The sequence below is a fragment of the Neltuma alba genome, unplaced genomic scaffold, assembly GCF_004799145.2.
Source record: "Neltuma alba isolate B1F8T4 unplaced genomic scaffold, ASM479914v2 tig00012586_pilon, whole genome shotgun sequence".
NCBI classification, from domain to species: Eukaryota; Viridiplantae; Streptophyta; class Magnoliopsida; order Fabales; family Fabaceae; genus Neltuma; species Neltuma alba.
In genome coordinates, this window is record NW_021637038.1 from 147,882 (window position 1) to 219,970 (window position 72,089).

The 72,089-nt window shown below is 33.6% G+C and overlaps 5 protein-coding genes across 6 annotated transcripts in view; 2 read left to right on the forward strand and 3 right to left on the reverse strand.

Moving 5' to 3' along the window:
• Positions 1 to 37,856: 37,856 nt before the first annotated feature.
• LOC114728991 (uncharacterized) lies at positions 37,857 to 40,424 on the reverse strand. Its single transcript, XM_028915933.1, has 3 exons — positions 39,627 to 40,424; positions 38,992 to 39,063; positions 37,857 to 38,179 (listed from the first exon to the last, which is right to left on the reverse strand). The coding sequence occupies exons 1-3, from the start codon at positions 40,173 to 40,175 to the stop codon at positions 38,174 to 38,176; spliced, it is 627 nt and encodes a 208-aa protein (XP_028771766.1). The 5' UTR covers positions 40,176 to 40,424; the 3' UTR covers positions 37,857 to 38,173.
• A 1,668-nt stretch (positions 40,425 to 42,092) lies between these two features.
• On the forward strand, positions 42,093 to 44,781 carry LOC114728990 (ras-related protein RHN1-like). 2 transcript variants are annotated; one of them, XM_028915932.1, is made up of 7 exons: positions 42,093 to 42,308; positions 42,675 to 42,752; positions 42,855 to 43,022; positions 43,465 to 43,513; positions 43,851 to 43,924; positions 44,203 to 44,296; positions 44,448 to 44,781. In XM_028915932.1, the coding sequence occupies exons 2-7, from the start codon at positions 42,690 to 42,692 to the stop codon at positions 44,543 to 44,545; spliced, it is 546 nt and encodes a 181-aa protein (XP_028771765.1). In that variant the 5' UTR covers positions 42,093 to 42,308; positions 42,675 to 42,689; the 3' UTR covers positions 44,546 to 44,781. The 2 variants fall into 2 exon arrangements, with proteins under 2 accessions (XP_028771765.1, XP_028771764.1); XM_028915931.1 differs by having other exon boundaries at positions 42,093 to 42,304.
• Positions 44,782 to 44,915: 134 nt separating this feature from the next.
• LOC114728989 (nitrate regulatory gene2 protein-like) lies at positions 44,916 to 48,732 on the reverse strand. Its single transcript, XM_028915930.1, has 4 exons — positions 47,608 to 48,732; positions 47,227 to 47,408; positions 46,612 to 46,835; positions 44,916 to 45,907 (listed from the first exon to the last, which is right to left on the reverse strand). Exons 1-4 carry the CDS (start codon positions 48,665 to 48,667, stop codon positions 45,106 to 45,108), a joined length of 2,268 nt encoding a protein of 755 aa, XP_028771763.1. The 5' UTR covers positions 48,668 to 48,732; the 3' UTR covers positions 44,916 to 45,105.
• Positions 48,733 to 49,401: 669 nt separating this feature from the next.
• On the reverse strand, positions 49,402 to 52,469 carry LOC114728959 (uncharacterized). The gene is made up of 6 exons (XM_028915903.1): positions 52,176 to 52,469; positions 51,929 to 52,061; positions 51,097 to 51,200; positions 50,542 to 50,686; positions 50,323 to 50,460; positions 49,402 to 50,004 (listed from the first exon to the last, which is right to left on the reverse strand). The coding sequence occupies exons 1-6, from the start codon at positions 52,214 to 52,216 to the stop codon at positions 49,402 to 49,404; spliced, it is 1,164 nt and encodes a 387-aa protein (XP_028771736.1). The 5' UTR covers positions 52,217 to 52,469.
• A 10,447-nt stretch (positions 52,470 to 62,916) lies between these two features.
• LOC114728960 (probable disease resistance protein At1g61190) overlaps positions 62,917 to 72,089 on the forward strand; it is a 10,098-nt gene continuing 925 nt past the window's right edge. Inside the window, exons 1-2 of the mRNA XM_028915904.1 lie at positions 62,917 to 63,129; positions 70,645 to 72,089. The exon at positions 70,645 to 72,089 is cut by the window's right edge and continues 925 nt beyond it. Coding sequence (XP_028771737.1) covers positions 62,917 to 63,129; positions 70,645 to 72,089 — 1,658 coding nt within the window. The remainder of the gene's footprint in view (positions 63,130 to 70,644) is intronic.

Consider the following 72,089-nt stretch of genomic DNA (forward strand, 5'->3'; position numbering starts at 1 on the left):
TTGCAATTAAAGCTAAGTTCACGTCCAATCAAAATGTTTTTAATGCATATCAAGTTTGCAATTCACAAATCATATCAAGTTAAAAGAAGCCCTTTGCAAGAGAAAGAGATGAAGAAGCAAGATCTGTTTTGCTTTCCACCTGAACTAGAACTTGGAAAGAGATAGAGATAACGATGTAGATATATCTTACAGCTAAATTTATAATTACTGGCTTCTGGTAACCTTTAACTAATCTTTGTTAAGTTGTTGCGTAATTCCTTATCTTAAAATTAAAAATTGTTCAATTGTGGCAACAAAGAGTGACAAGAAAACGCATTATGACTTATGGGAGTCATCACTTTTTATTTGACGATAACTTTGTTTTAACGTAATCCTTATCTTACCCTATGTTTCGTATGAGAATAATGGAGAGAAGGGAAAAGAGGAAAATTTTAACAGGTAGGGTTTTAAATTTTAATAAAGAGAAAAAGTAAGATAAAAGAGTAAATAAAAATTAATTAAAAGCTTTTGACCCCACTTTTTCAATTTTTAAGTTGAGCTCATTAAAATTTTCCTTCTCCTTCCCTCTTCCCCATTTCCCTTATACTAATCAGACCCTTAATAACTTTATTCCCTTTCCGTCGAAATGAAAAGAAACAAAGTTGATAACTGCGGAATAATACAATTCTATAAAATTGACACTAACTAGCTGGTTACAACTATAAATGATTGCACTCTGGTTAAAAAAAAAACTATAAATGATTGCAGAAAATACCCTTTAGAAATTTTTTTATGAGATAAACTAGTATGGATCCTACTCAGATATCTTTTCTGGGTTTAGTGTTGGTTTGTCAGTTTGGGTATAACTGTCAACAACAGAAGCTTAGATGAAAATGAAGAGAAAGATATATAGAAATGTAAATACAAAACTTTGATAAATTAATTATCATTTCAGCTACAACTTAAGAATCAAATAGACCACAATTCACAATTCACATGTATTTACAAGCAAGCTACACCTGCGATTTTCTGGTCTAAATAAGAATCCACAAGATCAATAACTCAATTCGCTGCTGGTATCATCATTACCAATCTCTTCACAACTCTCTTCACAAGGCTTGTCGTCAAAAGAAACCTTGGAATTAAGAATGGCCAAACGAACAGGGAAAGACGAATAAGGATTGTCTGAATCGGAGGAACAACAGCCACCGTCGAAGTTCTTATAGTAAGAATCAATGTGGTACTGTGTCAACCTCTTCTTCTCCTTCTTCATCTTCCTCCACACTTCTCAGGCTCACCATCTTTGATCCACTCATAGTATATCTGTTGCTGCTTCTTAATTCACCAACCGCTTCTTCTGGTTCTGCTACTGATTCCCACTACTAGGTTGAAGGACTGGGAAGAAAGAGATGGAGACAGACAAATTATAGCTGATAGACAGAGAGAGAGATAGTTTAGGTTTTGGGAGCAATGTTGTGTTTGAAGTTCAAGCAGGGGAGTTAGGTTATTTATAGACAACTTAGTTGATGCCGGCACAAAAGTAAGAATTGAATCGTTCAACATGCAAATCTATTTTACCTTCACGCAGCTTTACAGCCAAATTCAGTAGCTTTATGGTTAGATTTTAGAAGATGAGGATAAAGCGTGACGTGGTTTTAATTTATGTAATGATGAAGAACCGAAATTGATTCGGTGGTTCAGAATGCTATAGAGTTTCCTGCTTTGTCAGCAACTACGCAAGCATATGCAAGACTCTATTTTTTAATGTGGGGTGTGACTGTACCTTATTGCCTTTTGAAGTCAGATGCAAATGGGGCTTTTGGATGATATCAAGTGGGGGAAAAAAAGCATGTTGGCTAATCAGACGAGCCCTGGAAACGAACTTGGTTTACATTCAAAGCATTTCTTAAAGAGGTAGCTGTTCGATCATAAAATAGAACATTATGTTAAATCCTTCGAACTCAATATGGCAATAATCATGTCAGATAAGAGATTTCTTCTGTATAGCAACGTGCTGCTATACGTACTTTTAATTTTATCCTCTCGATTTTGTTTGACCCCACTTTTTTCAGTCATTACAATTTGAGATCTTACGAAAAGAAGGCCAATAGAGGCGGTTGGTGGGAAGAGTTTATCCTCATCATATGATCTCTTCACTATATAAAAAGATGTAGAGAGAGAAGAGAAGACACTTGAATAAATGTACTTAGGAGAAGAATAGATGAAGGGGAAAAGATGAGTTTGAAAACCCAAGAGCTTATTGTGTTTAGACTAACACCAGGCATTACATATTTAAAGGGAGTCGTCACTTGAATCTCTTGAGAATTAACTGATGCGGAACTTTACTGACATCTTTTCTGGGTTTAATGTCGGTTGATTTTGTCAGTGTAGTTAATAATAACCGTCAACAACAGAAGCTCAGATGAAAATGAAGAGAAAGATGTATAGAAATGTAAATATCAAAAAATTCAATAAATTAATTATCACTTCAGCTACAACTCCAGAATCAACTAGACTACAATCCACAGTTTACAAATCTATATGTATTTACAAGTAAGCTAAGATTTGTGTCTAAGAAACAACAAGATCAACAACTCAATTCGCTGCTATCATCATCATCACTAATCTCTTCACAACTCTCTTCGCAAGGCTTGTCGTCAAAAGAAACCTTGGAATTAAGAATGGCAAAACGAACTGTGAAAGATGAACAGGCATTGTCTGAATCGGAGGAATAACAACCATCGTCGAAGTTCTTAGCATAAGAATCAATGTCGTACTGTGTCAACATCTTCTTCTCCTTCATTTTCGTCCACAACGTTCTCAAGCTCACCATCTTCGATTCATACACAATGTAACCGCTGCTCAATTCGCCAATTGCTTCTGGTTCCCACTCCACGAAATCGAACTGGAGATAAATTAAAGAAATGGAGATGGACAAGTAGATGACACAGAGAGAGAGAGAGAGAGAGAGAGAGAGAGCTTGGGTTTTGGGAGCAATGTTGTGTTTGAGGTTCATGCAGGGTAGGTAGGTTATTCATAGACAAATTATTACCTGATGTCCACAAAAAGTCTGAAGCACGCATGATGTGTTCAAAAGTAATAATTCAATCCATCAACATGCAAATCTATTTTACTGTCACTAAGCTTTACAGCCAAGTTTAGTAGCTTTATCGTTAGACTTTATATAGATGAGGATAAATCGTGACGTGGTTTTAATTTAGGGATATGAATAAAGAATCGAAATTGATTTGGTGGTTCAGAATGCTATAAATTTTCTTGCTTTGTCAGCAACAACACACACATATGGAAGACTCTAATTTTGAAGGTGGGCTGTGACTGTACCTTGTCACCTATTGAAGTCAGATGCAAATGGGCGTTTGTATGATGTCATGTGGAAAAAGGCATGCTGGCTAATGAGACCAACCATGTAGACAAACTTTGTTTACATTCAAAGCATTTCTTCTTCATAAAATAGAACATTCCGTTATATTCTTTGAACTCCATATATCAAGCGCAATAATCAGATCAGATAAGAGATCATTTCTTCTGTAAAGCAATTTGCTCCTGGGTACTTTTTTCTTCTCTAGATTTTGTTTGATCCCTCTTTTCTTTTTTTTTAATTATTTCAATTTGAGGTCTTATATATGAAAAGAAGGCGAATAGAAGCGGTTAGTGATCAGAGGAGGTTATCATGATATGGTCTCTTTAACTACATAAAAGTATGTAGAGAAGAAAAGGGGACACTAGATGCCGTGTATAACTTCTCAGAATAAAACAAATCCTTACTATCAATAGCAGGGGAATATAATAGCAAAAATATGAATATATGACTTAGGAGAAGAGCAGATAAACAAAGAAGAGCTTGTTGTAATGTTTGGGTTAGTGCAGGCACTGCATATTTATAGATGATTATCTCTTGATCCTTTGGGAATCAATCGATATGGGACTTTACTCTCTTATATTCACACACCTATATGTTAAATGAAGTGATTTTTTCAATGTTGGACTTTCTTCTTTCGACACATCCGCATATAATAATTACTTAACTTACACATACCGAGGGTAGTTTTTTTTTTTTTTTGGTCAGAGCGTACCAGCGGTAGTTAAAACTAGTTGATGTCTCAAATTGTAATTGCAATTAAGCTATTTGCCAGTGTAAAACTCTTAATTTTCTATTAGTGTCACTAATAATGTTGTGAAGAAAACTATGCTTCCATGCAACACGTGAATACACCAATCGTGATTTGATTTTTATAGCTTTATGAACTCAACTCCACGAATATTCTCTTAAAATTCTTGACTTCTACTACAGAGAATTAACAATTATTAACGAAATATTTAATGTTTAACTTAATTCCATAATTCTTAACTGTTTTTTAATTACATTCACATATTTTGCCATCAATTACATTCACATACTAAAAAGCATATGATTTGCAGTCAATACATAAAAAATATATATTGATGAGTCCCCAAATAGACTCAGAATTACCTCAAATACATATCACTAGATGTGGAGAGTTATTGGGTAAAAATGCCCTTGGATAGCAAAACAAGAGAAAGACCCAGAAGCATTTATCTTAAAAAAATATTACGTAAGTGCATACTCTATCTTTAAAAAAAAAAAATTCTTCAATTGTGGCAACAGAGTGAAAAAGGAAAACGCGTTATGAGAGTCATCACTTTTATTTGACGATGACTTTTTTTTTTTTTAACGTAATCCTTATCTTAATGACTTTATCCGCTTTCCGTCAATAAAGTAAAACAGGAGGAAAAAAAAGTGGGTTGGGTCATAAAAAAGTAAAATTCTTATATCTTAAATTAAAATATGCAATTTTTTTGATTTTTGTGTGTGTGTGTGTGTGTGTGTGTGTGTAGAGAGAGAGAGGCATTCATAAAAAGGACAACCTCATTCAATTCCATTGGACCCCGCCTTCGATCATTTTGTTGGCTTTCATATTACATATAAAAACTAAAAAGACTCTCAGCAATTTGGGATCCAACTTTTAAGCTCTAACATGTATATATGCTTTATCAGCATTCACTTTGATATGTATTATTGGTCATCAATTCCATCTGAATGTTACAACTTGCTTTAATTCGAAGTTCTTGGGTGCCACTTAATTAGTATTCTTCAGTTGCCCGGCTTTGAATTAATTGTAACCCTTATTCTTGAAAGAAAGAGTTTCTCTGTTTTGTCTCAGTCTCTAATTTGGTTAAGTTATATCACTCAAACAACTATCAATAATACAGAAATCCCGTTTAAGATTTTTGTTATCAGATAGACTTTTAGAATTTAATGGCTAAGACAGTTCACTAGACTACAAGGTCATTGTGTGTTATCACATAAACTAAAAAGGATCTGAGTCAAACATCTTCTTTTCTGGGTTTATTGTCGGTCGATTTTGTCAGTAATAACTGTCAACAGCGGAAACGAAAATGAAGAGAAAGACATATATAAAATAAATAAATAATTAATAAGTTAATTATCATTTCAGCTACAACTTAAAAATCAACGAGATCACAATTCAATACTATTTACAATTCTATATGTGTGTTTACAGGTAAACTACACCAACGATTTCTGGTCTAATTAAATAGAAGAAACCGATCGGCAACTCATTTCGCTGCTGGCGTCGTCATCACTACTAATCTCTTCACAACTCTCTTCACAAGGCTTGTCGTCAAAAGAAACCTTGGGATTAAGAATGGCAAAACGAACAGAGAAAGATGAATAAACATTATCTGAATCGGAGGAACAACCATCGTCGAAGTTCTTAGTGTAAGAATCAATGTCGTACTGTGATAATCTCTTCTTCTCCTTCTTCATCTTCCTCCACAACCTTCTCAAGCTCACCATCTTCAATCCACTCATAGTTCAACTTCTTCTGCTGCTTCTTCTGGTTCAGCTTCTTGTTCTCACTTCTAGATCGAACTGGGAAGAGAGAGATAGAGATGATAAATGGATGATACACTAGCGAGAGAGAGAGAGAGAGAGAGAGAGAGAGAGCTTTGGTTTGGGAGCGATGTTGTGTTTGAAGTTCAAGCAGGGTAGGTAGGTTATTTGTAGACAAAATACCATGAGATGTCGACAAAAAGTCTGAAGCAGGCATGGTGTGTTAAAAAGTATGAATTGAATCGATCGACATGGAAATCTATTTTACTGTCACTACGCTTTACAGCCAAGTTTAGCGCCTTTGTCGTTAGTTTGGATAGGATGAGGATAAAGGGTGACGTGGTTTTAATTAATTTATCGAAACGAATAAAGAATCGAAATTGATTTGGTGGTTCCAAATGCTTTAAGAAGTTTCTTGCTCGAATTGGCCAAAAAAAAAAAAAGGAAGTTTCTTGCATGGTCAGCGATTACACACACGGCGTCTATTGACACTTCAATTATTTTTTCAAAATGGGGTGTGACTGTACCTTGTTATCTTATGAAGTCAGATGTGCATATGGCCTATTATTAATCGTGTGAGGTCAAAGTGGGAGCAAATACGCTGGTTAGAATGAGATGAACCATTGAAATTAACGTTGTTTACACACCAAGAATTTGTTATTTCCAAAAAGAGCTGATTATAGTAAAATATTCTGTCAAAACCCTTGAATCCAACGTGTCACAATCATGCAAGAAATTTCTTAATTAACTTGAGGTCTGTAGCATAACTATATACATATATATAGGGACCTCATTTTTGGAATCTTCGCCTTCCATATTTTGGGTGAAAAATGAAAATAGGTATAGGAAGAAAGTAAAGTGACTGAAAAAAGACGTGTGTAATAAAAGAGTGGGGCGAAAATACAGTAAATGGTTTATCCAATTTCTTGAGTGATAAATGGAACTCAACCAACCTCTTCGGTGCAAACAAACGTCATAATAATAACACAACTTCCGCAAAATAATACTCCTTCCGTTCCTTATTATAAGAGACATTTGATGTTTATGACATGTTCCTATATATAAGAGACATTTAAAAGTTGTCTCTACTTTTTTGTATTGATTTCCTATTTTACCCATATTTATTGTCTCCAACTCACACTCTCTCTCCTTCCCACTTCTCTTTCTTTTAATAATTTATCATTGTTCTCTCTCATGCTCTTTCTATCCTTATTAATGAGGGCATTTTTGAAAAAAAACTATACTTTTTACACATTGATTGTTCTTAACTAATTTTAACTGTTTTTTTATCAACGTAGTTCGTTTATTCGTCTCTTATAATAAGGAACGGAGGGAGTAAGAACAACAACAGCACAACTGTACACGTGTCACCCTGTTATCATTACTCCGACTGATATGGAAGTAAACACAAAAGACCCCCTCTTCACTATCCAATAAATTCAAAACTCACTCGAATGCGTGTGTGAAATTTTGATCTCCAAGTTACATGCACACACACATCCTGTCAATGGTATTCATCAAGGTTATTAATACTTAATATTGGTTTCATGCATATGTTGTTTATAAATTTTACATTATATATTTAAGTCATATATATTTACATAATAATGACATCAAGTTTGCATCAAATTATTTAGTTTATGCATGTCAAGTTTACAACTCAGAAATCACACTTCTACATGTATGTATGGTAAAATTATATTATGAGGTCCCAAGGAAGAAATGTAATTCCTAAAAAGTCTTACAACAAATGAGTAGTATATGTAATGATAAGTTTCAGTGCGAAAGTGACAACAGCAAGTGGTCTATGCTATTCATTTATACGTTCTGAAACTTTTTACTAATTGCATTCTCTTCTTAGGATTTTATAGTGATTTTCGCTATGCACCAATATTGAGTACAATGTTGATTCTAAAATTTGAGGTCTAAAAGAATCCCTAATGATTTTCAGAACCCTCTTATTGGAGCAAAGAGATGACTTCTGTTTCCTCACCGTCCTCCACAACTCTCCTCTGTTATTGCAGTTTCGGGTTCCTTCTAGAACTTGGAAGAAAGAAACAGAGATAGCAATAGGAATAGATACATGGAGCACAAGTTTTGGGACCAATGCTGTGTTCGAAGAAAAGGAAAAAAAAAAAAAGAAGAAGAACGCGTTATGTGAGTCATCACTTTAATTTTTTTTTTTTGACAATAACTGAATCCTTATCCTAATATAACTTTATTCGCTTCTCTTAAAAACGAAAAATGGGGAAAAAGTGGTTTGGGTCCCTTCTTCTTTTTTCCTATTCAATAATCTTTAATTAAAATTTAGTAAGATGCGATGATATGGACAATTCTGGTCAGCTAAGTTCAAAACTTTTTAAGTTGTTCAAAAATAGAATTTCGGCAGAACTAATTATAGTTTAAGACCATGTAAGTGATTATATTCTTTGTCGATTGATCTGCTTGTCATGTAAGTGAAGGGTGATCTCCTAATCCTTTTTATTAAATGATTGAACATAGAAACAAAACTTCCAAATGGAATAATGATTGGCTAGAAATATTTTGTTTAGAAACTAATTTGAAATTTTGAGAAAATTATATTAATTTTTTTATTATATTATGCATAATTTTATAACTGTATAAAATTTAGTTCCTTTACTTAAAGTACTTACGACCTTTATTTTCAAAATAACTATCTCCCGTGAGTTAGTTTTGTTTCAAAATAATAGTTAACTATATTAATTTCCCGCACTGTATTTTTACTTTTGGTTGAAAAAAATAATAATATAAAACCCAATTACTATGAAATTTTAATATTTTCAATATAAGAGTATAATTTAGTCAAATACCATTATATTAAGCTAAAATTAACAAAATTTAAATATTTCATAATTTGTATAACAACCTTAGACGACAATTTTTGTTTGACAATCAACAATATTTATTTCGACACAAGAGAGTACAACTATATGGTTCGGCTTCTTCACATATTAATGTCTAAATTTATCTGCAGATCGAAGTAAAATTCCTATATTTAAAATACTCTAGTTTTGTCGTCTTTTTTTTTTTTTGGTTTCCGTGATACACTCTTGTTGTGTCTTAATTTGTTACTTTGCTATGTGACATTATTATCTAAGGTTATAAACTTGTTACTTCTGCCAAAACCACATTGTGTGAAACCCTAAAATGAGGCTGCAAATTTGCAAATTAGACTAAGATTCCATTGATACAGCAAATTATGTTATAGAAGATAAACAACAAATAACAAAATGAAAATAGTTTCAACAAATTAGATGAAAAGCTCATTGGTTGCATTCAAAATTACGTGAATACCAATTGTCCTATACGCACATATCGGATTTATGCCAATTTATGACTCAAAAACTTTCAGCTTCTGAGTCCAAGGCTCCATCCCAACACAAATGGCCAGAAAAGTCTATAATCTTCTACCCCGTGCGGAAAAAAGTTGGAAACAAAAGCAAGAGGGGACCAAATAAATTTTAAAAAACAAAAACAAAAAAAATTGCTTTTGGCTCTTGCAATGCAACAATTTCTGAGCCAAATAAATTGTTCAAAGTGTTATTAATTGATGAATATATCATTATAGGAATCACTCAAACTAATTCAAACGCTTTGTTCAGGAAAAAAAATTCTTTTAAACAACACAATTCAATACCCCTAATTAAGGAGTATCATCAACGTCATATTTTTATACAAATACTTCGAAATTAAATTGATAATAAAAAGGTGACATAATAAGAATGAAAGAAATAATAATGTTTGGTACGTAAGGAAATAGAAGCAAAATATTTTACTGAATGATATTTCATAAAATAAAAAGAAATGAATATATTCTTTCGCCTAATTAAGATAAACTAGCTAGCTAGTAAGGATCTAATTCAAACACTTTCATTTTCGTTTTTAGTGTAGGTCGATTTTGTAAGCGTAGCTAATTAACTGCCATCAACAGAAGCCTAGAAGAAAATTAAGAGAAAGATATATCTATATATATATAATTGAAGTATAAATACGAAAAGCTTTAATAAATTAATTATCATTTCAGCTACAACTTAAGAATCAACAACATCAGTACTACATAGTTCACAATTTACAATATTACTACCTCCTTTCTTAATTATAAGATCTCATTTACAATCTACAAATGAGGTCTTATAATTAGGACTGAATATAGTGTGTGTGTGTGTGTGTATTTACAGATAAGTTAGACCTACGTACACGAAAATGTTGGGGATTTGTACAATTTCTGGTGTTAATTAAAGAGCTGATATATATATATATATATATATATATCGTATCAAGAGCTCATTTTGCTGCTGGTATCATCATCAGTAATCTCTCCGCAACTCTCTTCACAACGCTTCTCGTCCAAAGAAACTTTGGAATCAAGAACGGCAAAGCGAACAGAGAAAGATGAATAAGCATTTTCTGAATCGGAGGAAGAACAACCATCGTCGAAGTTCTTATTGTAAGAATCAATGTCGTACTGTAACGACCTCTTCTTCTCCTTCGTCATCTTCCTCCACAACCTTCTCAAGCTCACCATCTTCGATATACTCGCACAAGTTCTTCTGCTTCAGTGCCGCTTAAGTACTTCTCTTCTGTTTCTGTTTCTGGATCCCACTAGAACCTGCAAGAAAGAGTTCTGGAGAGATGATAGAGAGATACTTCCTATGAACAGATAGATAGATCAATAGAGAGAGAGATTAGGCTTTGAGGGCAATGTTGTGTTTGAAGTTCATGCAGGGTAGGTAGGTTATTTATAGACAAATTAGTCGGTGCCGACAAAAAGTCTGAAGCACGTGACGTGTTACAAAGGAATTGGATCATCGATCGACAATGCAAATATATTTCATCATTAAATTTTACAGGATTTGGATAAATGGATAAAGAATCAAAATTCAATTATAATGTTTCTTGATTTGTCAGCAACTACACTCGCATTTGTAAGACTTTATTGTTGAAAATGGGGTGTGACTGTACCTTATCACTTTATGAAATCAGATGCACATGGCGATTGACTGAAAAATCAAGTGGCGGAAAATATGTTGGCTAATGAGATGAATCATGGAAACAAATTAACGTTGTTTGTGTCAAAAGCCAAAGAGCTAGTTGTTTACAAAACGGAACATTCGGTTAAGTCCTCTGAACCGAACGGGTCATCATCATAGGAGAGATTTCTCAACTTGAGATCTGGAATCTGGATATAGCAATTTGCAGCTGCTTTTTTCATCCTATATATAGAATATGCTTGATCCTTTTTTTTAATTATTTCAAATTTAGATCTTGTGGAAATTAAAGAGGACAGTTAGAGGCAATAGTAAGATGAGTTTACTAGATAATCTTTAACCCTGTAAGAAAAATAGAAGGAAATCAGAAGGACACTTATTAATTATAAAACAAGATTTTTCTGTGAATAATACTATTTTTGAACAGTTAATTATTCATAGGACCTAATCATATTATATATGAGATCCCCATAGGTGACCTCAGTAAGTGAGAGGCTGTCCTTTTTTTTTTGGTTGTATCATAAATTTAGATGTTTTTGGAATTCATATTTAATTTGAGTAAAAAAATTGAAGTAGGTAAAGTGGGTGGAAAAAATATAGAAAGAAAGGTTGGTACCAAATAATAAATGTTTTGATCTTACTATTCGGTAACTTCAAATTAAACTTAGATATACAGGTGAGTGAACATTTTGATCTTCTATATATCTTGGGGGAGAACAGGTTTTGGGACCAATATATAAATGTTGCGTTTGAAGTTCATTATGCTTTACTGCCAATTTTACTGGCTTGTAGAAAATAGTGTTATACGGATTTTTTAAAATTTTTTATCACAGGAATGTATTTTTTATTTAGTGTCCTTTAGCTCTTATTCGCAGGTCCTTATCTTTTAAAATATTTGTTCACTTGGGGAGAAAAACGCGTTGTGTGAGTAATATCTCTTTTTATTTGACAATGACTGTTTTTTGTAAATAATCCTTATCCTAATAACTTTATTTGCTTTACATATATAAAATGGATAAGGAAAAAAGTTTTTCTCTTTTTCTATCCCATAACCTTGAATTAAAATTTTGTAAGATTTGACGATATATATTGATTATTGACATGATCAACTAAATTCAAAACTTTTTAATTTATTCAAAAATGATAACTGAAATTGATCTAATATAAGGATGCAACTCATATGTATCCTATAAGAACGTGAGTTTGAATACTGTTATTGATATAAGATCTCAGTTTTTTTTTTTGGATAAAAAGATCATGTGTTTATGTTACATTATATATATATATATATATATATATCTAACTTGGCGGGCGCATTTCAAATCATGTGTTAACGATCCTAAAACCATGCTTTTGGCTTGTTGCATCTTCCAAAACAGCATTTGGGCAGCGTTAAAATTTAATTTCAAATGCAAACTTAATCAGTTATTATTCCATGTAATCTATTATTAATATATATTAAAATCTGTCATATTTGACGTTTCACAAGTTAAAAGTGTCAAACATAATGATTGCCAGATACTTATAATAAGGATAAGGTAGAGGAAGAATGTATATTAATTATACTATGTGTATAGTTAGATGATTGACACAAATTTGACTAAAAGTTTCTTCTTCTGAGCCAAAGGCCCCATCCAATTAAAAACCAATGGCTAGAAAAAGTCTATAATTTATATCTTCTACCCCATGTGGGAATTGCAAACAAAGTAAGAGGGACCAACGAATTCGTTTTTAATTTCTTTTTTCCTCTTCGTTTTTGTAATACAACAGTTTAATTATAAGTACAATAACTTGTTCCAAAATTGTTATTAATTAATGAATCATCCTAATCAAACGAAGCGTTGTTCAAGCAAAAAGTTAAAATCTTTTAAACTATCCGTTAATTCAATATATCAATTTTTTTATACAAATACTGTGAAAAGAAAATCTAAACTACCATGAAGGCAAATATCAACAACCATATCCGCAGAAAATGCATTAGTTTAAGAATTTTTTGATCTGGTAAAGCAAGTAAGGATCCAACTCAAACATTTTTCTTTTTCTTCTTCGGGTTTAATTTTGGTCAAATTTACCAGTGAGATCAATTATACATCATAGAAAAAAATTAAGAAAAAGTTGGAAATTTAAAAACCTAAAAAATGCTAAATTATCAAAATTCAGCTACAACTAGATAACAATTCACAATTGTATATTATATGTATTTACAGGCAAGCTAGACGTGCGTACAAGATAATATTGGAGATTGTACAATTTCTGGTGTAAATTAAAGAACTGACATATCATATCAGCAACTCAATTCACTGCTGGCATCATCATCACTAATTTCTTCACAAGGCTTGTCGTCAAAAGAAACTTTGGGATTAAGAATGGCAAAACGAAGAGAGAAAGATGAATAAGCATTGTCTGAATCGGAGGAAGAACAGCCATTGTCAAAGTTCTTAGAGTAAGAATCGATGTCGTACTGTAACGACCTCTTCTCCTTCTTCATCTTCCTCCACAACTTTCTCAAGCTCACCATATCCGATCCTCACACACGTTCTTCTTCTTCAGCGCAGCGCCAAGTACTTCCCTTTTGTTTTTGTTTCTGGTTCCCACTAGAACCTGGAACAAAGATACCTGGAGATCGAGATGACAGAGAGATACTTCCTTTGAACAGATAGATAGACAGAGAGAGAGAGAGCTTAGGCTTTGAGAGCAATATTGTGTAATGAAGTTCATGAAGGGTAGCTGGGTTATTTATAGACCAATGAGTTGATGCCGACAAAAAGTCTGAAGCACGTGACGTGTTAAAAAGTGATAGGATCATCGACATGTAAATACATTTCTCCACTACATTTTATAGGATTTGGATAAAGCAAGCTTGGTGTGGCTTTTGGGTAAATGAATAAAGAATCGAAATTGATTTGGTAGTGCGTAATGATGTAAAGTTTCTTGCTTTGTCAGCAACTGCACCCACATATATATGGAAGACTCTACTTTTGAAAGTGGTGTGTGACTGTACCTTGCCAACTTTCGATGTTAGATGCAAATGGGCTATTGACTGAAATCAGTTAGTGGAAAGTCTGTTGGCTGGGGAGATGAAGAGTGGAAATAACCGTTGTTTAGATACAGAGTATTTTTTTCCCCCGAATCCTTTGAACCCAATGTGCCACAATCATAAAAGAGATTTCTTAACTTGAAGTCTGTATAACTATTTGCAAGTGCTTTAATTTTTTTATCCTACAGATTGATTTTGATCCTTTTTTGTTAAAAAAATATTTCAAATTGGGATCTTGTGAAAAGAAGACAATTAGAGGCAATAATAAGATGAGTTTATTAGATAATCTTTAACCCAGTAAAAAATATAGAGGGAAATCAAGGACACTTATTATAAAACAAGGTTTTATTATGAATGATATTTTTGAACAATTAATTTGCCTTCAATAAGAAGGCACTTATATTGAGATAAAAAAAAAAAAAAAAGGTACCCATAGATATGTGCCAACATTGGTGACCCCGCTGAGCGAGTGGCTCGTTTCTTGTTGCTGCATTGTAAATTTAGATGCTTTAGGAATCTTGTCATTTCGTACTCTGAGTACAAAGTGAAAGTAGGTAAAGTGACTGGAAAAAATAAAGAAAGATTGGCACACATAGTAAATGTTTTTATCCAAATTCTTCATTGAGTAGCGCGAGTCAACCAACTTCTTGAGTACAAACCAACAGTATCATAATCACACAACTATCCATTAACTTCAAATTAAACTTACTCAGATAAGGGGGAGAAAACCTGCTCTCTTCCCCTATATGTATAGGGGAAGAGAGCAGGTGTTGGGACCAATTTTAGTATCCTTTAGCTCAATTTATTAAATAATAACGCAAGTGATCTCTTAAAATATTTGTTCACTTGCGGGAAGGAAAAGAAGAAAAACGCGTTATGCGAGTAATCACTTTTTATTTGACAATAACATTTTTACGTAATCCTTATCTTAAAAACTCTATTTGCTTTTCGTAAAATGGATAAGGAAAAAAGAAGAAGGAAAAAGTTATTTTTCGATCCCATAACCTTTAATTAAAATTTTGTAAAGTCAACTAATTAAGTTGAAAACTTTCTTAAGTTACTAAAAAATGACGATCTTGTCCCCCAAATATCAGAATAAATTAATGACGCCATCCAAAGTTGATCACGAAACTGAATAGCTTTGGAATTTCACAATTTGCGACGGAAAATTCGTTCACTAATTTCTTATTCCTTTTCTTTTATAGTATAGTGTGGATGTTCAATTTAGCTTCGGTGTGTGTGTATAAATATAAATTGGATTGATGCAAGTTTGAATGAAAGAGTTTCAGCGTGAGTCACTGGTCCCATCCAAAGCTAGAAAAGTCCATAACGTTCTACCCATGTGGAAAAAGTTGGGAACACAAAAGCAAGAGGGACCGAAGAAATTTTAAAAAAGAAAAATAAAAAAATTGTTTCCCTTTCGGCTTTTGCAATGCTTAGGGTTTTAGTGTGTGAGTGCCTTGGACACGACTGGAATCATACTGTTATTATTTTTGCAGGTAACAAGTAAATTGCTTCAAAATTGATTAACTGAAATAATTTTCATTTTTGTGTTTAGTGTCATGGATTTTATCAGTATAGTTAATTAACTGTCATCAACAGAAGCCAAGAAGAAAAGTAAGAGAAAGATATACATATAAAAATATAGATAGAAAAAAATTTAGTAAATTAGTTATCATTTCAACTACAACTTAAGAATCAACAAGATCAATAGTACACAGTTCCCAATTTACAACACTACATATGTATTTACAATTAAGCTTGTACCTACGTGCACAAAAATATATTGGGGATTGTACAATTTCTGGTGTAGATTAAAGAACTGATATATCATATATATCAACAACTCATTTCGCTGCTGGTATCATCATCACTGCTAATCTCTTCACAAGGCTTGTCGTCAAAAGAAACCTTGGAATTAAGAACGGCAAAACGTAGAGAGAAAGATGAATAAGCATTGTCTGAATCGGAGGAAGAACAACCGTCGTCGAAGTTCTTATTGTAAGAATCAATGTCGTACTGTAACGACCTCTTCTTCTCCTTCTTCATCTTCCTCCACAACCTTCTCAAGCTCACCATCTTCGATTACACGCAAGTTCTTCTGCTTCAGCTCCAATTAAGTACTTCTTTCTGCTTCTGTTTCTAGTTCCCACTAGAACCTGGAAGAAAGAGATATGGAGATATGATAGAGAGATACTTCCTTTGAACAGATAGATAAATAGATAGAGGGGGGGAGGAAGCATAGGTTTTGAGAGCAATGTGAGTTATGAAGTTCATGAAGGGTAGGTAAGTTATTTATAGACAATTCAGTTGATGCCGACAAAAAGTCTGAAGCAAATGATGTGTTAAAAAGCAATTGGATCATGGACATGCAAATATATTCCTCCGGTCCTAAATATAAGACCCTTATACACATAATTCTTATAGGATCTGGATAAAGGTTGGTGTGGCTTTTGGATAAATGGATAAAGAATCAAAATTGATTTGGTAGTGCGTACTGCTATAAAGTTTCTTGCTTTGTCAGCAACTACACTCACATGTAAGACTTTATTTTTGGAAATGGGTTGTGACTGTACCTTAACAACTTTAGATGTCGGATGCAAATGGGCTATTGACTGAAATCAGTTGGCTAGTGAGATGAACATTGGAAACAGCCGTTGGTTTCCTATTTTTCCAATCCTTTGAACCCAATATGTCACAATCATAAAAGAGATTTCTGAACTTGAACTCTGTATAACTATTTGCAACTTCTTTAATTTTTGAACCTAGAGATTGTGTTGTGTCCCTTTTTTTTAAAATTCTTTCAAATTGAGATCTTGTGAAAAGAATACAATTAGATGCAGTATAATATTAAGATGAGTTTATCAAACAGTCTTTAACCCTATAAGAAATTACAGAGGGAAATTAAGGAGGATATTCATAGAACCTAATCATATATACCCATATATAGGTGACTTCACTAGTGAGAGGCTCGTTTCTTGCTGCTGCATCATAAATTAGATGCTTTTGGAATCCTGGCATTTCGTACTCTCTTAGTAAAGATTGGTACAAAATGCTACTTTTGATCCTAGATATAAGAGTTAATTGGGAGTCTTGAATATAAGACCTCAATCCACTTTTTGTCTATCAAATATACAACATGTTTTAAAAAAATATTCCTATTAATTGCAAGGTATTTTCACACAAGTATAATTTTAATATACATAATTGAATAAAGATAATTTAGAAAAATCAACACATATATGTTATAAATAACTAATTTAACTAATTTTATTGATCTCCTCAAATTAATCATCTATCTCTCGTATTAAAAAGGATTGGAGATAATAGTAAATGTCCACCAAACTTCATTTAATAATGCGAACCAACCGACCTCTTTGGTACAAACCAACAGTATTTAATAATCAATCAACCATTCAATAACTGCAAATTACTCAGATCAGTGGGAGAATATTCTGATATTCAATTTATATATGCGGAGAGCGTTCGAGCATGTTTTGGGACCAATATAATGTTGTGTTTGAAGTTCACTATGCTTTACACTACAGCCAATTTTACTGGCTTGTCGAAAATGGTGTTTTTTAATTAAAGGAATGATACTTTTTATTTAGTTTCCTTTAGGTGAAATTTATTAAATAATAACGCAAGTCCTTATCTTCTAAAATATTTGTTCAATTGTCGCCAACAGGAAGGAAAAATGAAAAATGCGTTGTGTGAGTAATCACTTTTTATTTGACAATTACGTAATCCTTATCAAAGAAAATGGATAAGAAAAGAAAGAAAGAAAGAAAAAGTTAGTTTTCTGTCCCATAACCTTTAATTAAAATCTTGCAAGATTCGATGATATGGACATATGGTCACCTAGTTAAGTTGAAAATTGTTTGAGTTATTAAAAAATGATGACCTTGTCCCCAAATTTCAGAATGAATTTATGATGCCAACCAAAGTTAATTAAGATGCAACTCGTATCCTATAACAACATGAGTTTGAATTTGGTTGTTGATACGAGAAAATATCATTAGTAGTAATTTATATTTATATTTTTGTAATTTGCACCAAGACCTAACTCATCATCTAAACTTTTACCTACTAAAATAAACAAATAAAGGATATAGTTCTACCTTCAATATATGAGCTGGGCATGGAGTTGTCTTTAGTCTTAAATATAATATTTCAATTAATTTTATTTTCTAAAAATATTTATGTTGATTGCAAATGGGGAAAAATTTTTCATTAATGAAAAGAGTATATTCCCACATATATTTATTATAATTAAGTAGCTAATTTAACTGATTTTTTATAGAAGTAAATTAGTTATCTAACTCTTATATTAAAAAATGGGAGGACTATTTGTTAGGGTGAATTGGGCACAAGCTTTGAGTGCATTGAACCGGTAGATTTGTGGAAATTCAAAATCTCTTCTCTATTTTGTCTTAATTTGTTGCTCTATGTTATGTTACATTATATTCTCTAACCTGGGGCACATCCTAATCAAATACGGTCCTAAAACCATGCTTTGGCTTGTTACATTATCTAAATATGGTTTTAAATGTATACCTAATTAGCTACTCCTCTGGTCCTAAATATAAGACTCCTTTTATAGTGTAAATTATACTACAAAAAGGGTCTTATATTTAGGATTGGAGGAATTATTTTGCTTAGAGTTGTTTACTGGTGAATAATAAAAAGGTATAGTTAGATTATTGACCCAAATTTGACTAAAAGCTAGTGAGTCAAAGGTCCCATCCAATTCAACACAATTGGCTAGAAAAGTCAATAATCTTCTACCCCATCTGGATATGGCTGAAAACAAAAGCAAGAGGGACAAGCACAAACGAATGTGTTTTTAATGTCTTCTTTTTTGTTTTTTTTTCCTTTAGTCTTTGTGTGCAGCAGTTTATAAGGCAATTGATTCAATTAATTAATGAATATTCAATATAATCAAACGCTGCGTTGTTCAAGCAAAATAATATAAATTATCTTTTAAACGATGCGTTAATTCAATATCATCGATTATTTTTATACAAATATTTTGAAAAGAAAATTTATAATACCATGAAGGTAAATATCAACAACGACTATTATATATAAGCGTGTGCAGAAAATGTCATTTGTAAAAGAATTTCTTATATCTGGTAAGGAAAGTAAGGATCCAACTCAAAAAATTTCTCATTTTTGGGTTTAATGTTGGTCAATTTTATCAGTGAAGCCAACTATCACGGATGCAAAAAGTAAGAAGAAAATTAAAAAAATATTAGAAATTTAAATACACAAAACATCGGCAAATTATCATAATCCAGTCACAACAAATTAAGATCATAATTTACAATTGTACATTATATGTATTTACAGGTAAACTCGACCTACGTACACAATGGAGATTGCAAAATTTCCGATCTATATAGAACTATATATGATATTAACAACTCAATTCGCTGCGGGCATCATCACTGCTAATATCTTCACAAGGCTTGTGGTCAAAAGAGACGTTGGAATTAAGAATGGCAAAACGATCAGAGAAAGATGAAAAAGCATGGTCTGAATCAGAGGAACAACAACCATCGTCGAAGTTCTTATTGTAAGAATCAATGTCGTACTGTAACGACCTCTTCTTCTCCTTCATCTTCCTCCACAAATTTTTCAAGCTCACCATCTTCGATCCACTCGCAATTCAACTTCTTTTGCTGCTTCTGATTCCCACTACTAGATGAAACTGGTAAGAAAGATATGGAGATAGAGAAATAGATAATACAGAGACAGAGAGAGAAAGAAAGAGCTTAGGTTTTGGGAGCGATGCTGTAAGTGTTTGAAGTTGATGAAGAGTTGGTGGGTTATTTATAGACAAATTACTTATTAATGTCGACAAAAACTCTGAAACAGGCATGACATGTTATAAAGTAATAATTTTATGGACATATGCAAAGATATTTCCTTGTCGGCATGAAGCTTTACGGCCAAATTCACCGTTATCATTAGTAGTTTCTATAGGATGAGGATGAAGCGTGACGTGGTTTTAATATATGGAAATGAATAAAGAATCGAAATTGATTTGGTTGGTGTGGGATGCTATAAAAGCTGCAGCACTATGGTCAGCAAGTATACCTAACATATGTGAGACTTTATTTCTGAAAATGGGGTGTGACTGTACTAAATCAACTTATGAAGTCAGATCCACATAGGCTATGGTACCTGTGAGCTCAAGTGGTAAAAAGTGTGTTTGCTGATGGAAAGAACCATGTTACATACAAAGAATTCGTTGTTTTCAAGAAGAGGTGGTTGTTTCTGAAATACTACCTCTGATCCTTAATGTAAAGTTAGTTGACTAATTTGACTAAGTTAAAAACATTAGTTAAATTAGTTATTTGTAAGAAATAGGTGTTGCCTTTTCTAAAATATTATTGCTAATAAAAAAAAGATAAATATGAAAGATAAAGTATATTAGAGTTTTATATTTAAGACCAAAATAAAAGCTAAATAAACTCTTATACTAAGGACAGGAGGTAGTGGAACATTCTGTTAGATTCTTTGAACCCAATGGGACACAATCTTACCAGAGATTTCTTGGGTTATATGTCGTCACTTAGAGTCGGCTCCTCTCTGCTGCCCCCTTTTCCTCCGCACCTTCCCTATCCAAATACCTGTACACTAGAAGAATAAAGGAATTGATACAACTGATAATGAAGCCTAGTCATAAGTTACATGTTCTAAAACAACAAAAATAAACCTATTAATAATACAACCCATACTACCATAAGATCAAAGAATAACAAGACAGACCAGACTACATATTTTGATTAATTAAGAAAAATCAGAACAGAGTCTTGGCTACAACAGCCATTGAGTGTTTTGTCCCCAAAAAAAAGGCAATCCTAGCTATCAACAACATTATTTGATTCCCAGAATTCCTTCGTGAGAGATAAAAGTCATTATTATTACCTCCTCAGCATTAACTCTTTTTGTGAAAGTAGGTATGGGAAGACGGAAAAGAGAAGAGAAAAGAAAAGAAAATGGAAGAAATTCATGTAATTAATGGTGAGACAGAAAGAAAGAGAGAGTGGGACAAAGATATAATGAATGTGTGTGTCTATATGTATATATATGTAGTCTGTGTGTGTGTGTGTGTGTGTGTGTGTGATTTTACAGGTAAGCTGCACCTAGGTACAGTACAGTGGGAGATTGTACAATTTCTGGTGAAAATTAGAGAAACGATCAAGAACTAATTTCGCTGGTGGCGTCATCGTCACTGGTCACTTCACAACGTTTGCCAAAAGAAACCTTGGAATTAAGAATGGCAAAACGAGCAGAGAAAGATCGAGAAGCGTCATCTGGATCGGAGGAATCACAACCATCGCCATTGTTCTGAGAGTAAGAATCAATGTCGTACTGCAACAACCCCTTCTCCTTTATCTTCCTCCACAATGTTCTGATCAAGCTCACCATCTTCTATCCTCACACAATTCAACTTCTTCTGCTGCTTGATTGGCCAATTGCTTCTTCTGTTTCTGCTTATGATAGAAACAGACAGATAGATACACACACTCACAGAGAGAGAGGGGGGGCTCAGTCTTTGGGACCAATGTTGTGCAAATTTAGCGCACTAGCTAGGTTATTTATAGCACAAATTACTTGGAAACCAATATATAATTGAATGGACAGACAAATCTATACATATGTCCCTACACTTTAATTACTGCAAAATTAATCTTTATGATTAGTTTTGATAGGACGAGACTAAAGTGTGTGACGTGGTTTTATGGAAATGAATAAAAAAGAAACCGATCGAAGCAGATTTGGTAGCGTGGAATGCTATAAAGTTTCTTGCTTTGTCAGCAACGTAACTACACACACATATATGTGTAGAACTTTACTTTTGAAAATGTTGGTAGGGTGTGACCCTAACTTTAATTTATGAACTCACATGCACATGGGCGGGACAAAGTATGTTGTCTGATGAGCTGAGCCATGGGAAGAAATTAACGCTATTTGCATACAAAGAATATTCTATTTCCAAAAAGAGATGGCTGTTTATAAAATATAATGTTCTGTTCGATCCTTTGAAACCAGTGCGACAAAATCTTGTGAGAGATTTCTTGATTTTAGGGGTCCTCAGGTAGTCATCATTAAAAGAATGTTAAACAAGGAATCTAAGGCAGATTAAATATTTATTATTGAATATGATATCTCTGTTTATATATAGATAATTATTGCATATAATTCAATATAATAAATTAATAATTAAACACTCTTCGAGTGTGAGTGCTTTCTTAGCAGCCAACTCATATAAACTTCCAATTACCAAAAACAAAGGAAAAAAGAAGTAATAAAAGCACAACAAACAGGCCACATATATAATCGTACATTCTTATTACTTCTTCGTCGCTTCTCTTTGAATACAATTTTCCATTCTAAATACAGAGCTAATTAATTAATTTGTAAAAATTAACAAAATTAGTTATTTATTAAAGGAAATATGTGTTAATTTTTCTAAAGTACTTCTATATAGTTATTTCCATTGAAAATTACCACTTGATGAATACCTCTTAATATGTATAAGAAGAGTTTGGGAAAAGAATTAGAAATTTTGAAGACAGAGTAAATACTAAAGCCTCTTATATTTAGTACCACCGAAAATCCCTCTAGTAGCTCTTATACATAGGAGGGTAGTATATAAGATAATTAAATCACTATACGTATTAAAAAAAAAGTTTCCCCTTTGGCTTTTGTAATGCAACAATTTCTGAGCCAAGTAAACTGGTTCAAAATTGATTAATGGCGTAATTTTCATTTTTATGCTTAGTGTTGTGGATTTTATCAGTATAGTTAATTAACTGTCATCAACAGAAGCCAAGAAGAAAAGTAAGAGAAAGGTATGCATATAAAAATATAGATGGAAAAAAAATTAATAAATTAATTATCATTTCAACTACAACTTTAGAATCAACAAGATCAGTAGTGCACAGTTCCTAATTTACAACACTACATATGTATTTACAGGTAAGCAAGACATACATACACAAAAATATACCGGGGATTGCACAATTTCGGGTAGAACTGATATATCATATAAATCAACAACTCGTTTCGCTGCTGGTATCATCATCACTGTTAATCTCTTCACAAGGCTTGTGGTCAAAAGAAACCTTGGAATTAAGAACGGCAAAACGAAGAGAGAATGATGAATAAGCATTGTCTGAATCGAAGGAATGACAACCATTGTCGAAGTTCTTATTGTAAGAATCAATGTCGTACTGTAACGACTTCTTCTTCTCCTTCTTCATCTTCCTCCACAAAGTTCTCAAGTTCACCATCTTCGATGCTCACATAAGTTCTTCTGCTTCAGCTCCGATTGAGTACTTCTCCTCTGTTTCTGGCTCTGGTTCCCACTAGAACCCTGAAGAAAGAAATATGTAGAGATGATAGAGAGATACTTCCTTTGAACAGATAGATAGATCAATAGAGAGAGAGATTAGGCTTTGAGAGCAATGTTGGGTTATGAAGTTCATGGAGGATAGGTAAGTTATTTATAGACAATTCAGTTGATGCCGACCAAAATTCTGAAGCAAGTCACGTGTTAAAAAGCGATTGGATCATGGGCATGCCATATATTTCATCATTGGATTTTATAGTATCTGGATAAAGCTTGGCGTGACTTTTGGATAAATGGATAAAGAATCAAAATTGATTTGGTAGTGTGTAATGCTATAAAGTTTCTTGCTTTGTCAGCAACTACACTCACATATGTAAGACTTCATTGTTGAAAATGGTGTGTGACTGTACCTTAACAACTTTAGATGTCGGATGCAAATGGGCTATTGACCGAAATCAGTTGGCTAGTGAGATGAAGATTGGAAACGGCCGTTGGTTTCCTATTTTTCCAATCCTTTGAACCCAATATGTCACAATCATAAAAGAGATTTCTGAACTTGAACTCTGTATAACTATTTGCAACTTCTTTAATTTTTTAACCTATAGATTGTGTTGGATCCCTTCTCTTTTTTTAATTCTTTCAAATTGAGATCTTGTGAAAAGAATACAATTGGATGCAATATAATATTTTTATCAAGCAGTCTTTAGCCCTATAAGTAATTACAGAGGGAAATTAAGAAGGACATTCATAGAACCTAATCATATGTATGCGATCCCCATAGGTGACTTCACTAGTGAGAGGCTCGTTTATTGTTGCTGCATCATAAATTAGATGCTTTTAGAACCTTGACATTTCGTACTCTTGAGTAAAGATTGATACAAAATACCATCTTAAGTCCTAAATATAAGAGCTAATTGAGAATCTTAAATATAAGATCTCAATCCGTTTTTTGTCTTTCAAATTTATAACATGTTCTCAGAAATATTCCTATTGATTGTAAAGTATATCCACGCAGGTATAATTCCAATGTATATGATTGACTAAGGGCAATTTGATAAAAAAAAATGACAAAAAAAGAGGCTGAAAATTACTAAATGCCAAATAAGAAACGTCAACAAAAATTTATTGTCATTTACAAATTTAGTGCTATCAACATCAAATAAAGTATTGTTACTAAACCTGATTTGGGATTCAGTAATTTTCAACTTCCTTTAGACAAATCAACACACATTTATTATAAATAACAAACTTAATTAATTTTATTAATCTCCTCAAATTAGCTATCTATCTCTTATTCCTTTGATTATATTTTTAAGGCACTTCCAGCAAATAAATCTCCATTAAAATATAACAACCTTCAACTTTAGCTCTATTTAATATATACATATTTCAAAAAAGATAACTATCTATACTATAATAAATGAAAGACAAAATAGTAAATTTACACTAAAAATTTAATAAAGTGACTTATAAATAGAACCAAAAAAGTCTTTCTACCCTATAAGTAGGACAAGAGGAGTATATTAAAGACAGGAGATAGCAGTAAATGTCAACCAAATTCTTCATCAAATAATGCGAACCAACCGACCTCTTTGGTACAAACCAACAGTATTTAACAATCGCACAACCATTGATTAACTTCAAATTAAACTTACTCAGGTAAGCGGGTGAATATTTTATATTCAATTTATATATAGGGAGAGCGATCGAGCATGTTTTGGGGCCAATTTTGTGTTTGAAGTTCATTATTCTTTACAGCCAATTTTACGGGCTTGTCGAAAATGGTGTTTTTTTTTTTGTCATTAAAGTACTTTTTTATAGTTAGTATCCTTTTGCTAAAATTTATTAAATAATAACCCAAGTCCTTATCTTTTAAAATATTTGTTCACTTATCGCCAACAGGAAGGAAAAGTGAAAGACGCGTTATGTGAATAATCCTTTTTTATTTGACAATTACGTAATCCTTATCAAAGAATAATGGATAAGGGAAAAAAGAAAAGAAAGAAAAAGTTATTTTTCTATCCCATAACCTTTAATTAAAATCTTGTAAGATTCGATGATAGACATATGGTCAACTAATTAAGTTGAAAACCTTTTTAAGTTATTCAAAAATGATGACCTTTCCCCCCCCCCCCCAAATATCAGAATAAATTAATGATGCCAACCAAAGTTAATTAAAATGCAACTCGTATCCTAGAACAACATGAATTTGAATTTTGTTGTTGATACAAGAAAATATCATTAGTGAGTAATTTATATTTATACCTTTGTAATTTACACCAAGACCTAACTCATCATCCAAACTGATCTATGTAATATCCGTAAATTATTTATTTAGTTCTTATATCAAAAAATGGGAGGAATATTTGCTAGGGTGAATCTTTAGTCCATTGTGCACAAGCTTTGAGTGCATTGCAACCCGTAGATTTGTAGAAATTATAGATCTCTTCTCTATGTTGTCTTAATTTGTTGCTCTATGCTATGTTACATTATATTCTCTAACTTGGGGCACACTTCTAATCAATTACGGTCCTAAAACCATGCTTTGGCTTGTTACATTATCTAAATATGGTTTTAAATGTATACTTAATTAGCTATTATTTTACTTAAAGTTGTTTACTGGTGAATAATAAAAAAGGTATATTTAGATTATTGACACAAATTTGACTATAAGCTTGTGAGTCAAAGGTCCCATACAATTGAACACAAATGGCTAGAAAAGTCTATAATCTTCTACCCCATGTGGATCAGGTTGGAAACAAAAGCAAGAGGGACAAACGAATGTGTTTTTAATGTCTTTTTTTATTTGCTTTAGCCTTTAATTTGTAGTGCAACAGTTTATAAGGCGAATAAAATGTTTCAAGAGTATTATTAATTAATGAATATTCAACCTAGCTAATCAAACGCAGCGTTGTTTAACCAAAATAAAATAAAATATCTTTTAAACGATACGTTAACTCAATATCGTAAATTATTTTTATACAAATATTTTGAAAAGAAAATTTATAATACCGTGAAGGTAAATATCAGCAACGACTATTATATATATTTGTGTGCAGAAAATGTCATTTATAAAAAAATTTCTTTTATCTGGTAAGGAAAGTAAGGATCCAACTCAAAAAATTTCTTATTTTTGGGTTTAATGTTGGTCAAATTCATCAGTGAAGCCAACTATCACGGATGCAAAAATTAAGAAGAAAATTTAAAAAATATATTATAAATTTAAATACACAAAACATTAGCAAATTATCATAATCCAGTCACAACAAATTAAGATCATAATTTACAATTGTATATTATATGTATTTACAGGTAAACTAGACCTACGTACACAATGGAGATTGCACAATTTCTGGTCTATATAGAACTACATATGATATTGACAACTCAATTCGCTGCTGGCATCATCATCACTGTTAATCTCTTCAAAGGCTTGTGGTCGAAAGAAACCTTGGAATTAAGAATGGCAAAACGATCAGAGAAAGATGAATAAGCATTGTCTGAATCGGAGGAATAACAACCATCGTCGAAGTTCTTATTGTAAGAATCAATGTCGTACTGTAACGACCTCTTCTTCTCCTTCTTCATTTTCCTCCACAAAGTTCCCAAGCTCATCATCTTTGATCCACTCACAATTCAACTTCTTTTGCTGCTTCTGGTTCTCACTACTAGATGAAACTGGGAAGAAAGATAAGGAGATAGACAAATAGATAATATAGAGACAGAGAGAGAAAGAGAGCTTAGGTTTTGGGAGCAATGCTGTGTTTGGATTTGATGAAGAGTAGGTGGGTTATTTATAGACAAATTATTATTAATGTCGACAAAAACTCCGAAGCAGGCATGACGTGTTATAAAGTAATAATTTAATGGATAGACCTATGAAAAGATATTTCGTCGTCGCCATGAAGCTTTACGGCCAAATTCACCGCTATCATTAGTAGTTTCTATAGGATGAGGATGAAGCGTGACGCGGTTTTAATATATGGAAACGAATAAAGAATTGAAATTGATTTGGTTGGTGTGGGATGCTATAAAAGCTGCAGCAATATGGTCAGCAACTACACCTAACATATGTGAGACTTTATTTTTGAAAGTGAGGTGTGACTGTACTAAATGTCCTCATGAAGTCAGATCCACATAGGCTATGGCACCTGTGAGGTCAAGTGGTAAAAAGTGTGTTTGTTGATGGAAAGAACCGTGTTACATACAAAGAATCCGTCGTTTTCAAAAAGAGGTGCCTGTTTATGAAATAGAACATTCTGTAAGATTCTTTGAACCCAATGGGACAGAATAATCTTATCTGAGATTTCTTGGGTCATAGGCCGTCACTTGGAGTCGGCTTCTCTCTGCTGCCCCCTTTTCGTCCGCGCTTTCCTCTACCCAAAACTAACATTGTTTTTGGGTGGAAAATGAGGGGTTGAATTTTTGTTTTTTCCCAAGAAAAGATCAAATATTTTGAAATATTTTTTTAGTAACATTAGTGTCTTATGATAATTTTTTGTATACTAAGCATCTTAAAACATATTTGTAGTAGCATATAGTATCTTAAAATAATGTTTGGTTCTAGTAGCACGGGGTATTGAGTGTATTTTTATAGTACTAGGTGCTAATAGAAAAATGTTTTACTACCTCTGGTCTTTAATATATAAGAGTCAGTTTAACTTTTATTTTGATCCTAAATATAAAGCCTCAATCCACTGTTTCTCGTATTTATCTATTTTTTTAGGTAGTTTTTGTAATAATAGTAATTATAACTAATACACTCGATTAATAAAGATATTTTAGGAAAGACAACACTTATTTATTACAAATAACTTGTTTAAGTAATTTTCTTAATCTATTTAAATTAATTAACTAACTTTTATATTAAGGATCCGAGATAGCATATAATAATCACGAAAGAAAAGTAGCCATTATTTGTTTTAAAAAAAATTGCACTGTATGAGAACTTCAAGTACTTCAGAAAATAATGTAGCTGTTGAAAAACAAATACCTATACATTAAGAGTGACAAACCTATGTTTTTACATGTATTTTTATACATTTTTGGTGGGTTTTTGCCATTATTATTGGTCCTTAATCGCATCATTTGAGTATAATTCATATTAGAGTGCATTAACTTAAATTAGTGCTTAATATGGGGAAAATTGTCATAATTATGATTAATTGATTTTTAAGGACAATTAATACTACCTTATTCTTAAATTGTGGATGCAGGTTTTTGGTAGATTTAAAAATATATATAAAAAAAAGAGAGAAGAAAAATATATTAAAAATTTTAAAAAAATAAATAGTAAAAAAGGAAGGAGCAAAACGCTGCGTTTTGCTCCTACCCTAAAATTTTCAAATTAATTCGTCGTCTTCATTTGGCAACAGTGGCGTGAACGAGACGGGCAGGGGCAAGCAGAGGCAGTCGACGCACCAAGAGAGCAACACGAGAGAGAGAGAGAGAGAGAGAGAGAGACGGCGAGACAAAGAAAAGAAAGAGCGAACCAGTGAGCGACGCTGCGAAGAGTGACGACGACCGGGGGCGCTTGACGGCAGGAGCTTCCATCATCACCATGGTCTTCATCTTCTTCTCCGTCTGGAATCAGCAGAGGCGTGACCAGGGGATCAGCGACGGCGAACTCTGTCTGATTCCCCATCAGATTCCATCATCATCCTCGGTTGTTTTTCTTCACGTCCTCCCTGCTCTGTCACCGTCTTCAGCAACTCTCTGATTCCTCCAACAGTTTATTCGCCATTCTTCATGGCTAAATGTGGAAGATTGCTGGTGGCAGCGTTTTTCATGGCTAACCGTAGTTAGAGCTTCATAATTCTCTAATTCAACAGCAATTAACAGGAGATTGGATCATCAAAAGGAAGTTTTAGTTACTTGGATATTCCAATAGTTATTTAACAATTCCTAAGTCTTAATATAGTTATTCTGATTATTAGAAAATTTGTATCATTTAATCTGATTATATTCAGATATTATTATGACTAGATTACTGTTTAGTATTTGATATTGGACTGTTTATGACTTTAATTTCAATTATAATGTTATGATTATGACATTTGTATTGACTTTGGAGTAAATATATTGTGATTTTCTAAGGTAACTTAGAATCTTAGATCATATTGTCTCTTACTACCTTTAATTCTATTATTTTGGATTTAAGAGTTCTAATTAAGCATTGATTTTTAGCATCCTTAATCCCATTTTACTATTCTGGTTGCAATTAATAAGTTGAGATTTTGAAAAATATTTTGTGGCAATTCGAAGTGGCTTGGTTGTTAGATTAAAAGTTTAATTATAATTTTTAATTCATTGTTTTAACTTCTGCGTCAATTACAGTGAGGATTGCTTGTGTTGTTGAATTAAAGGATTGATTATTATTGTTGTTTACTCGCGTGTTTCATTTTTATTTCTTTAATCTTCATTCATTTTGATCATTTTTATATAAAAATAATATAAAAAAGTATTTAAATTTCAATTTAATTCAAGATGTTTAATTAGTAATTATGAAATCAAAAATCCTTTTTATACTTTAAGTTACTTGCATTCATTTACTAAGGTTTTTTTTGTTTGTTGCTCTTCAAAATGAATACGACTCGGATAGTACACTATATTGTATTAATTTGGCTAATTTTTGGAGTAATCCCAAAGCGACAAATTAAGAACATTATTTCAGAGAGATTCTGACACCGATAGAGTGTTCTGTATAATGGAATTGATACAGTGACAATACAACCTAGATACAAGCTATATATTCTAAAAGAACAAGAATAAACCTATTAATACGACCTATACTACCATAAGATCAAAGAATAACAAGACGAAACCCGACTATACATTTTGATTAATTAAGAAAATCAGAACGGAGTCTTAGCTACAACTGCCATTGAGTGTTTTGTCCAAAAAAAAAAAAAGGGCCGTCCTAGCTGTCAGCAACATTATTTGATTCCCAGAATTCCTTCGTGGGCGATAAAAGTCATTATCATTACCTCCTCAGCATTAACTCTTTTTATGAAAGTAGGTATGGGAAGGCGGAAAAGAGAAAAGAAAAGAGAAGAAAATGGAAGAAATTCATGTAATTAACGGTGAGACAGAAAGAAAGAGAGAGTGGGACCAAAATATAATAAATGCGTGCGTGTGTGTATATACATGTATGAATTTACAGGTGATTAAGCTGCACCTAGATACACAGTGGAGATTGTACAATTTCTGGTGTAAATTAAAGAAACGATCAAGAACTAATGTCGGTGCTGGCATCATCATCGCTAATCACTTCACAACGTTTGTCAAAAGAAACCATGGAATTAAGAATGGCAAAACGAGCAGAGAAAGATCGAGAAGCATCATCTGGGTCGGAGGAATAACAACCATCATCGAAGTTCTGAGAGTAAGAATCAATGTCGTACTGCAACAACCTCTTCTCCTTCTTCATCCTCCTCCACAACGTTCTCATGAAGCTCCCCATCTTCGATCCTCACACAATTCAACTTCTGCTGCTTGATTCGCCGATTGCTTCTTCTGTTTCTGCTTCTGATGGAGACAGACAGACAGATACTGAGAGAGAGAGCTCAGGCTTTTGGGGCCAAGGTTGTGCAAGTTTGAGGTTAAAGCTCACTAGCTAGATTATTTATACCACAAGTTACTTAGTGTTAGAAATCAATATACAATTGAATGGACAGACAAATCTATATATGTGTGTGTGTGTGTTCCTAAACTTTATTACTGCAAAATTCATCTTTAAGATTATATTTTATAGGATGAGAATAAAGTGTGACGTGGTTTTATGGAAATGAATAAAAAAGAAGCCGATCGAAGCAGGTTTGGTGGCGTGGAATGCTACAAAGTTTCTTACTTTGTCAGCAACTGCACACACATAAATATAAGTATGTGGGGCTTTGTTTTTGAAAATGTGGGGTGTGACTCTGTGACTTTATGAGCTCACTTGCACATGGGTGGGACAAATTATGTAAATGAACCATGGAAACAGTTAACGTTGGTTGCATACAAAGGATTTGTTGTTTCCAAGAAGGGCTGGCTGTTTATAAAATGGAATATTCTGTTTGATCCTTTGAACCCACTGTGACAAAATCTTACAAGAGATTTTTGGTTTATGGGTCCTCAGCAGGTAGGCATAACCAAAAGAACGTTAAACAAGGAATCTAAGGCCAATTAAATTTTTGTGATTGAATTTGATAATTGCCTTTATATATTTAAATATTGCATATAAATTAATCATTAAACACTCTTTCAGTGTCATGAGACCCTATTGGTGGTCGGATAAACTTTTAATTACCAAAAATAAAGGAATAGACCGATCACAGATTCACATATATAATCTTTCATTCTTACTTTCTTCATTATTGCTTCTCTTTGAATACTACATCTAGTCCTAATTATAAGCTAATTAATTAATTTGTAAATATTAAAAACATTAGTTTAGTTATTTGTAAAAATACATGTTGATTGTCTTCAAGTACTCATATATCGTTATTTGCATTGAAAAAAAAAATTATAAATTTGTAAGACAAAATAAATTAGAGTTTTATATTCACCCAAAAAAAAATCAGACAGTATATAATTATATTACTAATTACTATACGTACTGGAGATTCTATCAATTAGGACTCAACTGCTTGAAGATCTCTCTGACAACTTCCGCAGCTGCTTAATTTTTTATCCTATAGATTCTGCATGATTGATCCTCTTTTACCATTATTTTCGTTTATTTCAAATTGAGAGACGCTTTTGAAATCTTGGCCTTTCATCTCGTGAGTTAAAAACGTAGTGGGTATTAGAAGAGGGAAAAGAGGGAGAAAGTAAAGTGAAAGAAAGAAATAGCGGATAATTAAGCATTTCAGCTAAGTAAAGTGAAATAAATTAATTATCATTTCAGCTGCGACTTAAGAATCAACGATTAAGTTTACAATATTCACAATTTACAATTCTATACATGTCTTTACAGGTAATTAAGTACACCTTCGATTTCTGGTCTACATAGAAGAACACTAATCAGCAACTCATTTCGCTGCTGCCATCGTCATCGCTAGTCTCTTCACAACTCTCTTCACAAGGCTTGTGATCGTCAAAAGAAACCTTGGAATTAAGAATGGCAAAACGAACAGAGAAAGATGAATAAGCATTGTCTGAATCAGAGGAATAACAACCATCGTCGAAGTTCTTATTGTAAGAATCAATGTCGTACTGTAAGGACCTCTTCTTTTCCTTCTTCATCTTCCTCCACAGCCTTTTCAAGCTCACCATGTTCAATCCACTCACTATTCGACTTCTTGCTCCTTCTTCTGGTTCTGCTTCTGGTTCTCACTACGAGATCAAACTGGGAAGAAAAATATGGAGATAGACAAATAGACAAAACACAGAGAGACAGAGAGACAGAGAGAGTTTAGGTTTTGGGAGCAATGTTGTGTTTGAAGTCCATGCAGAGTAAGTGGGTTATTTATAGACAATAAAGTAATAATTTAATGGATAAACATGCAAATATATTTCATTGTCGTCATGAAGCTTTACAGCCAAATTCAAAGCTTTATTATCATTAGTAGTTTCTATAGGATGAGGATAAAGCTGACATGGTTTTAATTTACGGAAATGAATATATAAAAAATCGAAATTTATTTGGTGGGTGTGGGATGCTATAAAAGTTGCTGCAATATGGTCAGCAACTACGCACATGTATATGTATGGAAGACTTTATTTTTGAAAATGAGGTGTGACTGTACTAAATCACTTTATGAAGTCAGATCCACATGGCCTATTTGTTTAAGGTCAAGTGGTAAAACGGAAGTGTATTGGCCAAGGGGATGAACCGTGGGAACAGGCGTTAGTTTACATACAAAGAATTTGTGGTTTCCAAGAAGAGTTGGCTGTTTACAAAATGCAACATTCTCTTTAGATCCTTTGAACCAAATGTGTACACAATCTTGCAAGATTTCTTGATCTGTGGATTCTCATGTAGAGTCATAATCAAATTAAAATAACTTAAAAAAGGAATCTAAGGCGAATTAAATAATATTTATGATTGAATTTGATATTTTAAATGGAATTAATATAATTTTTAGGTTTTAGTCTTTCAAATTCTAAACCCATGATTTTTAGTCCATGAAATTTAGCTCGTCTTAAAAAATTAGTCACCAGATGTGTAACAGTGTTAAAATCTACAAAAGTATCATAAACAGCATTACAGTGTGATGTGAACTCACCAGATCACATCTAGCTAGATATTGTGTGGATAACTGAAAAAAAAAAAAAACATGTTCTCAAAGTGCAGCTCTTTAGCCCCATATTTTTTGTCTTATTATTCGTTTCAAGAGCTGTTCACTGCGCTGCACATTGTTGTCCACATAAAATCTAGTTAGGTGCTATCTAATGAGTCAACATCACTTTTAATGCTATTGATGAAACTTTAGCAGATTTTAACAGTCACATTTGGAAATTAATATTTTAAAATAGACTTAATTTTAGGGACTAAAACTGAGTTTAAAATTTAAGAGATTAAAACTAAAACGAGTTCAAATTTCATGGATCAAAAATTATATTAACACTTTTAAATCTTTATATATTTAATTATTGTCCACATTTTAATATAAATTAATCAGCCATGCACTACTATCAAAATAAGACCATATTTAACAGTTAATCTTTTCTATATTTTTTATGGTTGTTAATTAACCATCAAGTACTCCACCCAAAAGAAAAAAAACCATCAACGATAAATGTGTTATTTGTGCTTTGAGATAATTTTTAACCGTCAAATAAAGATATATTTACTTGACGGTTTTATTAAAACAAGCCTAAAGTAAAGTAGCATAACTATGGAAAAATAAATGGCTTTAGACGATGAGTGGTTTTGAAACTGATAGAGCACGATTCTATACAATCTTATTTAGCAAATGATACATGTAACGTTGGAATGCTTTTCGAATCTGCTGTTCTTTCGTATAATAGATACAAGCTATACATTCCAAAAGAACAGAAAACAAACCTACCAATACAGCCTACACCATAACATCAAAGAATAACAAGACAAAACCAGACTAAATATTCTAGTTAATTACTACTTCCGGTCCTATTTATAAAAGCTAGTTGACTAATTTGAGGAGATTAAGGAAAGAAGTTGAATTAGTTATTTGTAATAAATAGGTATTGTTTTTCCTAAAATGTCTTTACTAATCAAGTGTACCGGTTAGAACTATTATTGTTAAAAGAAATATCTTGGAAAAAAAATAAATAAATATGAGAGACAAAATGGATTGGGATCTTATATTTAGGACTAAAATAAAAGTCAAACAAGATTTTATATTAAGGACCGGAGGTAGTATTAATTAAGCGAAATCAGAACACCGTGTTCCCAATTCTACTTCCATCAACATTTAGGTCTGTTTGGTACAAAGCATTAAAAATGAGAAGTATAAATTGGAATTGAGATTGAAAAAATCTACTAAAAGAGTATTTGGCATGAGAAATTGTTTGTTACATGAAATTGGATAAACCCATGTATGTGGGATTGGGAAATACTATAAAGGGGATGGTATTCCCCAATCTCACCTCCATGAGTTTATCTAATTTCATGTAACAAGTAACTACTCATGCTAAATACTTTTTAATAATTTTTCTCAATTACAATCAGAATCCCTATCCCTTATTTTTAATACTTTTCTTGATTCTCAGACTTGTTCCTTTGTGAGAGATGAAACAGCCTCAGCATTAACTCTTCCTGTGAAAGTGGGTATCCGAAGACGTACGGGAAAGAAAAGAAAGGGGGAGGGGGGAAAAAAGAAAATGGAAGAAAGTCAAGTAATTAATGGTGAGACAGAAAGACAAAGATACGATAAATGTTCTCATCACTTTCTTCACTAAGAAATGGGACTCAGCCTGCCTCTTTGCTCTGCTGCATTGTATCCATCACACTTCAACCAACATACACACACATGGAAGAATACTCTCTCAAATAAGTGAAAATTTTGATGACCAATATATATATATATATATAAATATTTTATATTCTGTTAATTGTGTCCATCGTGATGCCAATAACGACTGGATATGAGCATTGTAGATTATATAGTGTTACGAGTGTCTAAGCCGATCAACTGTGTCCATAGTTCATAAGCAGTACAACTTCTTATAATTTGTTTTCCTGATAGCATTATATATAATTCACAGTCATATTTACAATTTACAAATCACAATTCTATATATATATATTAACACACATATATATTTGCATGAATTACATACAGGTAATTAAGCTTAATGGAGATTATACAATTTCTAGTGTAAAATTGAAGAACCGATATATCATATCAAGAACTCAATTCGCTGCTGCTATCATCATCACTAATCTCTTCACAAGGCTTGTGGTCAAAAGAAACCTTGGAATTAAGAGTGGCAAAACGAACAGAGAAAGATGAATAAGCATTGTCTGAATCGGAGGAATCACAACCATCTTCGAAGTTCTTAGAGTAAGAATCAATGTCGTACTGTAACGACCTCTTGTCCTTCTTCATCTTCCTCCACAACCTTCTCAAGCTCGCCATCTTCGATATCCTCACACAACTCAACTTCTTCTCTTCTTCTTAATTCGCCAATTGCTTCTTCTGTTTCTAATTCTGATTCCCACCAGAAATTTGCAGAAATGGATGACAGAGATAGACAGATAGATAACACACCGAGAGAGAGAGGGAGAGGGAGAGAGCTCAGGCTGGTGGACCAAGTCTGAGGTTTAAGCGCACTAGCGAGGTTATTTATACCACAAATTACTTAGTATAGAGTAAAACACTGATGCACGCATGACGTGTTAGAAAGTAGTATATAATTGAATGGACAGACAAATCTACATATGTGTCCCTACACTTTATTACTGCAAAATTCATCTTTATGATTAGTTTTGATAGGATGAGAATAAACTGTGTGACGTGGTTTTATGGAAATGACGAATAAAAAAGAAACCGATCGAAGCAGATTTTGTGGCGTGGAATGCTATAAAGTTTCTCACTTTGTCAGCAACTACACACACACATATGTGTGGGGTGTGACTGTACTTTACAACTTTATGAACTCACATGCACATGGGTGGGACAAAGTATGCTGGCTAATCATCGAGAGATGAGCCATGAGAAGAAATTAAGGTTGTTTACATACAAAGAATTTGTTGTTGCCAAAAAGAGGTGGCTGTTTATAATAGAACATTCTTTGAGATCCTTTGAACCAAATGTGGTCACAATCTTACAAGAGATTTCTTGGTTTATGGGTCCTCAGGAGGTCATAATCAAATAACTTAAACAAGGAATCTAAGGCAATTAAATATTTGGGATTGATCAATTTGATAATTTGAATATTTTTATATTTAATTATTGCCTATAATTGAACATAGATTGGTCATTGTAACCTTGTAAACACTCACTGAGTCATGAGCCCTCTTGTATTAGTGGTCTTCCTAAAAGGCAAGTCATGAATTTTTAATTAACAAAAAACAAAGAAAAAATAAAAGTACACAAAATAAATCACATACTTCTTTATCTCACTTTCTCGTCAGATATATATAATACTCTTCCGATCCTTAATAAAGGACCTAATTGTTAAGTTAATTTTAGTCCTAAATATAAGACATATTTCTCATATTTACCATTTTTTCCTAAATTACCACTATAAATACTCTCTCAACCTTAATCAAGTAAAAGAGAGAGGGAAGATATTAAGAAAAATGATTATGAGTATTTTACGAAAAACATGTCATATTTCTTATAATTAACTAACTTACCTAAATTCTTTAATCTAATCAAATCAGTTAAATAAATCTTATACTAAGAACCGGAAGAGTATTACATTAGTGTACATATTGAAGATTCTATCAATTATTAGGACTCAACTACTACTTGAAGTGTGATCTCTATGACAAATTTCGCAGCTGCTTAGTTTTTTTATCCTATAGTTCTGCTTCTTTGATTCTTTTCAACCCTTTTTCATTTATCTAAAAGTGAGATGCTTTTGGAATCTTGGCCTTTCATATTGCGCAGAAAAAAATGTAGGTATTAAAATTAGAAGAGAGAAAAGAGGAAAGAAATAAAGTGAAAGAAAGAAGAGTTGGGAGAGATATAATAAATGTTTTAACCAATTGTATCGTTAAATATATTCACTATCTTCATTATATTATCACTATTGAATATTGCTCATTCCAATAAATGTCACAGATAAGGGAGGGATTTACCTTGGTCGTAAAACTTTAATGAATTCACTTTCTCTTAAATTTATAAATTTTTTCTCAAAATTTTTTTATTGATTACACATGTTAAAGAGGCTTTTCATCAAAAGAATAGTTTCCAATACAAATTATTAAAAACAGGTATTTTAAGAAAATTATTACGCATTTTCTTATGAATAACTAATTTTAGTATATCCCGGGAGAAATAAATTTTGATGAGTTAAGCAAAGATTCAAAGGCAGTTGTATGATCATTAAGGAAAACTGATTTACGAAATTATGATCCCAAGAGGAAAAGAATTAGAATCCATAGAAAAATACTAAATTATTCATATATAAGTCATGAATGACATGGACAATTTTGGACTTCATAAATGTAAAGCATATATAATTAAGTCGATATATAACCTGGTTCATTTTGATACATAACATAAACTAACACATGCGTTGGCCAAAAAAAAAAACACTAATACATGCACTCTAATTAATCTTTTCAAATGATAAATAATATATATGTGCATAATTTACATTACTAAATATTGTGAGCCGTACAATTACATTGCCAAATGATCATGGATGCATAAATATCCCTTATATACAGACATCGGAGCCATCTTGTTGAAGCTTCCAGCTTCAGCCCTATTCGCAGCCCACAGGCTCTCCGCCCCTTCAACTCACCTCTGAAAGCTCATATAGAAATTTAGAATAGAGTAAGTACAACAGCAACACATTTTATATGGACAGGACATTACACTTTTGTTCTTAATATACTTTTGTTTTTAATATAAGACTTATTTAATTAATTTAATTAAATTAAAAAAGTTAAATAAATTAGTTAAATATAAAAATGATGACATGTTTTTTTTCTAAAACATTATAATTGTGTTCCTTAATATCTTCCTTCCATCTCCTTCTTAATTATGGTTAAGAAAGTAACAATAGGAATAATTTAAGAAAAATTAATAAATATAAGAAATAGGTCTTATATTTAGGACCAAAATCAACTCAACAATTAGATCTTATATTAAGAACCGGAAAAGTATGAAATAAGTATGTAAAAGGGGTTTTATCAGCTGAAAAGTAAAAGAACTTTAATTTCTTACAATGATTATGAAAAATAACACAATACTAAGATAGATATCGTGTTTTTTTTCCCACATCACTTATAAAAATATACAAATATATTGCAAACTATTCATACACTACAGCTAGTATAGCTAACTTGTTCTTTATATACAATGTAGAGAAAAAAAAAAAAGAAAAAGAATTGTCTAGTTCGTTGTTCCTGAGGTCTTAGCCAAAAGGCCAAAATGGGTAATTCCATCATCAAATTAAAAGGTTTTGATAATGCTTACAATTATGTTACACCTAATAATTTGGCTTAACTACTTTAAAGGATATTGCTAATTATATAACTTTAAACTTTGATTCAAACTCCTCTTAATAAGCCAAATATTAATTATACACACACGACACAGTGATTACTGATTACCTTTCGGTGACACCTTTGGCGTTCAATTGCCTGATTTGCTGTGTTTATCAAAACCTCACACAATAGTTTGGCCTAATTGTCACAAAAATGAGTCACTATTAGCATATTCATTTTTAAAAAAAGCAAAAACAGAAGGATCTGTCGGGGACCGAGAAGAAAATTAAGAAAAATACTACGCAGCTCCTTAATATAAAAGCCAAGAAATTAATTCATAAAAATTTAAAAAGAATTAATTAAATTAGTTAATTATAATAAAATATATGTTAATTTTTCTAAAATATTTTTTTTAGTTATTTATGTTGAAACTATCTTCTAATAGAAACATTTTAAACTTGTGCAAGCAACGCATATAATCTAGGAAAAATTTTATAAATATGAAAGACAAATAAATGATTTGAAGTCTTATATTTATAATTAAATTTAACCTCATCTAATTCCAATGTTAAAAGACGGATAGTGAAATATGTTGGCAAAAAAAAATATATATAGTAGTGAAATATAACCTTCATAATATAGTGGTGTTTATATATATATATATATATATATATATTTGAAAATTTCAAAACTAGATTTTAGCCTCTATGCCTTATAAATTATGCATGTGTATATATCCATGGTCTGTAAGATTGAATTACCTCCATAGGAAAACCAAAGAAAAGGAGGCCCAAGCGGCCCTCAACCTCCGTGGATGTGTCAAAAGGGACAGCGCCTTTAGCCAGGTCCTCCAGGAAGAACACCACGTCGGACAACACCCTTATTCCGGTGAACTCCAGCCTGGCGTCCACGTAGGACGACCCCTTCGCCCTCACGTGACCATGCTGCGACTTCACGTGACCCAGCTTCTTCCCCCTGTACCCCACCGCCACGTCCAGCGACTTGTAGGTCATCGAGTACACGCCGCCGTTGTGAACCCTTACTCTCACCAACATCGATATGTCCACCGTCAGCCGCGGCAATGTGTGCACCTTGATCCGGTTCAGCTTTAGCCGTTCGATCTTCAGGACCGGACCGGACGGCCAGCAAATGAACACGAGCCCCAGGAGTAGGACGACTCCGACGGCCCAGGCAATGACGCGTTGACGGCGGGCCGCGGAGGAGGTGTAGAAGGCTAAAACGACGTCGTTTTGGTATTTCTGTTGAAAAGGACGAAGGAGGACGTAGCGGATTGCCTTTGAAGCTCCCATGGCTGAAAGAACCTAAAAAGCTTGTGATTCCAGAGATATGGATATTGCAAGGAAAGAGGACTCGGGAGGATAAAAGGGGAATTTAAGGAAGAAAGAAAGTTTTGATTTTTAAGAATTTTAAGCTCATGGATGAATTATATGGGGAGGAGTTACTTTGGATGCTGTTTCGTGTGTTTTGTCTTTGTGTGGGAAATTGGGGTGGGGGTTTCCTCCTTTGTGATTCTCTCAATCTCTCTGTTCTATGGTGTGTTTGTATTCTTACTGTCACTGTTTCTTTTGCTTAAAGTGTACGTTGGAATGGATCTGCTGGGTTCACAAAACTTCATCTAACAAAGTGAAAATCGCCTTGAGCTTGAAATAATAAAGATTCCGTTTCAAATAATCAAGCATAAAATAAAAAAAGGATCTGAGTTAATATAATCTGTGGTTTAGTTCCTCTCAATTTTGTAAAATAGTACAGGGTTTTATTATGGGGAACCAAAACTTATGTTTAAAACTTAAAAAACTAGAATTAAAATGAAGCTAAACTTGAAAGACCAAAATTTGTATTAACTCAATAATTAATATCATTGTTTGTAAGCAACAAGCTAAACAAGTAATTACTTGGCTAATCATAGATCCTTGCAAAAAAAATAAAAAGTGCGGTCTAACATGATTTTGCGGGATGGTGCCACTGGAATTTGGAAGTTTGAAACACACCTTTTGGTCCTTTCATCTTTATTATCCTTTCTGCTTTCTGGTATATTGGACACTTCTGTGATGCACGTAACGGGTGGGGAAAAAGACTATTCAAAGGGTAAAATCTGAATTACGAATATCCCTTCAATTTGCTTAAGAGACAGAGATGACCTTGAGCAGGACCCATGTGGACCTCACCCTTAATTCTTATCTTTATCTCCCTTTTCTATTACTTTTCTTTTTTACAGTTATATTTACAGATATATCAGTCATTCTGATCCATATTCCTAAGCAGACTAATAGCTCTCCCGCCGTAAGGTCATCTGGGTTTTGCAACTGTCTAGACAGTTATATGACATCCGATATACTAAGGCTAAAATCGAGGATTATATTTGATATAAGGTTTAAGCTCTCGACCTATTTAAGAAGAACTTAATCATTGAACAGTTGCAAGGGTTTCAAGCTAGGTAAAGTTGTCATGTGGTAAGAATGGGTTGAAAGTGTTTCCTTGATTTGTTAATCAAATCAAAGATTAAGATCAATCAGAGAAGGGGAACAGCCGAGCTGGCTGCTTTGTGATCTTCTTGTTCTGAAAACTCCCATTAAATTACGAAGATACATTCAGTCCAAAAAAAAAATTTGGGAAATATAAATGTTTAAATAATTCTTATGTATAAGAGGGGTATTTTGGTCTAAAATAAATGTTTAAAAATCAAATTTAACGGTTAACTAATGGTTGAGTCGATGAAAATGAGATATCAAATATAAAAGACATGTTTACGCATACAAACATGTTAACATCATACTCGAATTCAGAATCTCATCCAAACGTGACAGATGGTACTGTCACTAAAACAACTTACTACTTACATTATTATTTTTTTGAAAAAAGTAGGGATCAAAATATTCATTAATGAACTTGTTAATAAGGAACTAAATGTGATAAACCCCATAAACAAACCTAAAGACAATTCATTCATATTCTCCACACCGTATTACTTGTTGTTATTATTATTATTTGGGTGACCACTAGTCAGAGATGGTTTCCTCCGCTATGCTTATATAAGGAGGCGGATATTTTTTGTCTTCTGCTATAACTCAAAGTAGGACATAATGGTAGTTAACAGGTCCCACAAGATCCAAAGCTGAGACATTGGCATGCATATAAGCTTTTAATGGGTAAGAGAACCCCAGGATGAGTATGGAAGCAATCCCACAGTTAAGATCCATGAATAAATTTGGAGTAACTAACGGTCAAAACTAAACAAAACTACCAGTCTTCTCTTTCCTTGTTCTGCATCACGTGCCCAAACGACAGTCTCGCTTTTGGTTTCTTTGATCTATAACACTCTCCTTCATCCTAGCGTCTTTCTTATGCTTCTGCAAAATCTCTGATCAACCTAGCGAAAAACATGTCCAGGCCTGGAAATAAGATCATTCAAGCCAAGCTGGTGGGTATGTCTTACCTTAAATTATTTCCCAGTTTTTTTTTTTTGTCTCGTGTATCATTCTCGTTCTTGGATCCCTATACCTGTTCATAATCCCTCGTTCCTGGCCCTGAAGCAATCATTATGGAGTAGAATCTGCATGAAAAGATTAGTATTACTGAATGAGTTAACAGAAAAGATTTGGTTAGTGCAGTAAACAGAGTAAATCTTTAGATACATCTTTTATAGCATCGCGAAGTCTGATTGCAATAAAAAATCATAGGAGAGGACAATCTTAGAATGTAAAATTTACAGTTGTCTGCTGTTTAGTCATTTCATAGAGCTCAGTCCCTCCATGATGATGCACTATTCTCTTTTCTGTTTCTTCTTGTAGGTGCTTCTTGGGGATATGGGGACTGGCAAGACCAGTTTAGTGTTAAGATTTGTAAAAGGCCAATTCTTCCATAACCAGGTTGGTTCTTCTAAGTTTTCTTCAAGTCCAAAGTTGCTTTCTTTACTAATGCTGCAAAACTAGTGCACCAATTTAAGGAATCTGAGAGTGATCTAATTACAGGAACCTACCATTGGAGCTGCATTTTTCACTCAAATATTGTCACTGTCTGAAGCTACTGTAAAGTTTGACATATGGGACACAGCAGGACAAGAAAGATATCACAGCTTGGCTCCTATGTATTACCGTGGAGCAGCAGCCGCCATTGTTGTGTATGATTTGTCGAGTGTTGTAAGTATATGGACTTATTAAGTTTGAAAGGATTAAGAAATCCAGTGATTGTTTGATTTACTAGTGTTTCTGATGGTGTCGAAGATCACTTCAAGTTGAAATCTTAAGCTGTATAGTAGGGGACCACATGATATTTTTGTTGTATAGGCATATCTCTAAAACATGGTCTCCTCAATTATACAATGCTTGCAGCTTAATTGCAATATTGTTTGAAATTTTTATAATGATTGATAAAGAACATGCGATGATTCCTCCAGCTCTGCCTCCTATGAACATTCTTTATGGTGAATAGAGGCAAAACTTGCTATAGTTGTTATCAGTACATTCACTCTGACTAAGCAAAAAGAAAAGGGAAACTGATGAATCCTGCTTGAGTAGTCACATGAATCTTAAATTCATTTTTAACTGTAATTAATAATTAGGTTGCTCTTTTCCCTCTCAGGATACATTTGTTCGAGCCAAAAAATGGGTTCGTGAATTGCAAAGACACGGTAATTCAACATTTTCTCTATTCACTTGTTGGCCATTAGCAGAAGCCTAGATTTCTTCATGAGCAGTGAGAATTTTGGGATAATTACCTAAATATTTACCTGTTGCTGAAATAAAATGTCCTATCCATGAAACAAGGTGCAGGTCCAATAAAAATAAGCGATCGCCTATATCTCATGAGTTACAAATTCATTTGTTCATTTTGACTTGTGATTTCTTGAAAATAATATACTCCTATTCTTGTTTCCTTCTTTGCCTGAATTTGGTGAATAATGCAGGTTCTTTATACAAACATTTAGAACATGTCCCTCTATAGCAAACTAAAACTCCTCTTTGTAGGAAGTCAAAAGTTGGTGATGGCTTTGGTGGCAAATAAATCTGACTTGGAACAAACAAGAGAGGTTGAATATGAGGTACCATTAAGAACTTCTTCTCACTTTGTTCCTCACTTACTCTTTATGAAATGCATGGTTTTCTCTGTTCCTTTCACTTACTACCCATTTGAAAACATATCACAATCAGTAGCTCTTTAATATGCAGTCTGTCCTGTAGCATAACGTCTCTTAACATTTGTAGACAGATAATTGCTGCCTGTTAGAGTAATACAAACATCTTGGTTTCAACTATTTGTTTCTCAATTAAATTCTCCTTTTAAGTGTTATTTTCTCTCTTTGGTTAAACATTATTTCAGGAAGGGGAGGAATTTGCTCAAGAGAATGGAATGTTCTACATGGAAACATCTGCTTTGACTGCAGTGAACATCAATGAACTTTTCTATGAAATAGGTACATGCTGAAAGTCTTTTAAACAATCTAATGTATTTGATTTGAGGGGTTGTTAATTTACTTTGCTTAAAGAGTTATTTTCTGAGCATACAGCAGTAATGTTAACCGTTAATTTTTTTTTTTTTTTGCCCCCTTTTAATGCTTAATGCAGCAAAGAGACTCGCAAGAGTCTTGCCACCAAAACCTACTGGAGTGAATCTTAACAATGTTCAAGATAGAAGAAGAAAACTTTTTTGTTGCTCAGCATGAGCGATATTCCTACGTAGATCAAGTGGCATAATCATCACGGTCCCCTCACTTTCATGTGAGATGCCTCATTTTCTAAATATCTTGAACTCCTCCGGAGGAGGTTTCTTTTTTTTTTTTCCCTTGTAATTTACTTCTGATTCGGACTCTTGTTCCTACAGTTTTCTTTCAAGCTATTATATGCACTTTCTGATTGTTCATATAGTTTTCTTTCAATACTAGTCCTATTGAAATCCTCAGCCCGCTCTCCTTTATTCAAATCTTGTTCAAGATCCATACAGACGGCCATTTGTGGCGTTATCTTCTTAACACTGGCAATTTCTTCCAACACTCTCAAGATAAATAAATGCACATACTTTACTGGTGGTGAAGCTGCCGAAAAATGTAATTACATTCTCTCAATTTGCATAGGCTATTCGACTGAGTTTATTTAACAATAGAATTTTCTTGCCTCATCAATCAGGAAAATACAAAGGAAGTATTATACAACACAACCCAAAAAAATATTATACTCTACTAAGGAAAATAAAATAAAATAAATACAAAATACACAAGCACATGGCTCATGATAAGATTTGGCCTGAGTTTAGGTTCTGCGATGTAGACCTCAAATCGCTGTACATTCGGGAACACTCAAGAGCAAAATCTGACATGGCCCTAAAGAGCTCTGGCAAGCGATTTTTGAGACTCCCTAGAGATTTTTGCCTCACCTGAATGCAGCACCTTGCATAGGCATCTTCCTCATCTTCCAACCTCTTCTTCACTTGTTCAACCAAGAATTGCTTCTCTACAACAATCTCGTCAATAGCATTGGCAGATTCTCGCCTGTCTGGATCAGGCTCATCCGGTATTTTCCTTTGAAGGTACTTGTGATACCAATCTTCATATTGCTTGGTTTTGCGAGCAAGCTCCTTTCGTGATTCTTCACACTTTCTTTTCAAAACCATCTCCTCTCGTTGAAGCTCAAAAATTGATTCTACCATGTCAGCAAAATTGGATAGAGCTGTTCTGGCAAGCTCGTCGGGAAGCTTCTCCAGATGGTCTTGCCAGGCATAAATGAGCCTTTGTATAGGGGGATTTCTAACTCTTGGAGGTGATGAAACCTTCTCCTTCAAATTGCTTTCAATAGGTATAAGATTTAGTTTTAACCAATTGTTTAGCGCCTTTATGTACCCCTTTTGATGGGTTACTAACTTCTCAAACTTTGAGCACCACCCTTTCGCAACAGCCAATAGCTGGTATGTTCGGTCATGATGGTGCTCACTTGTTTCACTAGGTGAATCGGAATCCAGAGTTTTCAATAACATCACGATTTTAGACTGCTTCTTATGGCGATCGTGCATGGTTGTCCACATACTGGCCATCCTGTAGTATCATCAAGAACCATCAATATTTGCAGGGAAGTCAGCGTGCACGTGTTTGTACAGATGAATAAACACTTTCTGGGGAACAGGTTACCATGGGATAGCTAAACAAAACAGCTTTCCAGCAAGAGAGATGGAACACTCATTTCTCCTAGAGATTCAGTTTTCCTCAAAGATCAATTACAAGGTTGCAATACAATATATGATGCGCAACATGTAGAATAATATACGAACATTTACAAAGAAAGAATTGATACCAGTTTGCTAAAAGCCAATATAAACCAATATTAGAATAAACTGGCATTTTAAAGATGTGAAAATAAAAGCAGAAGAAATCAATTTTGAATCTTTATTGTCAGAAAGAGAAAACCCATCTTTAGATAGTCAAAGCCGCTTTCCCCCAGTATTCATATATGTAGTAGGCCACAATCAACTATAAAAACTAATGTTAGATGAACTGTGTCTCTAAGGTGATAGACAGATATTTTGAATGCGGTATGTAATGCACCATCCACAAAGTTGGTAGGTAGCAAAAGCATAATATCACAACAGAAATATTTACTTGAGTTTTCAGCTTCTAAAATTAGCAGAAACTAAATTCAACCCGTTCATGTCTGGTGAGATATATTCTATATAAGGTCGGAAACTCAAAATAGTAGCCATATATATGTAACTAATCATTCCAATTTCTACAATATAACTTACCCATCAACAAGATTAACAAGCCTCGGGTATAACTGGTCATCACGTAAACTGTTAATTTCTGAGACCGTCGAATCCAAGGACTGCATATCTACAATATATCTTGTATGCAAATGGCTGACAGACGCTTTTGCTTTCTCCAATGCTTCAGTGTTGATTCCCCTTTTCTTTAGCTTGTTAAGTGAGGCAACCTTTCTTTGGTAATCAAATTTCATAAGTTCACCTGCCTATCAAACAATATTCAGCTGCAACATTCTGAATAGAACAAGAAATATGTATGACAGCATTGTAAACCCAGAATTAACTGAAATTTGGACCGGTCATGATAGGAACAAGACAAGAAGACATTAGTAGAAGAAAATGTGTATAGCAATGAAATGCATTTACAGGTTTATGACAGAATAGTAAAAAGCAATAATATCATCTCGCTACATCAAGAGTTGTGAATCAACAATTTGCAGAGTGAGAGCTTATACTTGATGATGCCATGTCAATGTTAGGTGACCGAGTATGTGGAAAATTGTTCAAATTCAAAATGAAAATATAGCAGGTAAGACTTCTATCAATTTACCAATTGACATTTGACAATAATACACATTGTTAAACAAGGCAACTTACCTTAACTTCATCGTATAGTTTCTTTTCCCATGCCAGCAATTTGTCCAAGATAGTGGCATGAGTTTCATTCTCATCATAGTCAAAATCATCCGGCCCGTCATCAAGAATATTGGGCGGCATTCCTTTAAAGGACCGATTCCATGTAATAACTTTCATCACCCTTGCAGAGTGATCAATATGTCCTGCACAGATTCAAGAAAAGAGAAAAAGGGTCAAACCAGAACGCTTGAATTTTCAACTAAGATTTCTCTGCATATTTATACTTTGATCAGAAAAAGCATGATTGCAAAGACCGAATAACTTCATCTTTTGTTCATTTGAAGCCCAGAAACACTTAACAAATAACTGTCAATGCAGAACCAAGGCTACCATGAGAATTACCTCTATTATCAGCAAAATTGGAGTGATAATGCAGCCGCGTTGCCTCAAGCATCTTCGAAACCTCATGAGCACTTTCCGAAGCCTTTAGAAAATCGTCATCAAGTTCGGTAAATATCTGCACCACATTGAAAGGCGATTTTACAATCCTCTTCCCCTCCATTGAAGCCTGCCCTTGCTTCCCCTTCTTCAAGCCTTTCCCCACCGGTGCCGCCAAAGCTACGGGCGGCTCAGGTGGCTCCACCACTTTCTCTGGCTTACGTTCAGGTTCTGCTTCAGGCTCGGGCCCCTCATCCTTCTCATTGCCCATACTCTGTTCAACATCTTCACCCAGCCTATTAGGCTTTTCATCAAATGTCGTCTTCTCATTATCCTCCTTACTTAAACCATCTTCATCTTCCCCTCTCAAGCTCGTCCCAGGCACATTTTCCATTGGAGGAAAGAAGAAATATTCCCAGGGGGAATTCTGTGGAGGCTGATCGATCATCGTATGGTGATGAGTCTCCACTTGAGGCTCTGGTTTTGAAGATGGAGGCGGCATAGGAGGCCGATCTGCCTCTTCCATCATCTCCTTAGTTCCACTTCTACCATGGCCACTACCACTTCTTCTTCTGCTACTTCCTCTTCTTTTCAAACCACCATTCAAAGATCCTTCCTTCTCCATCTCGTTCGCCTCCTCCTCCTCCTCGATGATGGTCCCCACCGGGCTCACCTCCGGTTTGGTCATCTTGATCTCAGGCATAGTTGCAGCGCGCTGAAGAGGAGAGGGGGGGAAATTGGGTAGAGGAGGAGGCGGCAGAGGAATCTCGAACGGCGGTATCGGTGCCGTAATCGGAGCATTACTGGGGAGATCGGCTGAACCAGAAGCAGATTGAGGATTTTGAACCTCACCGTGGATGAAGTCACTCAAAGCTGCACCAGTGTTCTTAAGGTAGGTGGCGTAGGAGGTGTGCGCAGCCGCGAAGGCGTTACGAGCTGAGACAGCCTCTTTCATGAAGTGCTTGCGGTCTTTGCAACGAGCCACTGCCTCTTCGTTCTCGATCTTCGACTGCGTGCAACCCATCTCACTGTGCTGAATCTCAAGTTTTGCTCACTAATCATGAAGCCTCTGAGAGGGATTATGGAATTTTGGAGAAGAAAGGGAGAAAAAGGCAGCAACTTGCAAACTGTAAAGTCAGAGGCGGAGAAGAAAACACAGTGAGTAGCAACCCCACGGCGCCGTTTTGCTGTGTGTAAATGTAAATAGAGACAGACAAAAGACAGCGGGACAATTGACAGAGACTCACAGAGTCAGAGACAGACTATGCAGAAAATAATGCATCATAGAATTAGTATATAATAACGTATATTAATTTTTTATTACGTTAATAAATAATATAAGACACAAGCGTAAAGCTGTTAGGTGACTGACAGAGGAAGAAAAATGAGAATGTAGGTGTACTTTTGCTGTCTTCAGTTGAGCCTCTTTGAACTGACCAATCCCAATTTAGAATATTCCAATCTATCATTACGTGATAAGCAACGAAATTGTTAGCCATAAAAAGAATGAGTACTACTTCTGTCCCTTTTCTGGACGCTGCATCATGTGTGAGTAAAGTTATAAAAGAAATTATCATTAACATTTCTCTGCATATAGTAATATCTGCTGAGCCTGATCGTCTTGGTTATACCAAAAACTATAAATTTTCAGATGGATGTCAATGCTTACATAAGAAAAATACACAGACAGTGAAAAAGGAAAAGAGAAAAAGAATGAAAAAAATTCTCATGTCTGTTAAGTAAGCTGTGTTCTGTCTCTCATCTCCCTCTGATAGATGCAAGACGAGCTGTTAAGTCATCATAATCTGGTAACTTAGGATGCACATGCTTTGCTCCTTCAGTTTGCATTTCTGGTTCCACAGAAGTCGAGAGTTGAGCAGGAAGGGATACTCCTCTTGTTAGCTGTCCATCTGAATCTGATTTTTTGTGCCTAACTGTGTTCTGCTTCTGCCCCTTCGATTCAGAAGCGGATTTCTTCATACTGTAATGCATCAAAAGCCCGTCCATTATCCTATCTTCTTCATCCCTTGAATCAATATCAGAAACAGTTTTTTGATAAGCAGGTGGTGTTTTGGGACCTCTGGTTCTGACTGACTTAGGTTTTGGCTTTTCTTGAGCAACTTGCTCTTTAACATCAAGTTTTGGTATGACGCAAGGAGGAGGAACAATCTTATGTTGAGATGGTTTCTTGGAATAATCTTGCTCATCCTCCGTAAAACTTCCTAGTGAGCTTGAGCGAGTTTTTGGGCAATCCTGGGACGATGTGTCTGTACTTGTTTCGTCATCACTACTGTTCTGGAGCCTCAATGTTTCTTCATTACTGATATACTTCAAGTTCAGTGGCGTCTGCCTTGGCCTGCCCTGCAACAAGCAGGATTCCTTGCATTAAGTGATTGGCTGTAGAAAAGAAGGCTCCATTTTATAGAAACCATGTGAGGAGCATGTGCTCTCTTAGCTGTCTGATATAGTACATGTAACACCTTGCCGCCTAATATTAACTCAACTCAGTTGGTAAGGGTAGGGTGGGATATAAACAAATGTCAAGGGTTTAAATCCTTCTAATGTATCTAAAAAATATGACATCTTCAATGTATATTACTGCACAGTAATTCCTCATTTCATGATTTTGTTGTAAACATATTGGTGAAATCAAACAAGTTAATGTAAAGTAAGACCTACTTGAAGTGATGAATAGGACATATTGAGTTTCTCCTCCATAGGCTTGCTATTCCACTTTATAGAGAATTCTTGTGCGATATCATTTAATATCTGAATCTTCATTTCTTTGGTAGGTTGTGGCCTCGACTTCTCCACAAACTAAGAAAGAACAATTATTAAAACTAAAATATACCCAAGAGAACAACATTTTCTTGAATAAAGGTGGAGTCATTGTCTCACCTCTTTACTTAGAAAAGGTTCAAGGGAATCCCCAAATTTCTCCTCGAACAGAGTTCTGAGATCCCGCAATTCTGGCAGTTCAGCAAATCTCGCTGCAGCATATATCAACGACGGTATAGCCTCCTTGCATTCGTCAGGGCAATTACTGCTTCAGAAAATTAATAACAATGTTACTTCTGGAAACACCTTACATGCCAAAGAAATATGACAGTCCATGAAATATATAATTCAGGAAAAGGGGCAGAAATTAGGGGGAAGAGGGGCCCAAAAAAAAAAAGAAAAGAAAACTTCTCATTTATCAATCTAGTTTCATACACTAACTACACCATTAAGTGGGTTATTTTCAATTGAAGTGGCAAGCTTTGGAGCTTTTGCATGCTGACAGATTCCTTATGCAAACTAACACTGATTAGATGTGTTCAAGTGGAAAGAATTTCATGTTTAAAACGAGGCAAGCTTATTAACTATCAAACAATGCTAAGATGGTGTTTAGTATACGGCTATTTCAATTAGTTATATCCTCCTTGCACGGTGTCATTATATAGAACAGCATACCTCTCCTTAGAAAGGACTTGAAGATGATCTGATACGCACCCAACAAACTTCACAACGAGTTCGTAACAAGCTGACATGTTTTCCTCGATCAAGAACCCTTCAGCCTGCATAATGCACAAAAGGTTAATAATTATATTCCCATATATATCCTCCGCATGCACACGTATTGTTGCTTACATTTGACAATCTGCGTATGCATACATTATTATGAATCAATGGACAATTACAATCAATCAAATATTCAGAAAGTCTCAGTCCTATTTGTCCTCTGTTTTTGCTTTGGATCTCTTCATCTAACCCCACCAACCCCTTATGGACGAGAGATCAACTGAGAATTACAATTCTGGAACATGAAAATCACATAATGATCATGAGAATGATAAAGGAGAGCGTGATCAACGCAATTACATTACACCTAACTCCTTTTACCCCTTCCTGATAAACTCATCATTGTCTATGGTATAGAGGGCCACACGTGGTCCCACATGTAAATCAATTAGATTAGATGTCAAAGAGATGTATAATCCCAGTGAAACAGATCTGAAGCTAAGAAATGACATGGTCGCCTAACAGGTCATCTTCATTATCAGAAGATCGAATTTTGTACAGTATGGCCTGGAAAAATAATTGTTTATCAAAGAATTGATACTTCAAAAGGAAAGGTTGCATTTTTCATAGGAGTTCGATATTCGCTCAAGATGCCAACCTACAAAATGTGAAAATGCGAGAATCGTGGTGTATCGCATATCTGTACAAATATCTATGAATAAGATAATTAAAGCAAGATTCTCAAACAATTAATCATCTAGTTGAAAATTGTTAAGGAAATTACTCGTCCATATGCACTGTCGTCAAGGCCATTCTTGAGAAGATCGGCAATATCATTCTTCAGAAACTTCAGCACTGCTTTCCTCTTCTTCCGTATCGTCTCTAGTCTCGACTTTGTGCAGTCCAGGTGGGTTTTGCTGTTTCAAAAGCGAAATCAAAACCAAAAAATGGGTTTAAGAAAAACAAACAGAAAATCATCATCATTGATCAAATGGAAGAAACTCGACATCATCTCTGGGTCAGTGCTGTACCATTTTCTATAGAATTTCGGCTTCAAAAATTTGTCAAGCATGTTCGTATCTAACAATCTAAAGACACCCAAATAAGCAGATAAGGAAAGGCACAAGAATGAGAAAGCAATACGGCTTTAATTATTTCTTCAAGTCGCGCCGAGACAACTTAACAGAAAAAAGCCCAAGAAAACCAGAAGAAACAGAGAGGCTGGGAAGTATTCAAGAATGGTTAATGAGTAAACTAATCTTAAGATAGAGACAAGGAAACCCAAAGAACGAAATAATCAAGAAGGAAACAGAGGAGAATATGCAATGGCAGGAAAATGGAGGTTCAGTAGATAGAGAGAAGAGGAAGAAGAAGCTTGAGAGAGAGAGAGAAATGGCACGCGAGAGACCCTGCAAGGTCTCTCCCGTACCGCAATGAACCTCAGATTTGCGCGCGTACTACATGATCTCTCTTTCTTAACCGAAGAAGCAATTTAAATTACCGAAACACCCTTAGGGTGTGTTTGGTATGAGGGATTTGGGAGGGAGGGGAGGGAAGGGGAGGGATTTTAATCATTTTCCCTTATTTGGTAACACACAAATTTTAGGAGGGGAGAGAAAATTTTTTAAAATTTCCCCTCCCCTCCCCTCCCTAACCTCCCCTCCAAAATTGGGAGGATTTGGAGGGAAAGGGCAATATTTTGTCATATTATGACCATTATGCCCATATTTTGTCATGTTGTAACCATTATGTCTATATTTTGTCATGTTGTGACCATTATGCCCACACCTTAAATAAAATAAGAGCAAAATTATCCATATTAAAATGTTTTTCCCTCCCCTCCCCTTTTTTTATAAATCCAAACAAGATAATATTAAAATCCTTCCACTCCCCTCCCCTCCCCTTCCTTCCATTAAAATCCCTCCCCTCCCCTTCCTCTCATTGAGCCAAACATACCCTTACCGTTATCCACAAGAACCGACGGGTTATGGCCGAAGAAGAAAGTGGCGGATCAGACAGCTTGCATGCTTTGACAGTTGGAAGTTGAAAAATAACAGCAAGGAAAATAGAAATTGACAGCCGATAAATATTTAATTTAGTAGTAAAGTTTGCTAAATTTAATAGTAATCTTAATCTTAACGGAGCATTATTGGCATTTGACAAGATAGAAAAGTGAAATTATACTAATTAATTTTTCCACTTAAATCATTCTATTTACTAATTCCTTTGTATATGTAACTATCAGATACTCGTATTTAATATTACCAAATTTAGTTTGAATATTACTAACTCTAATTCTTAATATAAGAACTGGTTGATCGATTTAAATGGATTATGAGAATTAATTAAGTTAGTTATATGTAACAGATAGGTATTGCTTTCTTTAAAATACTCTTACTAATCATGTTATTAGTTATAATTACCATTTAATGAAATATTTAATATGTAAAAGACTACCTTAAAAAAATAAATAAATATGAGTGGCAAAGTAGACTTGGGTCTTATATTTAGAATTAAATTAAATATCCAATTAACTCTTATATTAAGAATAGAAATAGTATATTATTGTATCGATTAATATCACTACACAAAACATTGGCGCTTTAATTCTTGGAACAAGATCATTGTGCTGTTTGTGATTTTAGTTCTCCTAGAAAAGTTTAAAATTTTAGTTTATTTCTTTTTTATTTAAAGAAATTGTATGGGAATAATAACAATAATTAGAAATAAACCATACAAAAATATAGTTTGGCACACATTTCATAGTTATTGGTAATAATCAAAATCCGTAAACATTAACTGAAAATGCGGTTGATCTATATAACCATTATTTGGGCACTTGAATTGACTATTTTTTTAATATAATTTCATTATATTTACGGAAAAAAAATTTCTATTATATTATAATCTTTGACGACTGGACGAGTAAAAATTTACAAGAATTAAGACTTTGGGAGATGAAGGCATGTTTGAATTGCTGGCCAGAGCTGAAGGGCCTGCGTGCATGGGACCATCATCACCTACTAGACATTTTGACAATTGGATTATCCTTAGAAAAAAGATGAATAATAATAGTACAAACAATTATTATCGAAAATTGAAGCTAACTAGTCAACTACTATTTGAGGTTCAACATACTTCGTATCTCATAATAAGTAAAATCTTTATTTTTTTTTCAAGAGATATAATATTTAAAATAAATTTATTTGTAAATGTGTATATATTAACGAATTTATTCTATTTTTCTGTTTTTCTCTATGGCTCACCAAGAAGGCAAGAAGCTCATATATTTGCTTATTGCTTTTTTAGTGTAACCCACGGCCTCCCAGTACACTTTGGACTTGAAACTATAATCCTCACCGAAATGAGAGCATCTAATATTAAAGCCTTTCCAATAAGTGTATTCCTAACAATTTAGAGTGTGTTTAAATTAGCAGTGGGAGAAATAACTTTTTTTCAATATGACATTTCGGATAAAAGTCAGATAGAATAATGTGATTTATATTTGGATTGGATTTTGTAAAAAAATTAGTTTGAGAAATTAAAATTTGATTGAATGACTAATGAAAAAGTTAGTTTATATGTAAAATGAACAAAAAGGATATGAATCTTATTAAGTAATATATATATATATATATATATTATCGCCACTGAAAGCTACATCTACAGCAGCGACAATTGTGTCGCCGCTGAAAGTTATAGTTTCAGCGGCGACTTTTTTTGTCGCCGCTGAAAGTAGTCGCTGAAAATCCAATTTTTTGTGATAATTTGTTTTCTATCACTAATTTGCGACGAAAAATTCTGTCCCTAATCCGTCGCTAATCCGTTTTTTTTAAAACTTAAAAAATGCCACGTGGCACTTCTACCAATTGACACGTCATCACTGGGGACTACCTCCACATGTTGTTGTCACCTCACATCTGCCTGCCACGTGTGCTGCCATGTGTCGCCACCACATAATTCCTTCATCAAAGTGATTTCTCTATGGCTTGAACCTAGGACCTCCTCTGTGCGCGTGTGCGGCTTTACCAGTTGAGCTGCAATGAACCTATTAACTTATTATGTAAAATTAAACATATATATATATATATATATAATATTATTCTACACAAACAATTATATATACATATATATTATTAAAAACTAAAAATATATTATACGATAATTTTAATCATAACTATTTTAATGAAAAAATAATTTTTAAATATTTGTTTTACTATTTGTTTTATAATTTTTATTTTTTTAAAAAATATTTTTAATATAATTTTAATTTCTAATGACACTAATTTTGAATTTTAAATCATAAATAATTTTTTTATAAATATTTTTTAAATTTATTTTTTAATTAACATTGATAAGATATACAATTTAATTATATATGTATTATATTACATTATATTATATCATCTATATGTGTTTTATATATTTGAAGAATATCATTTACAATTAGTCAAAAAATAACTACTATAATAAAATCTAATAAATTATTCTATATAAAAGATTAAATGATTTGAATAGATTATGATAAACAGTATTCTCCTACTTGTATATATATCCTAGGTAATTTATTTTCTTCAAATTCTTTGCATATACCATTTGTTTTTATATTGAAGAACAAAATCAATCTATATCATTGGTATTAATTATATCATGATTAAATTTTATTGTTTAATGATTGAAATTCAAAATTCACTTCAATATTAGTTTGCATTCATATAAATTCATTTTTTTGGTTTTGAATTTCTATCATATATTATATATTTCAATATATTTTACATATGGTAAAATTATTTCTTTCTTATATCAGTTTGTATAAGAAAGTTATTAATATTCTTATTATATTTTTTAATTATTATTAATAATCAAGAGGAATTTATTTGAACAAAATATAAACAAGTTTTCTAAGACATTGTCTTTCTATTTTCAGTGTATACATAATGATGACATGAATGATGAAGATATCTTCATTAACACCAACTCCACAAATATATCAATTTATTTTATAATTAAAATTTTTTTAAATCATTATATTCTTAATTGTTATTATATAAATTTTTGTAAGATTATAATTTAAAATAACAAAATTTAAAATTAGTGACGGAATTGTGACGGAATAGAATTAGCGACGGAATTAGTGACGGATATTTCCGACGGAAAAAATTCCGTCGCTAAATATTTATTGACAGATTTTCCGACGGATTAGCGACGGACAAAAATTCCGTCACTAATCCGTTGCTAATATTAGTGACTAATCCGTCAAAAAAATTAGCGACGGAATTTCCGTCGTAATTCCGTCAGAAATTAGCAACGGAATTTGTTTCCTTCAGAAATTAACAACGGAATTTTTTTCCATCACAAATTCCATCGTTAATCAGCTATTTTTTTGTAGTGGATGCTAGAGAATGTAGATCAACTAGCAACAGAGGGCAAGAGGTTTAGCGAAAATTTTAAAATTTCTTGCACAATACCACCTGAGCCAATTGAGGTGCCTCAGGATGAAGTAGTAGGATTAGATTTGATGTTTAATAAGGTATGGAAGAGAATTGAAGAAGATAATGTTGGCATCATTGGTTTACATGGGATGAGTGGGGTAGGGAAGACTACCTTGTTAAAGAGAATTTAATTCAGATAGTATTATGGATAATAATAGAAAATTGGTTGGGATTGGAGATGGCATTTGGGATCGCTGTAGTAATCAAGATGGAAAAGTAGCACAGATATATAGAGTCCTTAAACAAAAAAAATTTGCCTTATTATTGGATGACATATGGCATGAATTGGACTTGAAATTGGTGGGAGTGCCACATCCAAGGGAAACTAATTTTCAATCCAAAGTGATATTCACAACTCAGATTAAAAAATGTTTGTGCAAAAATGCAAGCTGAAAGAACATTCAAGGTAGAAACTTTGACAAAGGAAGAAGCGACAAAGTTATTTTGCATGAAAGTTGGCTAGGACACCTTGATATCAGACCGTAGTATTCCAGACTTGCAAAGTAGATGGCTAAAGAATGTAAAAGGTTACCACTAGCACTGATTGTGGTAGGAAGTGCCATGGCTAGAGTAAAGAGGGTGGAGGCTTGGGAATATTCAATGAAAAACTTAACAAGTTCTTCACTAACTGCACCATAATAGAGAAGAAAGTTTTCTCCGTCCTTAAATTTACCTACAACCGATTGGATAAAGTACAAAAACATTGTTTCTTGTATTGTGTATTGTACCCAAAGGATTGTGAGATTCGAGATCTCGATCTCATAGATATGTAGATGTTGGAGAAATTTTTTCGTAAAGATTTGACAAAGAGCATACAAGATATGCATGGTCATAGGGAGCCTATAACTAAAAAGTTGAAGCCTACATGCTTGCTAGAAAGTGATGGAGATGATCTTTATATGAATCATACAATTAAAATGCAAGATATGATCCATGACGTGGCACTTTGGATAGCACATGATCAAGATTATATGGAATTTATGCAAAGGATTTCAATCATAAATTATTGGGAATCACCAAAAATCCAAGATATTCCAAATGTCATAACGGTAGTGTTATTGAGAATAAATGACGCCTCAAATTGGGGAGATGTTAAATACGTGAATGAAGAGATTGAAAGTCTTAGACATACAAGTCAGAGGACCATTATTTAGCGACATTGGGGGTTTAGTTTCTCTGGAATATCTTTCTCTGTTTAGTGAATATGATCTAGAACTAGGGTTTTTGAATAACTGCAGTACTTGACAAATTTAAAGCTTCTTAGCTTGAAGGCATTCTCCACAACATGTGATTTTTCGTTGGGAGTGCTATCAGGATAGATCCACCAGAAGAGAGAGGTATTTTAAAAGAGTTGGAGTGCCTGCCAAATATTAAAGAATTATGCATAGAAATAAGGAGTAAAGATGGTCTAAAGAAATTATTAAAGTGAACCAAATTACAAAGTTGCATATACAGCCTTTGTAGTATTCTAGTCTCCTGCGAGGTTGATGAGAGGCCTTTATAATTACTAGCATCCCTATAAAAAATGAAGCAGGTGTAGGAACACTACAAAAAGTCGTCGCTGAAAAGTCTTGCCGTAGTGACCATGGTTGAAAACTTTCAGCGGCAACAAAAAAGGTTGCCGCTGAAAGACACTTTCAGCGGTGACATTTGTCACCACTAAAAGTGACTTTCAGTGGCGACTTTTTTGTCACTGCTGAAAGAACTTTTAGCCAAAAGTGATGCCTAAGAAAAATTAGTTTTACTGGCACCACATCATCACCACCAGCACCACGTCATCGCTGCCGGTCGCCCCCTACCAGATGCCACGTCATCGTCAGCCACCTCCACGTCGTTACCATATCACCACTCTTATGCTAGGTCACCCTCATACCGCCACATCACCGTCCAAATATTTTCATCTTAAATGTGCCTTCTTCAAGTTTTGAACTTGTGACCACCTCCTTGTATGTCTAATCTTCTTGCCATTGAGTTGAATTGAATTTGTTTATTATTATTGTAAAATAAAATATATATTATTAGATTATATTTTCAGCGGCGACACCAATAGTCACCACTGAAAGTCTACTTTCAGCAGCGACCCTAAAAAGTCGCCACTGAAAGTGAACCCTTCAATGATAACATCACCACTGAAGGTCATATATTCAGCAGCGACAAAAAAAGTTACCACAGTACACTCACAATAATTTAACTATAATCATCTCTCCCTCATAAACTTAACTATGCTATCCCTTTCAATTATAATGCATTCCTTTCATACACACCATCTCACTTTCAATTATATTTTAATTACATATTACATCTCTCTCACACACACTCTATCTCTCACTACCTTCCCATCTTTCCTTATCTCTCAAACGTACATCTGTCTCTCATGTATGCTTGCACCCCATTCCTCACACACATTCTTAATTCTATCTTATATATATAATTATAACATCTCTATCTCATACACACTCTACCCATTCTACCTCCTCCATTCTCTCTCACTCACTAAATTATCTCTCTCTAACTCTCCCCCTAACGCAATAATACATAAAAAAAACTTTAGTTATTTAGAGTTAATTATATCAATAAAAACAATTACCATATAAATATAATAACCTTTAATAAAAATAATAAAAGAAATTTAAAAAACACTTTCAGCGGTGACTAAAATGTCACTGTTGAAATACACTTCCAGTGGTGACACAAGATAGTCGCCACTGAATGTACTTTTTGCAACGACAAATGTCGCCGCTGAAACATACTTTCAATGGCATCTATCTTGTGTAGCCACTGAACGTATTTTCTGTGGCGACAAAATGTTGTCACTGAAAGTACTTTTAGCGATGACAAAAAATATCGCCGTTGAAAGTAAACTTTCGATGGCGATATTATTTGTTGCCACCGAATGCTGTACCTTTTACTGCCAACCACATGCAGTCGACGCAAAAAGTCCTACATTCGGCAGCGACTTTGATATTGCCACTAAAATGTCCCACTTTCGACGGCAACAATAAAAGTCACCACTGAAAGTATGACTTTCAGTGGCGACTTTTATTATCGTTACTGAAAGTCATCGCTGAAAGTGATTTTTTTTTTGTAGTGGAATTTGCTCTCATAGGGTTTTCTCTTTTGTTTATGATACAGCTTGTCTTACCAAGCTTCGAAAGGTGTCGATTTTTTTCATGTACAGTAACTCATGCAATGTGGCTCAAGGATGCTCTGCTCCTTCAATAACTTGATATTTCTTATTATGAGTCAGTGGAAGAAGTGATAAAAGAAGAAGAAGATGATGAAGACTACTCAATGAAGAATAATGAGAAAGTGGATTCTTCTTCTTTTTCTGTATTCTCTTATCTTGTAATGCTGTATTTGTTCAACTAACCAAGACTTGATTCCAACTCTGCCAAACATAAGTTGACACATATCTATGGACATCAAGATTGGCGGGACAAGTTGGAGTGGGATGACCCCGCAGCAAAGCACAAATTCCAATCAAAGTTCAAACCTTCCTTTTACTTTGTGAGAGATTATTTATAGCATAAATATAGATTTCATCTTTTTTACTTTCATGTCTAATAATTATTGCTTACAATATCAATTACCTGTACTTTTGCAAATTGGTTTCACCATCGAGAGCAATGATCACTGGTTTTCATTAGCTTTCTTTCTCCGGCTTTCTTGTTTGAAGACCTTACATTATATAAGTATGTGGTAGAGCTTTTAGACTCAAAAATAAAACAAACCATGTATTGTTTGTACGATTTATTAATTATTAATTAAACATTCAACTACATGCATTCCATGCATCCTCATTAATAATCATATATGCCTATTCTGCGTGTTGTTGTATCCCCCTTTTTTTTTTTACTTAATTAGTTTGACATTTTTCATGTCAGTTAGCATAGTTCAATAAATTAGTATACTTCACCTTTGTTATTTTAATGTTTGATTTTTGGCACAGTCTCTCCTTGTATTTATTCGCGCTCCACATAATTTTGTGGTAAATTTATCCATTAAGTTAAGGGCCTTTTATTTATTCAAAATAATAATGATTGTTATAATAAATTATTAGTTGTTATAAAAAATCATTATATGAAATAGTAGTGTTAAAAGTTAGAGGGCTAAAAGGAAATTTTATAACATCAAGAAACTATGGTGTAATTTTTTTTTTTGGAAAAAAGCAAAGTTATGCCTTTGTCTTAACTTTTTTTTTGAATGGTGTCCTATAAAAATACTATGAATTAGCATAAAGTTAACGTGGCTAGTTATTCTGTTCCCCAAGCCTCATCTAAATATAAAAATTAACTGTAGATTTGTGGTGTCTTACAAATTATTCCCATTGCTTATTCAATTGCTGTTAAGCTTTCGTTTATATCCAAGCTTCAAGGGATTTAACCATGAACATATATAGTTTATGAGGGACTGAATCTTTTTATTAAAATCGTTTTCGAATTTACTTACTTGTTTATGTTGATTAATATCTGATCGACTTTTAAAAGATAGTTTATAGCGATTCTGAACTTTTTAATATTGATTAATGATTTGTTTTTTTGGCATCAAAGAAAATATTTATATTGAGATTACAGCTTAAGCAAAAGATAAACAGATGAACAAAAGTAAAGAAACCAAAACGGAGGTATGAACAAAGAAAGCAACCCAAATTCTCCTAGGCAAATTAAATTTTATTGGGCTCAATAAGCAACCAAGAACATAGGGTTGGATTTAACCTCGACTGACATGATGGCTCAGAGAAATAATTTACTTTTATTTTTACTTTATAAAAAGAATGTTATCTCTCCCCCTTTGCTACAGAGAGAATTCGCTTAACTTATATGATTTTCTTTAATTTCACTGAAATTATAAATATATATACTTAAATTTGTATAAGGGAAAATTCCAGAAAAAAGAGTACTAAAATTATTATTTCCTCATTCAGGCATCTAAAAGTTAAAAATAATCGAGAAAGAAGTAATACTGGTATATATTTTGCAAATATAATTAAATAATTAAATGCCCTTATATCATAATTGGGAAAAAAAAGTTATTAAAGTTGTCATTGTCAATGCATTTCTTGATATGTTTAACATTTATCATTATTAATTCACAACTTGTTAATAAATAACTTGTCATTATTAATATATTTTTTATTATTTGCTATTCAACACTTGTCATTTTCAATTCAGAATTTGTTAATAAACTTTTTGATATAAGGCATTTCAGTTGTTTAATTATATTTATAAATAGCAGATTAGACACTATTTTCTCTGTCATTTTTAACTCTTAAATATCTAGTTTAAAATATCATATTTTCAGCCCCTTCATTTGCCATTTTCTCCTTGTATAATGCTTCATAATACATAATATAAATAGAGCCTTGCAAAAAGTACAATTCTTTACCCAAAAAAAGGATATTTTAAAGAATCTTGTTGAAAAAGCTTCCAATTCTTGTACAATTCTGATCCACACGTTTTACTTTTAGACACGACTTTACTCGAGTCTCTCACAACATCTCATGATTCTCATCTCATATCTATTTACCTTCAACTTCAAGTCTAATATGGATTCTTATAGGACCATCTTCCTTCATTGGAGGCAAGTGTTTCTGTGAGTGATTTGGAAAACAATCTGAAAGTTGCCGGGCGATAAAAGGGAAGAAGAGGAAAGATGTGGAATACAAATTGAAGAAGCTCTGAGGACTATCTCCCTTCGTCTCCGGGTTTTCCGATTCCCCTACTGGTTCTTCCTATGTTTTGCACTTGAGCTCTTCCCCCTTATTTTCAATCTATGAGACCCTCATGTTTTGATCTGTTAACTAGAACCTCGACTCTGTTTTCTTCTATATGATTAAAATTTGGGTTTGTAGGTTGGAAAAGCCAAGCCTTTGAAGAAGCCCAAGGCTGAGCGGAAAGAATACGCTGAGGTATCTCACCGATCTCCTTTTCGGATTTTAACTTGCTGCTTTTAAACTCTGGTTTCTATATCGCCGTCGCCAAAAGAATAGAAAATTTGTGTTTCAAATCAACTTTTTCGATGGACCTGCATTAGATGAAATGATCATTAGACAGTGCGTAGTACGGCAAGCCTTCACAAGGTAGAAAGATGTCTGGTTTGGGGTTTATTAGTTAAGATTCATGTTATTTGTTAATTGTTGTTTTTACTGTTAGGTTAAACACATACAATACAAATAGCGTTTTTTTCCCCAGAAAAAGAAATTGCTCTGATTAACATGTCCACTACTTAGCATTGTTTTGAAGATATGGCTGAAGCTGAAGCTGGGGGAATCATATGGGGCATGATCAAGTGTTTTTGTGTTGGTGCCAAGAAAGAAGCTGATTATATTCGTAAATTGGGAGAGAATTTGGAGTTACTGAAAGAGAAATGGAAAGATCTTCGAAGCATGAAAGAGGATTTAAAGATAAGAGTTGATGAAGCTGAGAACACAAGACAAATGCAACGAACACATGAGGTCGATAGATGGCTCACAAAAGTTGACAACATTCAACAGGTACTGCCCATACAACCTGTTCCTAATTTCTTTTCAAAATTTTCTTTTTAGTTTAATTTTAAAGTGTTTATTATATGTTTATTTTCTTAATATAAGAGCTAGATCACTGGTTTTTAAATATTAAAAAACTAGATAAGTTAGTTATTTGTAATAAATGAATGTTATTTTTCTTAAAATACTCTTGTTAATTATGTGCATTGGAATGAAAGCTTTTTATTATGTACAATCAACATGAGGACTATTTTGAGAAACAATAAATAAATCTGGGAGACAAAATGGATTGAGATACAATATTAATAAATAAATTGAATTCCTAATTAACTTTTATGTTTAGGACTAAACTATACTAAAAAATTTAGGAAGTTTATAATAGGTATTAGTCATTAGAGAGAGAAAACAAGAAAAGTAATGGAAGGAAATTAAATTGGTTTTGAAAGACTGGAAAATGTAAAATCCGCTTGTATCCGCATCACAACACAAGGCTACAAGAACATTCTTCCTATATAAATGAACACTTTTACGCAAACTTCTACTGAAATTAAAAGTCACATGATACAAAAAACCCTTTCTAATTTGAATATTTTATTTCCATCCACTCATATTAAATGATCTTTAAATCATCAGATTGGGACTAAGACATCCCTAGCTAACTTAAATATTTATTTTTGACCAAAAATTAAATATTTATTCAAAATTTAATTTTTTTTAAAGAACTTTTTTCGATAGTATTTAAAAAATAATTTTAATTTTTTTTAATGCTTAGATCCATATGTTCCCCTAACAAATCTTTCATGCATGTATGTACAAAAACAAATGGGGCAGCTTTTAGTGGGGGAAAAAACAAATTAGCTAGGAATTTAATAAAAGAAGGCAAAAATTGGTCAATAAATTTTTTCCTTTTTTGTTCATTTTTACTCTATATTTTAATAAGTTTTACTATAATATTGTATAAACACTATTTAAATATTTTATATCTATAATTAGAATGATTTAAATTGGAGAGAGAGGGCACACAATTAGATTATGAGGATAAATTAAGAATTTTAAACTTTTAACATATTCTCAGTTAATAAAATTGTATTTTAGAATCTTTGAAATGATACTAAAGCGTAGGTTTTAAAAGGAGACGTAAGATTTATATAATTTAAGTCAAATTGAAGAGAAGTCAAGTATATTTTACATATTTTCTAATGATAGTTCATAATAAGTTTTTTTCCCCCTTTTTTTCCTGGAAATGAACGATGTCGCTTCAATATCCAATTTATGAATGGAAAATCGTATTTTTGCCGCAAGGAAAAAGGACGATGTTATATTTTCGGGACATAAAATGGACAGTTGATCAATGATGTAATAATTAATGACTAAGTAAATATATATTGTTGTAAATAAAGAAGAAGAACAGAGAAGAAAGAATATCAATAAGAGAGAGTATTTCTCTTTCTATTCAATAGGGTACTGAATACATTGTACATGGCCTCTATTTATAGGCACGGCTTTACATCTTTGATAGAATCTACAGATATAAAGATAATTGCAGATAATGGGGATAATGGGAGTTACTAAAGATATTGGGAGATAAGGGAGATAATGATAGATACATGGACATCCATAAAGATATTATATTCATAACACTCCCCCTTGGATGTCCATAACTAAATATGTGCCTCGTTAAAAAACTTCTACTAAGAAAACCCGGTGGGACAAAACCTAGTAAAAGAAAAAGAGTGCAACATTTATTGATATATATTTCATAGTGCTGCCTCGTTAAAAACCTTGTCAGGAAAACCCAATGGGAAAAACCATAGACAAGGAAAAAAGAGTACAACATACATTTACTCCCCCTCTTGACAATGTCAGTTGATATCTCTGAGTCTACGAAGTCCAATGTCATGAACAAGTCTCTCGAACGTGGTGGCTGGAAGTGATTTGGTGAATAGGTCTGTTAAATTTTCGCTGGAACGAATTTGTTGGATATTGACTTCACCATCCTTTTGAAGATCACGAGTGAAGAAGAATTTTGGGGAGATATGCTTTGTTCTGTCTCCTTTGATATACCCTTCTTTTAGTTGGGTAATACATACAGTATTATCTTCGTACAGTATTGTTGGGATCATTTTACCAGAAGACAAGCCACAAGTAGTTCGTATGTGATGTATTAAGGACCTTAACCATACACATTCTCGACTTGTTTCATGCATTGCTAGAATCTCCGCATGGTTAGATGATGTGGCTGATATAGTTTGTTTCATAGATCGCCATGAAATGGCTGTACCGCCACATGTGAATACATAGCCAGTTTGTGATTTACCAACATGTGGGTCAGACTGAAATCCAGCATCTGCATAGCCAACAAGATCGGTCTTGGATGCATTCGAATAAAATAATCCCATATCCATTGTACCCTTAAGATAACGAAGGATATGTTTAACTCCATTCCAATGCCTTCGTGTTGGTGAAGAACTATATCTTGCTAGTAAGTTGACTGCAAATGATATATCAGGTCGTGTATGATTAGCAAGATACATTAGTGCTCCAATTGCACTAAGATATGGTACTTCTGGACCAAGTAGCTCTTCATCACCTTTTTCCCCGATTTCTCGAGGTCTAAAAGGGTCCTTATCCACCTCCAAAGATCTTACAACCATTGGAGTACATAATGGATGTGATTTATCCATATAAAAACGTTCTAGGATCCTTTTTGTATAAGTTTCTTGATATACAAAAATTCTATTTTTCAAATACTCAATTTGTAATCCAAGGCAAAATTTTGTTCTTCCTAGATCCTTTATTTCAAATTCTTTCTTTAGGCAATTCACTGCCTTTTCAAGCTCTTCAGGAGTTTCAATAATATTTATATCATCAACATACACAGCGATTATAACGAACTCATTTCCTGATCTTTTCATAAAAATACATGGGCATATTGCATCATTTTTATATCCTTCCCTCAATAGATACTCACTAAGCTTGTTATACCACATTCGCCCTGATTGCTTTAATCCATATAGGGATTTGTTTAACTTAATTGAGTATCGTTCTCGAGAGTTTGAATTGTGTGCTTCTGGCAATTTCAGCCCTTCAGGGAGTCTCATATAAATGTCATTGTCAAGTGAGCCATACAGATAGGCTGTAACAACATCCATTAGATGTAAATTGAGCCCTTTATTTACTGCGAGGCTAATCAAGTATCGAAAAGTAGTTGTATCCACTACTGGTGAATAAGTTTCTTCAAAATCGATACCAGGTCTTTGTGTAAATCCTTGAGCAACGAGTCGTGCTTTGTATCTTATGATTTCACCCTTTTCATTTCTCTTTCGCACAAAAACCCATTTATATCCAACCGGTTTTACATCTTCAGGTGTAAGGACTACTGGTCCAAAAACTTTTCGCTGTTCTAGCGATTTTAATTCTGCCTCAATTGCATTTTTCATTTTGGCCAATCCTTTCTTTGTTTACATTCACTAATTGACTTTGGCTCATGATCCTCATTATCATTCATCACATCGAGCGCTACATTATAAGAGAAAATATCATCAACGTCGACTTCACTTCGGTCCCATCGTATCCCATTCATAACATAATTAATTGAGATCTCATCATTTTCACATATTTCAGGTACCTGACTTTCACTGAGAATTGGGACGTTAGCGTTGTCTGATGACTCTTCTGGAGTTGCTAACTTTTCTAAATTATTCTCGACTAGGCCATCTATACTTTTAACTCCTTTTTTCTTTCGAGGATTTTTATCTTTGGAGCCGATGGGCCTGCCACGCTTCATGCGTGCTTTAGAATCATTCACAATTGGTTGTCCATCAGGGACATCAATTTTAATAGGAGCATTAACAGCTGGAATATGTGATTTTGTTACTCTCTTCGGGTCAGTAAATGCATCTGGTAATTGATTTGCTAAACTTTGTAAATTGACTATCTTTTGAACTTCCAGTTCACATTCTTTTGTGCGAGGATCAAGATGAGACAGTGATAATTCTTTCCAGCTAATGTCCTTTTCCAACTTCTTATTTTCTCCCCTCATTGTTGGAAAAACTGACTCATCAAAATGACAATCGGCAAATCGAGCTGTGAACAAATCTCCTGTTGAGGGTTCTAGATATTTTATTATAGTGGGAGATTCATATCCAATATATATTCCCATCCTTCTTTGAGGCCCCATCTTGGTACGTTGTGGGGGAGCAATTGGAACATGTACAGCACATCCAAAGGTTCTTAGATGGGAAATATTTGGTTCATGACCAAAAACCACTTGTAAAGGGGAGGACTTGAGATAACTTGTTGGCCTGATGCGAATTAACACTGCTGCATGCAAAATTGCATGTCCCCAAGCAGAAATTGGGAGATTTGATCTCATAAGTAATGGTCTTGCAATTAATTGTAAACGTTTGATTAATGATTCTGCAAGTCCATTTTGTGTGTGCACATGAGCCACAGGATGTTCAACATCAATCCCAAGAGACATACAATAATCATTGAAAGCTTGTGAAGTAAATTCACCAGCATTATCAAGACGTATTTTCTTGATAGGAAAATCAGGGAAATGTGCTCTTAATCTAATTAATTGAGCCAATAATCTTGCGAACGCCAGGTTACGCGAAGATAATAAACAGACATGCGACCATCTTGTTGATGCATCAATTAGAACCATAAAATATCTAAATGGTCCGCATGCTGGATGTATCGGTCCACAAATATCTCCCTGTATGCGTTCTAGAAAAGTGAGAGGCTCACTTTTTAGTTTTCCTGGTGATGGCCGAACAATTAACTTTCCCTTGGAACATGCATTACATGAGAAAACATTGGATTGTGGTATTTGTTGACTTTTCAATGAATGTCCACATGAATTCTCAATTATTTTTCGCATCATAATTGTCCCGGGATGGCCTAACCGGTCATGCCAAACATTAAATTTGTTATCATTTACAAACTTCTGGTTTATAATGATGTGTACTTCAATTGTACTAATAATTGTATAGTACAAGCCAGAAGAAAATGCAGGCAATCTTTCTAGTGTGCATTTTTTACCTGAGGTTGACTTTGTAATAGCAAGATATTCTTGATTTTCCTCAATTGTTGTTTCGATATGGTATCCATTCTTGCGGATATCCTTAAAACTCAACAAATTTCTTTTAGACTTAGTTGAGTAAAATGCACTATCAATGTATAATATTGTTCCTCCAGGTAACAATATATTGGCTCTTCCGAAGCCTTCAATCAGTTTTGCACTTCCAGATATAGTCTGAACGTTGGCTTCTTGCATTACCAAAGAAGAGAAATACTTTTTATTTCTAAGTATTGTATGAGTTGTTGCACTGTCAACAAGACATAAATCTTCATGATTGACGTCAATAGGAGCTATTCTTCGTTACAAGGAACATAGTCAAGAGAGGGAGGAAGAAACAAAATAAATAAAAGGAAAATACTCGTAATTTTATTAATTTGGAAAGATAACAACATTGAAAGTAGAAACTTTATAAAAGAAGATGAAAAAGAAGGAAAAGAAATCATAGAAATTTAACTTCACTAAAACAATTTATTGTTGAACATTCCCATCACCAATCAGGTGATCAATCTTTCCATTAGGATCAGCAAAGAAATCAGCAATATCCAAATGAGTGACATCCATGTTACCATAATCAGAATCGCCCTCTTCATCAACAAAATTGGTTTCTACCCTTGGCATTTTGCCGTTGCCTTTACTTTTATTTTTAAGCGATTCTTGATAAAGGTCAACCAAATGTTTCGGTGTACGACAAGTACGTGACCAATGACCATTCCCACCACAACGATAACACGAGTCTTCAGAGTGGTTATTACTTCCACTAGTTTTTCTCTTGCGATTCTCATCATTCTTTGTCCTCTTTGAATAGGAATTTGAACCACCTCGATTATGACCATGACCATGTCCACGGTCAATGCGACGGCCTCGTGCACGTCCATGTCCTCGTCCACGACCACGTGTTGGTCCATTTACTACTACATTCGCTTCGGGGAATGGAGTGGAGCCGGTTGGACGGGATTCATGATTTTTCATTAGAAGCTCATTATTTTGCTCAGCTACAAGAAGGCAAGAAATAAGTTCAGAATACTTTTTGAAGCCTTTTTCACGGTATTGCTGCTGCAGGAGCATATTGGATGCATGAAATGTGGAGAATGTTTTCTCCAACATGTCTTCATCAGTGACTTTTTCTCCACATAATTTCAGTTGAGAACTGATTCTAAATATCGCAGAATTATACTCACTAACAGATTTAAAATCTTGTAGACGCAAGTGCATCCATTCATAACGAGCTTTTGGGAGAATGACAGTTTTTTGGTGGTCATACCTTTCTTTCAAATTGTTCCAAAGTACGAGTGGGTCTTTAATGGTCAAATATTCCATTTTTAGTCCTTCATGTAAATGATGGCGTAAAAAGATCGTAGCTTTAGCCTTTTCTTGACTAGATGCCTTATTTTCTGCCTTAATTGTGTCTCCCAGACCATTGGCATTTAGGTGAATTTCCGCATCTAGTACCCAAGATAAGTAATTCTTCCCAGTAATGTCAAGAGCCACAAACTCAAGTTTTGTAAGGTTTGACATGATGGCACTTTGTTAGAGCCCTCGTGCTGATAACGTGTTGTAAATAAAGAAGAAGAACAGAGAAGAAAGAATATCAATAAGAGAGAGTATTTCTCTTTCTATTCAATAGGGTACTGAATACATTGTACATGGCCTCTATTTATAGGCACGGCTTTACATCTTTGATAGAATCTACAGATATAAAGATAATTGCAGATAATGGGAGTTACTGAAGATATTGGGAGATAAGGGAGATAATGATAGATACATGGACATCCATAAAGATATTATATTCATAACATATATGTTTAATTTATAGAATAATGAAGTTTACAAATTGATTTATTTTATAATTAATTATTCATAAAAATGTTTGTATTTTTGGTGAAAGTAATAAAAGTTATTATTATAGTGATAAATTTAAATCTTACCACCATTATATTTTACCTTAATTACTAAATCCCTCTTTGATTTTCAAAACATACATTTTGGTTTAACATATTAAGAGCCTCAAACAAAACTAAAAGGATATTTGTTTTAATGGAATACTATATTAGAAATTTAGAATTAATCTTATTTAAAACTTGTTCCCTCCTCAAAATAAATTTCTAATCTATATCTTAATAGTTTATTAAATACTTAATGGTTATCTATATAATATATTTAGTAAATTCTTTTAAAAAAATTTATTTTAACACGTATGAATATATTAAAATATATGCATAGAACAAATTGTTTGGCAGCACAAATCGTTTTATAATGTTATTTGACTGTTGATAAATGATGTTATAATTACTATGTAAACAGATATGTTCAATTAATAGAATAATCAAATTTACAAATTGATTTATTTCATAATCTATAATTTGTAAAATTATATTTATTTTTTTGTGTAAGACTGTCAGTAATATGCTAAGACTGTAATTTGTACATACCTTACACAGGAAATAATAGTTATTGAAGCTCAAGAAGCTAAAGAAATGAAAGAGAAATGTCTAAGTAAATGTTGTCCGAAGCATTGTAAGTCAAACTACAGGCTAGGAAAGAAAGCTGCTGAGATGCTAGAGAATGTAGATCAGCTAGCAACAGAAGGCAAAAGGTTTAGCGAAAATCTTCAAATTGCTCACACAATACCGCTCACGTCAATTGAGATACCTCAAGATGAAGTAGTGGGATTAGATTTGATGTTTGATAAGGTATGGAAGAGCATTGGAGAAGAAAATGTTGGCATCATTGGTTTACATGGGATGGGCGGGGTGGGAAAGACTACCTTGTTAAAGAGAATTAACAATGAACTTGGAAAGAGGAGGCAAGAATTTGATTTTGTGATGTGGGTGGTGGTGTCAAAAGAGCCCAACTTGGATAGTATTATGGATAATATTAGAAAAAAGGTCGGGATCAGGGATGACATTTGGAATTGCTGTAGTAATCAAGTTGAAAAAGCAGCAAAGATTTATATGGTCCTCAAGCCAAAGAAATTTGCCTTATTATTGGATGACATGTGGGATAGAATGGACTTGGAATTGATGGGCGTGCCGTATCCAAGGGAAACTAATTTTCAATCCAAAGTGTTACTCACAACTCGGTCAGAAAATGTGTGTGCAAAAATGCAAGCTGAAAGAACATTCAAGGTAGAAACTTTGACAGATGAAGAAGCCACAAAGTTATTTTACATGAAAGTTGGTGAGGACACTTTGAGATCAGACCCTGGTATTCCAAAGCTTGCAGAGAAGATGGCTAAAGAATGTAAAAGATTACCGCTTGCGCTGATTGTGGTAGGAAGTGCCATGGCTGGAGTGAAAAGTGCGGAGGCTTGGGAACATTCAATACAGAACTTAACAAGTTCTTTACTAACTGCACCTGATTTGGAGAAGAAAGTATTCTCCGTTCTTAAATTTAGCTACGACCGATTGGATGAGGTCCAAAAGCGTTGCTTCTTGTATTGTGCATTGTACCCAGAAGATCGTGAGATTCCAGTTCTCACTCTCATCAACAAATGGATGATCGAGAAATTTTTTTGCAAAGATGTGACAATGAGTGTGCAAGATATGTATGGTCATGGTGAGTCTATTATTGAAAAGTTGAAGCTTTCGTGCTTATTAGAAAGTGTTGAAGATGATCGTTTTGTACTTGATGCAGTTAAAATGCATGATATGATTTGTGACATGGCACTTTGGATAGCACGTGATCAAGATAATGTGGAATTTATGCAAAGCGTTTCAATCATGGATTATTGGGAATCACAAAAAATCCGAGATCCTCCAAATGCCACAACAATAGTTTTATTGGAAGATAATGAGGCCTCACGTCTACAAGATATTAAATATATGAAGAGATTGAAAGTCTTGGACATACAAGTTAGTGGACCATTATTTAGCGACATTGAGGG

What these genes read in the sequence shown, in the direction of transcription:
- LOC114728991 (XM_028915933.1), bottom strand. Translation starts at nt 40,175, where the DNA reads ATGGGAGCTTCAAAGGCAATCCGCTACGTCCTCCTTCGTCCTTTTCAA. An exon ending in TCTTTGGTTTTCCTATGGAG is followed by an intron (nt 39,064 to 39,626) that starts GTAATTCAATCT and finishes TGTGACAATTAG; the next exon opens with GCCAAACTATTGTGTGAGGT.
- LOC114728990 (XM_028915931.1), top strand. Translation starts at nt 42,266, where the DNA reads ATGTCCAGGCCTGGAAATAAGATCATTCAAGCCAAGCTG. An exon ending in AGATCATTCAAGCCAAGCTG is followed by an intron (nt 42,305 to 42,674) that starts GTGGGTATGTCT and finishes TTCTTCTTGTAG; the next exon opens with GTGCTTCTTGGGGATATGGG. An exon ending in CAAGAGAGGTTGAATATGAG is followed by an intron (nt 43,925 to 44,202) that starts GTACCATTAAGA and finishes ACATTATTTCAG; the next exon opens with GAAGGGGAGGAATTTGCTCA.
- LOC114728989 (XM_028915930.1), bottom strand. Translation starts at nt 48,667, where the DNA reads ATGGGTTGCACGCAGTCGAAGATCGAGAACGAAGAGGCAGTGGCTCGT. An exon ending in CAATTTTGCTGATAATAGAG is followed by an intron (nt 47,409 to 47,607) that starts GTAATTCTCATG and finishes GAATCTGTGCAG; the next exon opens with GACATATTGATCACTCTGCA. An exon ending in AACTATACGATGAAGTTAAG is followed by an intron (nt 46,836 to 47,226) that starts GTAAGTTGCCTT and finishes ATTGTTTGATAG; the next exon opens with GCAGGTGAACTTATGAAATT.
- LOC114728959 (XM_028915903.1), bottom strand. Translation starts at nt 52,216, where the DNA reads ATGCTTGACAAATTTTTGAAGCCGAAATTCTATAGAAAATG. An exon ending in CCGAAATTCTATAGAAAATG is followed by an intron (nt 52,062 to 52,175) that starts GTACAGCACTGA and finishes CTTTTGAAACAG; the next exon opens with CAAAACCCACCTGGACTGCA. An exon ending in TGTCCTATTCATCACTTCAA is followed by an intron (nt 50,005 to 50,322) that starts GTAGGTCTTACT and finishes TGCTTGTTGCAG; the next exon opens with GGCAGGCCAAGGCAGACGCC.